Source organism: Lynx canadensis, chromosome A1 (genome assembly GCF_007474595.2).
Source record: "Lynx canadensis isolate LIC74 chromosome A1, mLynCan4.pri.v2, whole genome shotgun sequence".
Classification (NCBI taxonomy): domain Eukaryota; kingdom Metazoa; phylum Chordata; class Mammalia; order Carnivora; family Felidae; genus Lynx; species Lynx canadensis.
In genome coordinates, this window is record NC_044303.2 from 229,873,809 (window position 1) to 229,945,897 (window position 72,089).

Genomic DNA, 72,089 nt, shown 5'->3' on the forward strand with positions numbered 1-72,089 from the left:
TAATTTTAAATAAATTATTTTATTTAAAATAAATTATAATAGCTTTTAATCAAAGAATTTCGACTCATGTCAAAGATTACAAGGACAAAAGAAAAATCTCTTGGCTTATTAAGCCTCTGTAAGAGGAAACAGGATATATCTCTGATGATAAGACAGGTTATTCTTCTCAATTTTGGAATCCACATTTTGGTTTTTCTTTTTTTCTGCCAGAAATTCATGAAATAAAATAATATTCATACTCTTATACCACCATAAACATGTAACTATTTATCCAATATTTTCCTATAGCTACATCAGGTGTCAGACCCATTAGCCTCTTGAACGTCTTTTAAAAACTGGGGCGCCTGGGTGGCGCAGTCGGTTAAGCGTCCGGCTTCAGCCAGGTCACGATCTCGCGGTCCGTGAGTTCGAGCCCCGCGTCGGGCTCTGGGCTGACGGCTCAGAGCCTGGAGCCTGTTTCCGATTCTGTGTCTCCCTCTCTCTCTGCCCCTCCCCCGTTCATGCTCTGTCTCTCTCTGTCCCAAAAATAAATAAACGTTGAAAAAAAAAAATATGACAGTTTTTTTTAAACAAATTGAAGGATGGGGACCCAACACCTATTAGCAGACACACATAGGTGTTTAGTAGAATGTTTGATACCATTAGGTTTATATTATATTCTATTCATTAAACAAACTCTTAACAATTTCAAAGAAGTTTTTTAAACACTGGATAATTTGGAAACAAGAATGTTTGTCATATGTTGATTTACATGTGGACTGAATTATAAATCTAACAAATACACCCTATCTTTTGACAATTGTTTAAATCCCTTTGTGTCTTTCATCCTTTCAGTTGAGGCTCTCCATGATGTGTCCCTTGCTCATCTTTCCAGGCTTTCCTCTCTCCAGTCTTACCCCACCTCCACTCCAGCCACTAGACCACTGCTTCTCATTCTCATGGCTTTTGTCCCAGGGACAACTTCCTGCAAAGAAGACCACTCCTCGGGACCAGCCTAGAACATCTGAAAAGTGAGGAACATCTATTCATCTTTTGAGACTCAGCCTGTTCTTCTATTAAGCCTTCTTTAAAGGTTTCCAAAGGTCTAGAGTAGGAGCGCAATGAACTAGGGTAGAGCTCTGCCAATTATGAATTGTATTATCTGAACTTCTATGATCCTCAGTGTTCTCCTATTTAAAAAAAAAAAGGTACTGTGGGGAAGGTGAATGATAGACAACAAAATATATACAACACATTAATATTAGGATTTTACACACCAGTATAATGTGTCTAATACACATTATACATACAGGTTTCTATTTTGCCATCTATAATGATTTGGAGATTAAAGCCATTTTATTTTTAACACTCTGTGGATACCTTCTTATATTGTAGAATAAATCATGTCTTTTCAAAAATTTCATTTTCTGATTTGAAACATCATCTATAAATGTGTGAAATACATTAAAATATAAACAAAAAAAAAATAAAGGTAACCCAAATAAAGCTCCAAATCAAATCACAATTAAATATTGTTATATAGCTACAGCATTTACAGGTAATGGTAGATGTGTTTCTATATACAGTTCATTCTCTTTTGTCCTTTTCTTTCTTCTTTCCTTTCTTCCTTCCTTCCCACACATATGTGTGTACATGACCTTTATCTATATTCATATCTATATCTGCCTACATATGTGTATTTTGATCCACACAGGAAGTGATATAAATATGTGCAGACACACACCTCTCAACATTTATTTAGTTGGATTATTCTGGCTTAATGAGTTTTCTTGTGCCTAAATATTTTAATTTAGCTGTTTGGCTGGAAGCGGAATGCTTATCCTGGTGACTATCTTATAGAAAATGCTTAAGAAGTTTTGTCCCATATACTATTGGTGTTATGATAACCATGATGATAATTATTAGGATATATTATCAGATTCCACAGCTTAAGGATTCTGTCCTATAAGACTGCCATCTCCCCCCCATCCCTTCAACCAGCAGGGGCAAGTCCAGGCTGTCACCTGTGCTTCTGACCAATGGGCTATAGATTAGATGTTCCCACAACCCCCTCCTTTGTTTTGACTAATTTGCTAGAACCGCTCACAGAACTCAGGGAAACATCTCACCTACTAAATTAGCGATTTACTATAAAAGGATATAACTCAGGAACAACCAGCTAAATAGATGTGTAGAGCAAGGTATGGGGAAAGAGGGCACAGTTTCTCTGCCCTCTCAGAGCATCCCACTCTCCCCTAGATTTCCACATGTTCACCAACCTGGAAGCTCTCCAAACCCTGTACTTTAGGGTTTTTATGGAGGCTTCATTACATAGGCATGATAGATGAAATCATTGGTCATTGGTGATTGATTCAACCTTCTGCTCCCCTCCCCCCAGGATGTCAAGGGTGGGACTGAAAATTCCAACCCTCTAATTACTTAGTTGGTTTCTCTGGTGATGACCCCCATCCTTAGGTGATCTGGGGACAATAAAGCCACTTTATTCACCTAACAAAAGATACCTTTATCACACTGCTTATCACTAGGGAAATTCCAAGAGTTTTAGGAGCTCTGTGCCAGAAATGGGGACAAAGACCAAATACTATATCTTTCTTCCTTGTATTGTAATTTCACAGTATACAACACCAAGTATTCCCAACGGAAGTCAAGCCACCAGAACTCATATGCTCAGCTAGTGAGGGTAAAAATTGCTATGGTCTCTTTTGAAAACTGTTAATCAATATCAACGAAAACTGAATTATTCATAATCTAGGACCCAACTATCCTCTTCCTGAAAATCTCAAGAGAAGTGAAAATCACATGTTCAAAAGAATCACATATAAGGATATTCATAGTGGCATTATATGAAATTGTTGCCAGGTAAAAATATCTAAAAGCCCATCAACAGTGAAATGAGTCTGGAAATTTGGGTGTGCTCACACAATGAACCCAAGAAAGCAATGAGGCTGTGCAGGTGGTAATAACACAGGGATATGGATGAATCTCACAAATTACTTAAGAAAAAAAAAAAAAGGTAAACAGAGAATATAAACAGGCAAAACTAACCTATAGACTTGGAACTCAATGTATTGTTTGCAATTAGGCCCCGGAGAGACCTCCTGGTCTGGGTGATGCTCTCCTCCTCCTGGTCCCACATTGTTATCAGTTGGTGAGAATTCATCAGGACAAACTCTTCAATTTATACCCTTTCATGTGCATGTACTATCATTTATTACAGAGTTAGAAAAAAAAAAAAAGACACGTGATGTAGTAAAGTCTGAGACACGAAAAGATCAATCAGGCCTGCTGAAAAAAAAAAAAAAAAACAAAACTAACTCATTCTTGCCAAGACAATTAAATGCTGCAGAAACCGTGAAAAGATATTTCCTTGTGTTAAATAACAGTTTTTGTATCCTACCAAATGCTATTTGGTGTATAAGAGGGGAAGAGGTCCCTGGCTATTTCTGTCTCATAAAAAAACGATTTCTCACTTAAAAATTTTTCTCTAGCTGAACGTCATTAAGTGGGTGAATTAAATGTTTCCGATAAAAGGCAAATATTTAATGATCCACTTCGGGAAGTCATTTGCACGAATTTCTGAAAGATAACGCAGTATCAGCAGTTCTACATTAGTACTAATAGGGCTGAAGAGGAAAATGTAGACACCAGTCCTATATTACAGACTTGGTTCTCCACCAGCTTTAAAGCGAAACAAACGCGCAGTGTGTTCGGACCTGACACACGTGGCTTGTTCAAATACCTTCAAACAACAAGCATCAAGGGCAAGGTTCTTCCACTTTCTAGGGCAATTTGTATACGGTAAGGAAAACTAATAGTGGTTTAACTGCTCCGTTTTTAAAATTGTGCTTGTGACGATCCTGCCATGATAAAGTGGTTCGCCCAATACTTTTTTTTTTTTTTTTTTTTTTTTTTTTTTTTGGCCGGCTGGTCTAGCAAACCTATGGCAAAGAGGTCATCACTGCTAGGATTCAGACCAGTATTTCTAAGACTTTGTGATCTCTATCATGGTTTAGAAAAAGGTGGAAATTTCTTTCCTTTTCTCAGGCTGAAAAAGATCCTAGGGAAAAAATTATGGGAGAAGAGAGAGAGAGAGTTTGTTCATCAAGTCAAGGGCATATGGGCAGTAAGCATATTACAAGGCTAATCTCCGTGTTCTCCCATGTGGCCACCGCTGGTGGAGACCAGAATGCATCTTTCCCGCCAGGGCCCTCAGTGCCTAGGTCTTTGCCATGTATTTCCGGCAGCGTTGGAAGGAGCGCCCTGCAGTTCCATATCTCAGAACAGCTTAGAGCAAAAGTCACCATCTTGATTGCATTATTGACTTTTTTTTCTGCCTTCCTCAACTCTTAGAGGTGTTCATACTTTATCCAGATCCTCATTTCCCATAGGATTAATGTTTTTTTCTTCTCTGAATGATTGGTCCCAGGCCAACCTTTTTCTGTGTGAAATTAAAAAACAAACAAACAAACCTCACCCAGAGCTATCAGTGGTGCTTCACAGTGCTGTCCATCAAGCCCTTTCCACAGAGAGGGAAGTTTTGGGAGCTTCTGGGAGCTTTGCAGCTGGGGACGCTCTGCTGTTAAAAACCTTTGACACTCAGGGCACCTGGGAGGCTCAGTCGATTAAATAGCTGATTCTTGATTTTGGCTCAGGTGATCCCAGGATTGTGGGATCAAATCTCACATTGGCTTCCATGCTGAGTGTGGAGCCTACTTGAGATTCTCTCTCTCTCTCTTCCCTCTGTCTGCCCCTCTCTCTCCTGCTCACACGCGCTCTCTTTCTGAAGAAATAAAAATAAAAATAAAAAATAATAACTTTTGACACTAGATACATTCTGAAGGAGATCATTTCCTGTTGGATGAGATCCTAAATGCTGCACAAGGCTGTTCAATTTTCACATAGTCTCCATGCTTTTCAGCAGCTATCAAGGGGAATAAATCCCAATGTATGTTTACATATTGCTTTTCTTAAATAGATTTTTTAGAACAATTTAGGTTCACAGAAATATTTAAGAGAAGGTACAGAGATGCCTCATCTATCCCTTGCCCCCACATATGCACCGCCTTCCCCACTATTAAAATCCTGCCCCAGACGGATACCTTTGTTACAATCAGTGATCCTATACTGACATATCATTGTCACCCAAAGTTCTGTAGCTTACATTAGAGTGCACTCTTGGTGTTGTGCATTTTAAGAAGTTTAGACGAGTATATAATGGCTGTAGCCACTACCACAGTGTCATACAGAGTCGTTTCACTGCCTTAAAATTCCTCTGTGTTCTCTCCATTCATCCCTCCCTCTCCCCAACCCTGGCAACTACTGATACGTCTATGTCCATAGTGTTTTGCTTTTTCCAGAATGTCATTTGGTTTAAATCATACAGAATGCAGCTTTTTTTTAGACTGGCTTCTTTCCCTTAGTTATAAGCATTTAAGTTCCTCTATGTGTTTCCATGGTTTGAAAGCTCATTTCTTTTTAGTGCTGAATAATATCCCACTGTCTGGATATACCATGGTTTATTTATCCATTCACCTACTAAAGGGCATTTTGGTTGTCTTCAAGTTTTGGCAATTTTGAATAAAGCTGTTATAAACATCTGCGTGCAAGTGTTTGTGTAGACATAAGTTTTTAACTCCTTAGTGTAAACACCAATGGGTGTGATTGCTGGATCATATGAGAAATGTATGTTTAATTTTGTAACAAACTGTCAGGCAGTATTCCAGAGTAGCATTTTGTATTCTCAACACATTTTTTAAATACTTTTTTACAATATATTTTTTTTAAATTAGTTTATTTATTTTTGAGAGAGAGAGAGAGAGAGAGAGAGAGAGAGAGAATGAGAACACGCAGGGGAGGGGCAGAGAGAGGGAGACACAAAATTCCAAGCAGGTTCCTCGCTGTCAGCGCAGAGCCTGATGTGGGGCTCAAAACCACAAACTGCGGGATCATGACCTGAGCCAAGATCAGGACTTGGATGCTTAACCAACTGAGCCACCAGGCACCCCACGTCTTTTTAAACAGTATTAGTTGTAACTTGTTTTATTCAAGCGGTATCTCTCCATATAGAGGTTATAAGCTTCCTAAAAGTTATATTACACATCTTATTTTTCAATCTTTATGTATTCTGAAACTAGTGTGTCTGCAGGATAGTAAGGACTGAGGACTTATTACTTAACAATTGTATTATTAACAAAATGTTATGTTTTGTATCAATAGAAAAAGACGTGGCTTTTCAGTATTTGCCATATTTCATAGTTAAGAAAATGTTTTGCTACTAAAATAATATAATTATTCTTGTATCACTTCAAAAATTTCTTCAAGCTTCAGACTTTTTATTCCAAATGAAGCTATAAATCAGATCCTTATCATATTACCAGTTATGGCACAATTCCCTAAAATGATCTTAATTCTAACTTTTTAATTATTTAAACATTATCTTTAAAAGTAATTATTCTATTCTACTTCCCTGTGTTTTTTAAATTATTAAATCCTTGAAAACACATGTATCTAAAGACAGTAATTAATGGCACATTAAAATATATTACTATTGACTTTATTGTTTAAGATTCCTCTGTATAACTTACTTCTACAATAGTTTATACCTGAATCACACACACACACACACACACACACACACACACACACACACACACACACATATTTATCCCCCCACCCACACATCTTTCTGGTCAAGCTTAATTTTAATCTGAAACTTTACTCAAATCACTTCTTTTTTTCTCTAAGCCTTCAACAATTTATATACATTAACTCAGATATTCCATTTAAAGACAATTTTTCACCTATTATCACTTTTTTAATGATATTTAGTAGAATGTATATATTCTACTCACTTTCTAATAAATTCTTTACAATTTTAATTCAGATATAAATTAGCTATGATTTTTAAAAAATTAAGGTTTATTTATTTTTGAGAGAGAGAGACAGACAGAGCATGAGCAGGGGAAGGACAGAGAGAGAGGGAGACACAGAATCCAAAGCAGGCTTGAACTCACGGACTGCAAGATCATGACCTGAGCCAAAGTCGACTGCTTAACCGACTGAGCCACCTAGGTGCCCCAGATATGATTTCTTTTATACCGAAGCCTATTTCATAAAAAACTATAAAAATATATTAACAGACAAAACCTGACAAACTGGCAATGGACAAAAATATGAAATATTTCTTATCAACCTGTCATTTCCCTGGTGGGCAAACAGCAGGAGTCTCTTCTCCACAACTCCATTAGCCAAAACAGTACTAGGATTAAGAGTCATACAGATGGTGTAAGTAGAGTGACATCACCTCGTTCGCAATGTATGAAGTGCAAAAAACTGAGCATACTGAATTATTGCAAGCTTGAGACCATCATCGTTGGAGTATATAAAGTGAAAATGTCCGTGGTTGTTATTCCAAATAAAGCTTGAAACAGTGCTTTCAAACACATTTGTGTTCTTTAACAAATCAGCCTGTTAGAAATTTAGCACAAAGATAGGCAAGAGAATAAATTATGTTCTCTAACTCAACATCATGTTTCACACTGTGCTGTATTGTTTTAAATATAGGAATATAATGAAAGTCAGCATGCCCCTTTGTTCTTAAAATGTTTTATTGTTTTTTCTATTTGATTATCGTTCATATCTACACTTGTATCTATAATTATATTCGTATCACTCTTAGGCATACATCGTATGCTATTTTCTATTTGTTTACGAGTCAACCTAAAAATCAGTCTCTATTAACTGGTATTCATTTGATAGTGAGCATGAATTAATTTAGATGTTGTTGCCTTTTTGTCGCTGATCGATTATTCACATCAATGACTATGTGTATTAGGTAACTGATAGGAGATACTTGCTTCTGTTTCGGCATTCGAGGAGAGTTGACAGTAGCACATTAGCATTTCAGGGGAAATATTTAATGATAGTCCTCTTTGTCTACACATGAATTAATACTAGGACTTTTTCTATTAGCCTTCAGCTGTTGAGATTTTGCATTGGATTTAAACAAATGACAAAGATTTGAAAATCAAACTTTATATATGTTTATCTCTGTATTTGAACATCCCAAAGGATGGGAACAATCAGCCAAAAGGAATTTTTTTTTTTTGATTGCAAGAAAGAAAGAATAAAGAAGGGGAAGGAACAAAGGGATAGAGGAAGGAAAATAGAATTGAGTTTTTTTTTATGTTTGTGAAAATATTCTTATGACAGAGATTAACCAGGAATGAATATACAGTCTAGTGTGTTTTAAAGTCATTTCTCAATTAGTTTTGGTTGTATATACAATAAGTAGTTAAAGACAGTGTAAAGTGCTGAGTTGTATATATCCATTTTAATCTTCTTATTCAAATTTTCTAACGCAAGATTTTATTTTGAAATGTAACATTTCATCCAAACGTCATTTAAAAAATGAGATTGTGTAACACAGGAGGCTCTTTTTGATGATTTAAGGGGGTATTGAAATACCCAGTTGAACTCTCCTGATATCTTTCTTTGCAAACAATAGCTTGTTCCACTGGGTTATTCTTTAGATGTTTTCTACAGGTATCTTTTACCTGTTCAACTACCCAATTTTATATATACATGCTCTTTTCTGAAGTATCTCCAGGGGTATTCTTTAAAGGTTTGAATTTGACTTTTTCTTAGTTTAAGTAATTGGTGCTAAACTCATGTTAGAAACAACTATGCCAAGTGTATATTATCTTCAGAGAACATTCTTTTCTAAGTTTCTCTTTAGACAAACACTGTAACATCTTGAATTCTTGTGAATCACCTTAATATAAAGAAAAAATATAATAAAATAAAAAGAAACAGCTAAAAATCACAATGCCTTGAATTGTATGATATGGCATAATGAATCAAGTATCAGTCTCAGAGTTATGAGATCAGTAATGCTCTCCTCCTTTGACACAAAATACCACTGTGTTATTCAGAAATTCATTTATTTTATCTGGATTTAATCATGATTTTACAATAGAATTTTTTGCTAGTCTATGTCTACTAACCCTTATAGCCCTGGCATTCTTTAATAATACGTTAGCAGTTTTGAGACACAAGGAGAACATAATCTACATAGGCAATAGTAACCCTGAAGATTCCAAACCATTTGAGGCTAGAAAAATGTAGATTCTAGAACAATAATGTTAAACTTTGCATTCAAAATCTGAGTGTTTCCGATGAGGGTCTAAACTTCTGGCTCCACTGAATTTTTTCTTTTGCCATGATGCCCTAAATGGGATGGTTATAAAAAAAATCTTCATTCTATATTTGTATCTAACACCCTAAAATTACAGGTCTGAAATTACAGCAATGCTTTCTTAATTTTGACTCTATCCTTTTAATTAGCTGTACAGGAACAATAACAATAAACAAATATTCCAAGTTCCCCCCCACCCATCCCCAACACCTTCCAGATAAGTCACTGATTTTTGTTTCAAATATTTATAAAAAAAAATCTGTCCAAGAGACTCTACTTTTAGCAAAACAGAAGTTCCAGATTTGTACAAGCCATTTTTTATTATTGTTTTTTCTCTTTTTCTCCCTCAATGAGAGCACTGCTCTGATTTCGCTTCTGGATTAACCAATTCTTAGCCATTTAACTTGGATATAATACTTTAGAAAGATGTTGAGAATCATATAAGAACATGCATAACACAGCATGCAGCACTGACTAGATCAGTTCTGTTACATAAACTTTGTGGTTTTTTTGCTGTTTCAAACCTTATTCCAAATTAAAATTCAAGAATCAAAAAAAACCCATGTATTTTTAAATGCAAATGTAAACAAACCTATATTCTAGATCCCTTTAACTTGTGTTGCCTTGTATCACTTTGAGTGAAACCTAAGAACAGACTGAGCAGGGGTGGCTGGGTGGCTCGGCTGATTAAGCGTCTGACTTCAGCTCAGGTCATGATCTTGCCATCAGTGAGTCTGAGCCCTGCTTCAGATTCTGTGCCTCCCTCTCTCTCTCTGCCTGCCCCTCCCCACCCGCACTCATGTTCTGTCTCTGTCTCTCAAAAATGAATAAATGTTAAAAAAAAATAAAAAAGAGAAGAATAGACTGCACACATATCTCCCAAATTGTAAAAGAGATTAAGGTATGATCAAGCTGAGAAATGGACAATTCTATCACCAGAAACTCTGAAAAACTAGTTTCATGTGGAAACCATGTACCACACAGGAAGCATATAATTTTTCATTGGTTTATGGGCAGAAAATAGCATTAATTTTAACTATTTATTTTTCTCATAAATGGCTATTTGGTTTCTAAAATAAACTTAATATGCTTGTAGCATGTGTATAGATGTAACAAAATATATGCACGTAGTCAGGCATATTGAGGATTCATCTTCCAAATGTTTACTTCTTGTGTGAAGAATCAAAACATTGGATTTTTACCCTATTTACACCATATACTCTCCTATGTAGCCTCAATGTCTGGCCCACTCTCTGCCACATGTTAGACATCTAGCAATTAACTAAATGGTCTATCATTCTATAATGAAATTTCTGGCTGAAAATTATCAGGACTCAATTACCATAATCCAACTCGAATGTTAAGTTTTATTGAGAATCCCTCTTCATGTCAATTTTGCCTAGAATATCCTGTGTTGTCCTAAACCTGTCCGGGATTATATTTTAAGAGACATATACATTGGATGAACTTTTTCAAATTTATTACCCAATATTCACATATATACTTTTTAGACTATCCGAACATTTACCAGAAACTTGAAGTGACTTGGAACTGAATGTTGTCTATTTGTGCCTTGCTTGAAGTCATAGGAGGAAGACTCAATATCACAAATGTGCCTTATCTCATGTTTTCTGACCTTCCAAACCATGCTGCATTAGTGTACCTAAAGCTTTATTAAGCATTTTTGTGAAATCTTTTTTCTTTGCCCCGAGCTTACAGAAAACACAAATAATTCACAATATCCTGGCAGGAATAGAATGTTGCTTCATGCTGATGGCATGAAATCCTAATTATAAGTGTTTGTCATTAAAACTACAGTGGAGAATAAGCACATTCTGTACTTTGTTTAACATTTTAAAAAGAGAATTTGAGATTAGCTCTGAGCTGTACATAGCCTGGTATTTTAATTAAAAGTGGAGACTATAAAGCCATTTATAAAAGCAATACAAAATTAGCAGGTTATTTAATTTTTACTTTCATGTCCCATTTCTCAAAGTGCCTTAGGGATTATTTTGAAGACTGTGCTTGTCATTTTACCATAGAAGATAATATAATATATTCTTGGAAGATGCTCATTGTAATGAAACTACAAAAAAGTTGTGACCCTCTTAATGAAACATACTATGGATTTTCAATCTTTGTTACATCTGAATTCTAGTTTAAAATGCCCTCAGTAAATGGTATTCTTCATTCTAGTACAGTACCGTCTTTCTTCAAAAATAAAGAATTCCTAGCAATTTTAAGTTTTGGAATGTCCCTGTGTACAATGGCTGAAAGCAAGAAGTTGATATCAAGCAAAAACAGTGTATCCGTATAACTTGTGCTGGTAGAGTCTTGAAATACTAGTTTTCGTTACCTAGGTTTCTGTTTCACATGTTGTGTACATTATACTTCATCATGGCACTAGAATGTACCTTTGGATATTGCCTCAAGTTAAAAATGACCATACAGTATCCATACTTAATGGTTCTTGAAGTAAATATGCAAAACCAGGAATAAAAGACCTAATAAAAATAATTAACATTTAGAATAAAAAAGAGTAACGTGATAAATGGAATATTTGGAAAACTGCAAATATGTCATTATTAAAAATGAGGGTGAAAAAAGGCAGAATAAAATTTTTGAAGCGATGCTAAATTTTCCCCCGTATTGTTTATTTTTGCTTGAAGATAACAATAAAAATGGTGTGGACTGTCTGTTTAAAAGGCTTACTAACAATATCCTCCTAAGATATTAATGAGTAACTCATCAAAGAGAGAAACTCACTTAAGTAGCAGTACTTGATTTAGATAGCTGATCTATTGCCACAACATGAAAGATGTTTATTTTTTTGGTGGCTGGAAAAGTCCAGCCTACAAAAGAGTTTTTTTTAATAAACTCTTCAAAATAATAGCTTAAATTTACAGAAAAATTGAAAATAGTACCAAGAATTCCTTTATGCAATATATCCAGTTTTCCTTGATAATATTTTAAATTAGAATTGTGTATTTGTCAAATTGAGCCAATATTGATACATTATTTTTTAACTAAAATCTATACTTCTTTCATATTTCCTTAGTTTGTACTAAATGCCCTTTTTCTCTTCTAGCATTTCATTCGGGATACCACACTACAGTCAGTATTCTTGAGGTAGCCTTCTATAGTTCATAGCCTTCTCTTGGCTATGATAGTATCCCAGAATTTTCTTATTGTTTGTGACCTTGACAGTTGTGAGGGTAATAATCAGGTATTTTGGGACTGCCTCCCATAGTGATATGTCTCTGATGTTTTTCCTCATGATTAAACAATGTTATGGGGTTTTGAGAAGAAAGAGGTAAAATGTCATTCTCATCATATCATCTCAAGGGTACAAACAATCATCAACTGTCTGTGGTAGTGTAATAGTATTTGCCAGGCTATTGTTTCTAGACTGCAAGATTTTTCTTTTTCCACGTTTCTATACTGTTTAAAAGGAAGTCACTATGCACAGTCCACAATGAAGGAGCTGAGCAGAATTATAAAATCTCTATGCTAGCTACAGACAACCTACATATTCGGTATTATTCTGCACTTAAGATTTGTCCATTTTCTTTGTCTTATTTATATCTTTAATCATGTATTTATATCAGTGTGAAGTTATAGATATTTTTATACTTTGGTCTATAATCTAATACATCTTTGTTATTCAAATTATTCCACTTTGGACCATTGGACCATTGGAAATACTTTCCGTTGGCTCTCATTGACATAGTGGAGTGTGTATGTTTACTTTTTGATAATCAAAAATACTTCAAGGCTCTATCTTCTATGTTTCCTGTTCAATCCTAGTATCCGCCATTTTACTAAGAGTCTATGCTCTTCTTATTGGAGAATAGTATTAGAATCAAGGTTTAGGAACTAGATGTGCTTGTTGCTACTGAAGTATTATTGGTGCTTATAGGTCCTCTCAGTTGACAGAGCAAGGGCACACATAGGTATAGTGACCTGTGTATATGCACATATCTACAATTATTTCTATATGCCCCCATATGTGTCAATATTAAGGTAAACAATGGTTTGTATACTTATGTCTCTATCTATAATCCTTACTTAGTAATTGTATCCTAACCTTTTTTTTATTTAAAAATTTTAAGAGAAAAAGAGAACACAGTGGGAGAGGGGCAGAATGAGACAGAGAGAGAAAGAGAGAGAGAGAGAGAGAGAGAGAGAGAGAGAGAGAATCCCAAACATGCTCCATGCTCAGCATGAAGTCCAAAATAAGGCTTGATCCCATGACCCTGGGATCATCAACTGAGCCAAAATCAAGAGTCAGACACTCAACTTACTGAGGCACCCAGATGCCCATCCTAGCCTTTTTTTTCTTGTTGATCTATAACTTCCCAATCCAGCAGTGAGAAAATTGACACCCATCATCTCATCACTTGCTATTTCTTTACTTTATTGTTTATTTAAAGGATACATTCTGCATTGCATCCTATAATCCCTAACCTTCTACAAATATAACATATTTTAAAATATATTTAAATATATATTTATATAAATATATTAAATATATTAAATATATAAGTGTATACTTATATACGAACATTTTGTATTGTAAATGTCTGTGTCAAATATATAGTCAGGGGTTTGTAACCACCAATAAATTATCACACAGAATTGTTTTAAAACCACAAAATGTTCCTATCCTTCATTTGGTTAACACTCTTCCCATAACACCCAACCTCTTGACAACCACTGAACTATTTTATAATCACTGTAGTTTTACCTTTTGAACAAGGTCAACTAAGAGATTCAAACTGTATATGGCTTTTCAACTTGGCCTTCATTATGTAGCCATAAGAATGTAAGATTCATACATGTTTTTCCATGGCTTGAGAGCTCATTCTTTTTATTGTTCAGTAGCATACCATCGTATGGATTTACCACCACATATTTTTCTTTCCATTTATGAAGGATAGTGTAATTGCTTCTAGCTTCTGGAGATTATGAATAAAGTTTTTATTAACATTTGCATGCAGATTTTTATGTGAGCATAAGTTTCCCAATGTGTAGGATCAATATCTAGGATTGTGATTGCTGGATCACATATGGTAAGCCTATGTTTACCTGCATAAGAAACTGTCAAACCGCTTTCCAAATTTGCTCTAACATTTTTCATTTAACCAGCATTTAAAAAAAAGCTCTTCCTTCTCTACATCCTCACCAGCATTTGATGTTGTCAGATTTGTTTTTAATTAGCCATTCTAACAGAATATAATGTTACCTCATATTTAATTTGCTGTTCCCCAATGGCCAGTGGTATTGAGCATGTTTTCATATACTTATTTACCACCTTTATACCTTCTCTGTTGAGGTATCTCCACTGATTTCTGACATCCATGGTTTCTGATGAAAACTCAGCTGTTTGTCATATTGAGAAATCTATGTCATATTTACTAGGGCTACCACAGCAAAACACCACAGACTGTGTAGCTTAAAGAACAGAAATTTATTTTTTTCATAATTCTGGAAGCTCAAGTTCAAGATCGAAGTATAAGCAGGATTGATTTCTCCTGAAGTCCTTCTCCCTGGCTTTCATATAGAGGTCTCTCATTGAGTTCTCACCTGGCCTTTCTTTTGTGCTTATGCATTCCAGTCTCTTCCTCTGCTTACAATGACATCAGTCCTATTATATTAGATTTCTACCCTTATGACCTCATTTAACCTGAATTACCTTCTTAAAAGATTTATCTCCAAAATCAGTCATAGCAAGAGTTAGAACTTCCAACAGAATTCATAAATTCTGTTTGGGTGTACACAATTTAATTCATAACAAATGTAATAAATCATCTCTCTGGTTTTTTTAAATCTCTTTTCCTTTATCTTTCAACAGGTTGATTTTGATGTGAAGTTTGAGCTTCTTTGAGTTTATCAAAATTGGCATTGAAATTCTTGGCAGTGTAGATTAATGCTGATCATCAAATTTGAAAAATTTAGGCCACTGTTTTTTATAATACTAAATCTCTCTCCCTGCTTCCTGGGACTCCCATTATGTGTATGTTGGTGTGCTTTATGGTTTTCTAGAGGTCTCTAAGGTTTTGTTTATTTTTCTTCTTTTTTTTTCTGCTTTTAAAATTAGATAACCTCAGTTTTCTCTTGCCAGCTTAAATCTCCCATGATAGCCATTCCAGTGAGGTTTTCATCAGTCACTATAATTTTCAAGTCTTGAATTTTTATTTGCGTCTCATAATGTTTATAACTTTATGAATATTCTCTATTCAATGCGACATTATTCTTATAGTTTCCTTTAGTTTGTTTAGCATAATATTATACATTGAATTTTTTTTTAACCTCGAAATTTATATGTTTGAATTGTAACTCCCAATGTGATTTTATTTGGAGATAGGACTCTCAAGGAGGTAAAGTCAAATGGCATCATAAGGGCTCTAAAGTGATAGGATTGATATCCTTGTAAAAAAAAAAAGTGAGAGACACCAGAGCCCCCAACCCTCTCTCTCCACAGAGAAAGGCCATGTGAAGACACACTGAGCAGGTGCTGTCTTCAAGCTGAGAGGAAATGTGTCATCCAAAACAAACCCTCTTGGCACTTTGATCTTGGACACTCAGCCCCCAGAACTGTGAGAAAATGAAGGTATGTTGCTGTCCATGCAAGCCAGAGAGTGTATTTTGTTATGGCACCTCTAGGAAACTAACACGTATGGTTTCCTTCATTTCTTTTAACATATTTAAGACACCCAATTTTAAGGCTTTTTTTGTCTGGGAAGTCCAACATCTGTACTCCTTGATGGACAGTTTCTATTTACTGGGTTTTGTTTTGCTTGAATGTGATACACACATTCATGCTGCATTGCATAGTTCATAAGTTTAGGTTGAAAACTGGTCACTTTAATCAATAGAACTTTGCTGAACTAACTCTATAAAGACTATGTTTTGTTTGTCTGTTTGGTTGTTTTGTATTTTTGCATGTGGAAACTAAAGTCTCTTCTCAGCTTATTGGTCAACATATAATTGTACTGAGGTTTCTTTCAATGACTGGAACTGATATTCTCCCGGATTTTGCTAAATAATTCTGTGTGCTTGTTGGGTCGCACCTTCAATGATCAGACAGGCAGGAAAGGCAATTTTGCCTGAGTAAACTCTGATTCGGTATAAAAAAAGATAAGCCTTGTCAGTGGGTACTTCCAGGCAACTGCCAGAAAAGTCAAATAATCCCAGTTCTCTTAAAATAATACTTTTGGTGAGGTCCAGACTCCTTCTACCTCCTCCAGAGACCGCTAAGCTACTGTTTGTTCCCATGATTGTGGAACTATTGGTTTTTAAAGTTACTCCGGATTTGTGGAGAGGGGAAAGGCAACGGAACAAGTTAAAATATACAAAGTTCACTGTTTTTAACAAGAGCCAATTGTTCTTATTGAATAAACACTTTATATTGTTGCAAACATTTGGTTAATTTCAAGAGTTCTGAAAAATTCAATTTTGACAATTTTTGCCATGTTTTCATAGCATGTATGGAGGAATAGATTTTTGGAGTTTCATACTCCACCATCGCCACTAACGACATCTTGCTGTAAATTAAAGAAAATTAAATGCAAATTAAAAATATGTAAAATAAGGGAATTATTAATAAGAGAATATTTAGGGATTGGGTGGACACAAATGTTAAAACTGCTCAAGCAATGCTTAATTGCAAAACATTTGCATTGGTTAATAAATATTAAAAGAGAGAAATTGTTTCATATTATCTCATTGAAAATGATGTATAACCAATTATTCTTTGCTTTGAATTTAAGCTCAGTATGTAATTTTTAATCTTACCAATTCCATACCAAATTAATTCATATCATATCCTTGAAAGACTGAGTGTCTCTTTCTTAGATACAAAGAGAAATGCAGTAATATCTAGTGGCTTGTTTAAACTCTGGGTTTTGACTACAAAGTAAATCCCAACACTGTCTTTTACAAATGTATTTCCCTGGACAACATATAAAATATGGGAGTTTTTTCCTAAGACACAAGACTGGTAGGATGACCTCCATTCTGTGCTGACCAGCCAGTACATTCATTTCCCTTGGCCCTTGGTTGTTCAAAGTTTATACTTATCAGATAAATTAGCTTTATTTATCTCACATACATATGTGTATGTTTCTTATGAGGTACTATACTGTGTCACAGTCTGTCTCCCTTTCTGTTTCTCTGTATTCATAGTATTTTACTCCCAAGAAAAAAATTAACAAGAAGGTAAGACGGGGAGACAGGAAGGTTGAGGATACTATATTCGTTTTCTATTTTTGCTATAACAAACCCAAAATCAAACAATACAAACTTATTCTTAGAATTCTTTAAATCTGATGTCTGGTAAGAAACTCACTAAACTAAAATCAAGATTTTAAGTCACTGTTTCTTTCCTGGAAGCTTAAAAACAGGACCAATTTCCTGTTTCTTTGGATTGTTGGTAGAATTTATTTCTGTGGGGCTATAGCACTGGGTTCCTGTGTCATTCTTGGCTGTCAGCTGAGGACTGTATCCAGCTTCTATGATTTGCTGTATTTCTTGCCTCGAGGGCCTCTTCCTCCGTCTTCAATGCCAGCAAAGACAATTTGTGTCTTCTTGTGCCATAGTCCTCTGAACTAGCCAAAAAACATTTTCTGCGCTTAAGGAATTACGTGATTACATGAGTCCACATAGATAATCCAGAATAATCTCACCTTCTTAAGGTCCATATACTTAATCACATCTGCTAAGTTCCCTAAACCATGTAAGGAAACATATTTTCAGGTTCTGAGAATTAGGATGCACACATCCACAGGTTGGGAAGGCATTATTTCATGTACCACAGCGACAAATCATTGGCATATTTCCACTGAATGTTGGAAATGTAATGCCCGTAAATTAAAACTTTATATCAGGAACAGAGAGGGAAGAAACGTGTTACTAGAGACTTACCCCCAAAGAACGCAGTTTCTTCTGTTGATGAATTTTGGAAATGTCAGGAAGGCAGATGAGATAGGGAGAGAATAAACTGTTTTCAGATATGCATATCTACAGTAGATGGAAATCAGACAAACAATGCAGGCATTCCTCATGTTTGTAAAACTCAACCTGCCTTTCAGATACAGATCTGAGAATAGGTAGGATGTGGATAAAACCCAAGCAGAAGAGAGGGTGAATGAGCCTCTTCTAACTAATCTGTTGGAAATAACCCAATCTGAGGTAATGGGAGTAAGTAATGAAACAACAAAGATCGGAACTATGAAGAAAAGACTAGTGACCAAGGAAAATTCAAGCACTTTCTGAAGACAGAGAGAGCAACAGAAAGACAATGGTCTAAAATGGTAACTATAAAGACAAACAAATAAACGTTGGTAATCTTTCCCCAAATCAGTAATCCTATCCTGAAGTTGCCAAAAGAAAACTTCCTCCACGAGGAAGTTTAAAAACTGAACAAAAAGAGACTTTGTGTAGCTGAAAAGGAAATGAAAATGTAAAGAACGATTGTGAAACTTAAAAACATAGCAGAATTTAAATCTGGTTTGTAGATTAAATATGTATTACATGTAGAGGGCAGATTCTCTCGTGTATTTGTAGAAATTGTATTTAAACACATGCATGCATAAATACAAAAATGTCCTTGTGTAATTTTAGGAAGTATATGATAAAATATGTAATGTTTCTAAAAAGAAGAATAGTGTTAAGATTAACAGTAAGGAAATTACTACTAATTTGTCAAGTTGAAATTGCTATCATGGCAAACCACCGATTTTCCTTACACATTTCTAAAATTATTGTGTTTGGAAGACTTGTTTTCTTTCTGAGTACGACTTTGTTATCTTTTGTAAATTACAAAATATTCAGAAAAAAAAGGAATTTCGTCTGCGGTTGCTAAGAAAAGTCTCGATAATATATTCTGATCTCTTTATTCACATAGATGTACTATACAGGCCACATTTTAATTACAGAAAAATAGTGATATTTGAGTTGCAGTGATGCAAATTAAACATATTCTTCTATAAGTGAAGAAATTATTATAGGGCCTGTAGCTCAGAGAGATACTTTACATTGTCAGCTGTAAATTTTCTGGATTCCCAAGGGATATTACTTCATGCGCCTTCCATCACTGTTATCGGGAGTTGGATTACACAACAAATTTCATGCTTTAAGAAGGCATTTCCAATTAAGATTTTGTTGCCTGATATTAACGATCTACTTTTGAAATGGAATTAATTCTGATCATTAGTTTAATAGTTTCCTTTCTAGACAATGAACACCAGGCAAAATATAGCTCTATTTTTAGGGTAAAATAAAACCTTGTTTTGAAGGGTACTAGATAAAATTATGCAAAAAACGAGAGAATTTAGCTTCTCATAATAAAACAAGTGACTTACTTTGTCCAAAAGTTAATTGCCATGCACTTGAATGACTTTAACTCAAGAGCTAAGTTTCACCACCTCTACACTCATGAGATCCATCCAAAATAAATGTTTCTAAAACCTCTATTCATCAGGTTGTCTCATCAAATGAAATGTATTTTTCACATAGATGGTAATATATTATTGAATAGGAATGACCCCTACCCTCTTTTTTTTTTTTTAATGATAAGATGTCTCTGCACCTGACTCTGTCAGTTGCTAATTGCGTGACCTTGAGTGTTACTAACCTTTCACACATCTCTGTTGCCTCATCTGGAAACCATTAAAAATGTAGTCCATATTTATTGGAGTGTTGTGATATTTAAATGATTTAATACAGGTAACTTGTCTTGAAAAGTGCCTGGCATTTAGCGGGCACCCTGATATTAGTTATTTTATGATAAAAATTATTATTAATATCATTATTTAGATAATAAAATATAAATATAATGTATTAGTCATCCTTTTCATTATTAACATGAAATAGATTTATTTAAACATAATTTTAAGAAACAAATATATTTTGAAAATGATGTGCAAGAAACAAAAATCATTTTCTGATTTTAAATAATTTGTTTTGAAATATAAGAATCCTTCCTGGTTTCATTCTCACAATTAAAATAAATTAAAACAGACTTAGGTATTATATCTACAAATATGAATACATTTACATGTATTAAAATTATCTAAACATTTTAAATATTTTAAATAATCCAATATTTAAAATTAATATCTCATTTCCTAAAGTTGAAATTTAGCCAACATACCATCCTTTAACATTCTGAAACTATGAATTCAGACTCTCATTTTTTAGACCACTACTTTCACGACTTCAACAAATAGACCCAAGAGCATGACATTCTAACAATTTTGTAGTCTTGACCACTGGAATTATCAGTATCTGATAATATATTAATTTAAATATGCAAGCCACACCTCAAGGTCAACCTACCTCTAAATCAGTTATGTGATACTAACTTCATCTTCTGCCTCCCCCGTACCATTGTACCATGAATTACTGACTCCCAAAATCTTGATTACTTCTTCCTTCCCACAATTTGAATCACTTACCATGTACTTTTATAGTTTCATTTATAATGCCTGTTATTCTTACCTCCATTTCCAGGCCTTGTCTTTATCTATCATATGCAAATACTCCATTAATTACTAATTCTTCATTCTTTATTTGCTCTGCATTTCAGTTTACACTTTATAGCACTGCAAAGAGACCCTTCCTTAAATACCCATTTCTCCATGTGACTTCCATTCTCAAAAGCCTTCAACAACTCTGCAGTACTAACTCTATAGAGCCCAGGTCATGTGTTTGCTGTAAAAGTTCTAAGAGACCCTGGACAAACTTTGCATCACGGAACCTTTGTTTGTACATTTCCTCATCTTTGAAATGCCTCCCATTCTACTTACTTTTACAAACCATTCTCATCTTCATTCTTTTATTTAGTATAATGCATGGGATTATCTAGGCTCCTAGTTTTCTTACTACTCCTCAGACTCACCAAGTATATCCTTGACTCAGTACCTTGAACATGCAGCTTCATCTGCCTGGAGTATCCACATGGAACCTCCCCTGATTTCAGATTTTTGCTGACTGTTGCCTCTTTCTGCAGACATCTGTCTTCCTCCCATCCTCACCGCGTGTACCAACATCTTCCTGCTCCACCACTTTATACTCAATTACCATCATGTTACATTTTCTCAGGTAGGACCTTGAAACATCTGAAATTGTACAACACAGCTGTGCCACCTTACCTGTAGTTCCTCTGTCCATAGTTTCAGCGGCCAATCACAGTCTGGGAGCAGACGATCCTCCTTCTGATGTATTGTCAATGCATGAATGGTAGCCCAACACAACATCACAGTGCCTACATCATCCACTTAGCTTCATCTCAACACATTGGCATTATATCATCTGAGGAAGGGTGAGAACAGTACAGTAATTTGAGAGGAGAGAGACAGAGATGTCATACAAGCATTTTATTACAATATATCATTGTAATTGTTTTATTGTATTCTTAGTTTATTGTTACACTCTTACTTTGCCTAATTTATGAATTAAACTTTATTTTAGGTAATTATGCATAGGGAACAAAACTATATATATACATATATATACATATATATATATATATAGGGTTTAGCATATCTGCAGTTTCAGACATCCACTGGTCTTGGAATATATCTCCCATGGTTAAGGGGGGCTACTGGGTATTTATTTGAGAAATAATTCAGTATTTATTTTCTGTCTTTCCCTCTAAAACATGTCTGAGATATAAGGGACTTTGTCTATTTTTGTCCCTGGCATATCCTCAGTGGTGTAAGTAGGTTTTCAAACATGTTGAGAATCCCGTAAATGCTTGCTGAATGAGTTATGATGTCTGATACTAATGGCAGGAATTGAGATGCATGATGCATGATGGGTGCTTATCCTGAGAAAGGTTTCAGTGAAATATCTTCTCCCTTCAATTCCGGAAAATTACAAGCACAAGATCACATAGATTGTCCTCTAAAAGTTTATTTTTACTCTACAGAGCTTTACAATGAGCAAGCATAAAGGACAGACTGGGTCTTTCCGTAAGTATTTCTCCAAAAATTAAAATAAAGTATGCCATTTAGTTTGCACTGCATTTATTTAGTCATTTTAGGACCATAATAGCTCATTCAAGTCTCTGCCAATGAACTTTTGCTGTGATCTATGTAGACAGGTAGAACATATTATAAAAAAAATATTCAATTATCCTAAGAAACTTCTAGTATAACAGAAAAATTTGACCTTATTAATGACTCTGCAGTTCTTGGTCTTTCTAATGTGAGTTGGTATTCTCTCGGATAGCTGTATTCTCTCTGTCCCAATCAGTGCTCCATGCACTGATTCAAAACCTCCTTGACATGAAATAGGTCACTTCCTACCTGTAGTCCAGCCAGACAAAGATTCACCAATTTCCCGTGAATGAGACCTTTAAAGGTCAAAAAAGTGTTTCTCTTGGCAGTAGTAGGTAATTTTTTCTCTATTCAATTTATGACCAAACACATCTAGTAATTTGCAAATTTGGTAGCATATGAAAAAGCCCTGGGATGGCGATTTTTAAAAACAACAATCCAAAGACTCACCTAGAACTGCTAAACCAGAGTCTCAATATGGTGCCTCATAATATTAGAACAGGAAAAAGCCCACCACCAATAAACTGCTTCGACCAATTTTTACACCAGTTTCAGCAAACATTGATTTCAGCCATGTACAATAACATCATATTTTCCAGCAAAAATGTAATAAAGTACATATTTTTCTTGAGACCTAGTGGGCACCCGTATGACTATTTAATAAGGCGAATTAATACATGCATAGTTATTGCAAAGTTCTCATGATAATTGAGATTCTCTTATACCCTGATTTTAGCTCCCACCAGCCATCTGCTGTCCTCCCCAGGGTTTCTGCACATGTTAAGTGCTTTAGATCTCAGAGTTACTGGCTCCAGGTACCGTGTCCACAGGACTCCGAGTATCACTCTCACCATATGCAAGGGCAGTGTTTATCTCTTTGATTCATACCAACCACACATGAAAATCAACCTCTATTCCTTAGTAGTCTCTGTAGAGGCAAATAAGCAAACATAGGTCGCTAAAAATTTTATTTTATGGTGTGATGGTCTGTCAAACAAATTTTATTGGAAGTTCAGGAGGTGGAGGTGCTTACGCGGCAGTTGTATAAATTGCATAAATTTGGATAATAGATCATGCTATGGTCAGGGAAGCAGCAGAATTCCTTTCTGCCATCTTTTGCCACAAACCTAAGTGGCCTTCCTGCCTGATACTGTTACGCTGTCACTCCCTACCGCCTCCCATCCCATACCCACAAAGTTCTGATGTGATGCAGGTACTAATTTACCCCTTATTGTTGTTTTGTAGTCATGTTTCTTAATATTTATTTATTGTGGGGAGAGTGCAATCAGGGGAGAAGCAGAGAGAGGGGGACAGAGGACCCAAAGTGGGCTCGGTGCTGACAGGCTGACAGTAGCCAGCCTGATGTGGGGCTCGAACTCACGAACTATGACCTCAATACCTGAGCCGAAGTCAGCCCAACGGACTGAGCCAGCCAGGTGCCCCTCATAGTCGTGTTTAAATACAAGCTCTTATAACTTCATTTGGAATCCAGAGCCTGGCTAAATTACAGCCTGTGAACCCCATAATGTCTGAGCACTGCAGAGCTGAGTGGTTGCAATGGAGACTGTATGGATGGCAAGACTAAAATATTTACTCTGTGGCCCTTTACAGAAAGCTGTCAACCCCTTGCTAAGAAACTTTCAGAGGACTTTGCTAAACAGAGACTCTCCACTCCTTAACAAGACTTATGGGCCAGATATTGTTACATTTATTTTCCCACCCTTTCACTTTTTATCTAGGGAAGTATTTTCAGTGCCTGAAAGTAACAGCTGTCCTCCCAATTCTTTCTCCATGTGCCTTATGGAGTACAACATAATATGAAAAATGTATTTTAAACATCAGGTACTTTCTCCTGGCAGTCTTCTGAGGGTAGTAACGCTACATGCTGAATAGTCCTTAACTATGTTGGCAGCTTTCTTCTTTTGCAGCTCAAATGCAGTATAAATAAACCCAGTATGCAAGGAATTACTTATTCTTTTCATCTAGAATTGCTGCCATGAGTACGCCTTAGAGAGTCTTCCTCATCACTAATTTTTTTTTAATTTTTTAATGTTTATTTTTGAGAGAGAGAGAGAGTACACACGAGGGAGTGGAGAAGGGGCAGAGAGAATGGGAGACAGAATCCAAAGCAGGCTCAGGCTCTCAGCTGTCAGCACAGAGCCCGAAGCGAGGCTCAGACACAGGGACCAGGAGATCATGATCTGAGCTGAGGTCAGACACATAACCAAATGAGCCACCCAGGCGCCGCCCCTCCACCCCCCTCCCTCCGCCCATCACTAATTTTAATTTTTTCAAGTTTGCATCTAGTCCTTCATTTTCCACTCTGGATGTTCTGACTGAAAAGAACCATAGTTAGGTTAAGGGAAGTTTAATTCTACATTTCAGGTTGTTGGCTGTACTTACTGCTTCCTCCAACTCAGGGCTCAGCCATCCCTTCATTTCTCCTCGAAGGAGGTGAGACCTATACTCTGAACATCCCATTTGCAAATACTGCTTTCTGACTGTGCCCGATAGGCTGGATGCATAAAGAATTTGTTCACGCTGCCATCAGGGAGCCTGTTTAATCACACCAAGGCTGTTTCATTGCAGCTGAGTTTCCTCTGGAACCCAGGGCCAATAGGTCAGGTTGAGTTCAGGCAAAATCTTCCACAGGTCTTCTGGGGGAATGCACGAATGAACCTGGCTTAAAATTACTAACATCAAGATTAAGTTTTGACTGAGAGGGAAGTTTGCCTCCCTAGCTTACATATCTCATTGGTCCTCTTTCCCTCACAGCCAGATCCACTTCAGTATTCCTGAGACCCACAAATTAGAAACGAATATTATTAACAAGTCTGAAGAAGTAGAACATGCCTAGAGATAATCTATGAAGTCTGAAATTTCCAGGAGTCATTCATCGTAAATAGCCATGTCTCCTGTTTTCCAGATAAGTTTGGACCATCCTCCTGTGCTGAAGAAAATCTTTCAGAATTGCCTTTATAGTACAAACTAAAAGGGAAAAAAAGGGCCTTTATGCTACAAATTTCCCTATTTTTAAGCATGTGCAGAATTGTTCCCTCCTGTTTGTTAATACATTGTCTTAACTAGGGACAAGCAAGCCAGCCACTATGAACTGTAACTTACTTATGACAAAGGAGCCAAGAATAGATGATGGGAAAGGATAGTCTCTTTAACAAATAGTTTTGGGAAAAATGGTTAACCAAAAGAATGAAATTGGACCACCATACACAAAAAATTAACTGAAAATTGGTTAAAGGATTAGAGACTTGAAGCAATAAAATTCCTAGAAGAATACATAGGTGGCCAGTTCCTTGACATAAGTTCCTTGATGACTTTTGGAATCTGACACAAGCAAAAGCAACAAAAGCAAAATAAACAACCATCAAACTAAAAAGTTTTTGCACAGCAAAAGAAATCATCAATAAAATGGAAAAGAAACCTACTGAACAGAAGAAAATGATTGCAGATTGTATATGTGATAAAGAATGAATATCCAAAATATATAAAGAACTCCTACAATTCAATAGAAAAAAAAATAAATCTGACTAAAAACTAGGTGGAGGGCCAAAAATGACATTTTTCCAAAGAAGACATACAGATGACCAATAACATCTTGAACATATTCTCAACATCCTTAATTGTCAGGAAAACTCAAATGAAAACCATAAGGAAACATCACCTCACACTTGATAGAGTGGCTACTTTCAAAAAGACAAGAGATAACAAGTGTTGGTGAGGATATGGAGAAAAGGGCGCTGTTGGTGAGAATGTAAGCTGGTATAACCATTGTGAAAATCAGTATGGAGGCTCCTCAAAAAATTAAAAATATAACTGCCATACAATCCAGCAATTCTATTTCTGGATTATTATCTGAAGAAAACAAAAACAATAATTCAAGTGATATATACACCCCCATGTTCATTGCAGCATTATTTACAATAACCAAGATATGGAAAAAGTCTAAGTCCTTCCATGGATAAATGGACAAAAAAAGTTTGGCATGTATGTACAATGGGATATTATTTATCCCATTTTTATGGGATAAATAATGGGATATTTATATATCCCATATAAAAAGATGGAAAAGAATGAAATCTTGCCATTTGCTGAAACATGGATGGACCTCAAGGGCATTTTGCTAAGTGAAATGTCACATAAAAACAAATAACATGTGATCTCATATGTGGAATTCAAAATAAAACATTACAAAACAAAACTCTAAAAGCCAAGCTCATAGATAGAACAAACTGGTGGTTGCAAGAGGCAGGTGGGGTGGAGGTGGGAGAAACAGCTAAACTGTTTTTTGGTTTTGTTTTTGTCTTAGTTTAAGTAGATTGAATCAATTTTTTAAAGCAGCCATGTAGAATAGAAAAAAAAAATAAGAACAGGTATTTAAGCTAACAAGACATAATAAAGCAATTTTTATAGTCTGACAAAAATTAAGAGCGTAAATCCAATAATTTAAAAAATATATCTCAATTCACTAGTTCTGTACAAAATGATATTTTATTCCTCTTCCTAGCACTCAGAATCAGTATGAGAAATTTAAAAACTATTGACATTTCATGCTGATGCTTCAAATTGGGAAAGACAAAAATTAAGAGGCAATTTTATCCTTTCTAAATTTCAGTTTGTGCATTCCGAAAATAACTGCCTGGACTAACGGTCTAATCTGGAAGTACGTGCATTCAGATAAATCCTTTCTGACTGAAGAAAAATCCTCTATGCTATCACCTGTATTAAAGATCTAACTGGGGGCTAAGACTGTCTCTCCATGGGAATGGATTTCTCCTCTCCTCCCTAAAAATCAGAAATATATTGAACACTGTTCAAAATATGGATTATTTAATAATTTCAAATAGTGGGAGCAATGCCCAGTACTTATCATTTTAAATGTTAAAAATTCCTTCTCCCTCTTCTCCCCCATGACTTCAACTTACAGAAAAGTTGATAAACATTAACATCTAGCTCTCATTTCTTATAGAATAAATTGCTATATTGAAATTTGCAAGGGAAGGAAAAATAATGTGCACACACCATATAAGTTCTATCCCAAGCTATTCATATATGGAAAATATGAAGAAACAATCTCTACACTGTGTCTTCCACACATATCTACATGGTATACCAATAGCTCACAGGTGAGAAATAAATTCCTCACAACTTTCTTGCATTTTTAGTCAATTGTTACCTGAATTTAATTAAACAAAGACAGTAGAAGAACAGAACAAAAATAGAATAACAACAAGATCATGAATCAAAGAAAACAAATTGTCCAGCAGTACAAACGAAACAAAACAAAACAAACAAACAAATAAACAGGGAATCTAAAAGTGATGGAAAACAAAGAAGAATCAATACAGGGGTAAAAAAAATTAACAAAAATAAATAATTGGAAGTGGTTTTCATTTTCCTCAATAAGAAGGTGATTATTAAGAATATTCAATTCTCCAAAATTAAATTAATATGGTTCTAATTAGATACATGATAACATCTTATAAAAATTGAAAAGCAAATTTTAAGTTATTTACAAAGAATATATACAAGAAGAACTAAAAATACTAAAAAAAAAACACTGATGTATTCCTTGCTATGGTATAAATCAAAACATACTCTAAATTAATTAAAATAAAGATCAGGTGGTATACTTAGAAGAATGGCATCTTCTACTTGGTGTTTATTTTAATATACTATGCTATATATCTAATACACTATGCTATATATAGTCACACACACACACACACACACACACACACACACACACACACGTATATAGTAGCTCTTAAATTATTATTTCTCTTTCAGAGAACTAGGCCAACTCTTTGATTTAATAGTTTTGCAGCCGAGTGATGTTCCAAGTGATATGAAGTATTTTCCCTCCAATACAACATCCAAAGTATTCTTTATTGTTAATTACCTGTTTGTGTCTTTTATTTCCAGTTAGATTATAATTTACTCAAAAGATAAAAAAAAATTTGTTGTGTCATTTAAAATAATTTAGCATAATATTACATACATTGAAATTCTTCATAAACACATAAATAATTATTGGTTTATTTCAATTTCTTGTAGATTTTCACCATAAATGTTAAACAATCATTAACATCAGATAAAACAACTATATAATTGTCTAATTATCAGAAGCATAAACATCAATAAGTGATGTCAATTATTGATGACAGCACATGAAAAAACAAAGACACTGAATTCTGTGATATGTATAATTCAATTATCTATTTACAGCTTATAGAGGTTGAACAGATAAATGTGATTCACCTTGAGCAATACTTTATTTGATAATGGTAAACTGAAGTTTTAAAAACTCACATAACAATGATCACTAAAATTCACTATTATATATATCTATATATACAATACATAAATGTTTACATATATATGTATATATATAATCAACTTAAAGTTCATTTTTTAGACCTTTTTTAATTTACATATGAACCATACTTTATTATCTTTAGTTTGCATGACAATGGGGTGGCATGGCCCAAACCCTATTGCTAGAAAACTGCATGTCCTGGATTATAGAACTGTGTAAATATAATCTCTTAGGAATGGTGATGACATTTGTGTGGTATCTCCTATTAATCCCAGCTCCCCACAATGTGGCAGGTGACAGCTCTCATTTTTAGACTCCTCAGGAATTGTCTGAAGACAGTTGCTTCACTCAAAGTTATGCCCTATTCCTATGCAACCTGCAACCGATTACTAGTCATCTTGAGTCCAAAATCCCAGTGTCCTAGCCCCATCTTGGAAAATTCTGAAGGGTTACTTCATATTTAGAGCTCACTCTTATAGTTAGTGGTGGAGGCCTTTTTGTAGAGACTCCATTGAGGCCAACTCCTCACTCTGCCCGATGTTGTTTTTCTTCCTTTCCCTCAAGTGTTGATCCTGGAACACGATCTAAGAAACACTCTGCCCATTAATCTGTTTTAGAGTCTGCTTTTTGAGGAATTCAGCCTGTGACAGAGTCCTTTACACATTATCTTCATGTTAGTTTTATACATGTAGAGGCTGTGGAACTCTCTTCCCACTGATATAACCAATCTTGCTAAAAACCTGTCAAATTTGTATTGTCTTTATGGGAAAAAGTAGACCTTATATAATCATTTAAATGTCTTTAATACAGGACCCTAGATCTTATATATAATGTCTATACCCATAGCTTGTAGGTGTTTGACATTATGTAAAACTTGTTCTTATATAATTTCATTTCTATTATCTAAGATATCAGAAATTTTTCCTAACTTCTTGTGTATTGAGTCCAGTTCTTCTATTCAAGAATGACATAAACATTATTACTACAGGGTGTCACTTAGCATCAGAAATTATCAATCTATATTTTCAGAGCTGCTTGCCAATTAATATTAAGACATACCATTGAAAGGACTAAGAATATTTCCATTGTCCAAAAAATAGTTTGTTAGTTTCAGCCACACGTTTGTGTTAAACAGCTTCTTTAGAGTAAAAGACAGTTTGTAGATGTCTTGCTTAAGTCAGCATTACTTTTTCATCTATATTCATGGTTTTTTCAGGGTCTATGCAGTTAGATTTCAGAATCATGAGTCACAACCTTATTTCAGAAAGAATCTTATTTCAATCCATTGGTGAATATTGAAGTCTGAAGTGATAAGATTTAACGGTATTATAGGGTGTAGCGTTGCTCTAAAAATATAGAGAATTTTGGACTCATTGCCCCATTGAGAGTCACACTGAGAAAGAATTTTAAAAGATTTACCAGTCTACACTTTTATGAATATGAAAAGCACTTTTACAACTGAATTTTTTTTAACTTCAGGAAACTCCCAAAATTGTATTCTCTTTTCTTTTCAAGAAATGGCTTGCTAGCTAATTTATCCATATATTAAAGACTAATAAAATCAGAAGTTGCATGTAGAGATATATATATATTTACTTGTACTAGGATCCTTGTTTGAGCAAATATCTACAGACTTTTTCACATAGAATTGGAAATAACTAACCAAAATAGTCTAAAAAATAATGTGTATATAATTAGCAGTCAGGTAAAAATTACTGTTTAAGATAAATATGATTTAATAATTATATACTGGCCTGAATTAATTTTAGTAAGAAACTTTATACTATTGCATCAAAAGGATCCATTGTGTTACGCTCGTAAGTATTAGTTGAGTTTTAAAGTGTGGGTATTTTTTAAGTTAATTAATTAATTTTAAGTTTATTTATTTTGTGAGAGAGTGAGACAGCATGAGTAGGGGAGGGGCAGAGAGAGAGGAAGACAGAGAATCCCAAGCAGACTCCCCGCTGTCAGCACAGAGCCCTACGTGGGGCTCAAACCAAAGAAATCATGAGATCATGACCTGAGCTGAAACCAAGAGTCAGATGCTTAACCCACTGAGTCACCCAGTCACCCTGTTAAGTTTACTTATTTATTTTGAGAAAGAGAGTGCAAGCAGGGGATGTGCAGAGACAGGGAGAGAGAGAGAGAGAGAGAGAGAGAGAGAGAGAATCCCAAGCAGGCTTCACGTTGTCTGTGCAGAGCCTGACATGGATCTCCATCTCATAAACCAGAGCCATGAGATCATGACCTGAGTTGATAACAAGAGTCAGCCACTTTACCCACAGAGCCAACCTGGAACCCCAAAGCACGTGTGTTTTAAAATTCAAGTCATTGTTTTTTATTGTATTAATAGTTTATGATGCTTTTCAATTTTAATTCTATGCTATGATCTACTATTTCTCAACATTCCCTAATTAATTTTTATATTCTATTTAGGAAAAGAATTTATTAGTCTTATCTTCCACTTAGAGGTTATAAATTCAGCATGACATTACCTAGCAGACACATGAATGAAAGGCTATCAAACACCAACTAGTTGGTTGTATAAGAATTTTCTGAATGAAACACGTGTTTCTATCACTGTGATAGACATCGATAGATGTACTTGACAGAATAACTTCCAGTAAACTGGAAGAAATGGATTTTCCTATGGATTTATACTTGGTATATAAAATATAAATAGCACAAATGTTTATAAGCACTGTCTTTACACTTTTCAACTGAGAGTATGTTCTCTTCCTCTTAGTGTATCTGCCACTATAGTCCATATACTGTCAACTGTTTTACTGTTACCTGCACCCTTTCTTTAAAAAGAGTCATTACCAGTCAATTTCAGGTGTTATTCATGGTCGATAAAGCTGTATGCGTAAAAATAGCACTGCTCATCCAACCTTAAAATGGAACATAAGAGCTAAGAGCTTCTGGCAATGCAGACTCTCTTGAAAATATGACATTAAGTTTTTCTGCAATGAGAAATATGTAAAGTGCCCACTTCCAATCCACTGCAGTGAACAAAAGCTGTGATATTTATCTAGAGCCACATTTTTCAAGATCAGTGAGGTCATCACTGGTTTGAGTTTGCTAGTCAAGGACATGCTTCTGGCACTTAGCCTTGTCATTCAGGCATATGCTTGAAATGCATTAAAAAAATAAATATATAAAAGTTATTTATAGAGCTCTGTGCTGGGTCCCCTTCTGTCCCACCATGGGAAGCCAGGCCTCCCTGTCTAGAGAAAAGGAATCAATTCAGACATTGCCTTCTCTTCCCTGCCCCCAGCTCATATCAAATTCATATTGTCTCAGTGTTATTTCATATGGCCCCACCAAAAGAATACAGTGTCCTTGCTTTATATTCTCTGTGTCAAGCACTTGGACATGATTAAATATATGTTGGTAAAAGTAATTAATTGGATTACAGATAACTTGATGTAGGAAGAAGTCAGCTTTTAATTGGGTGGCTATATATTATATATACACACACACAGATTTAAAATTTTCACCTAATAAAAATTCCAAAAAGTTTTAAACCTGGATTAGAATTTCTTAAACAATTATATCAGAATATTTTAACTTGGCCATTGGTTTCAATGATACTGCCATCATTTTTAAATGGACTATTTAAATTATTTTATTAATATATGTGAAAATAATGCAAAAATATTAGATATGCTGTAGTGTGTTGCCAGGCCTAAGACTCCAGACTTCTCCATCAGAAACAAAAATTATCCATGTGTAGAATAAAAGTATTTTCTAGAACAATGTGTCCTATGACTTTCTGCAATTATGAAAATATTTATAAATGTTTATAACTCAGTGCTTTCCAATAGAGTAATTGTAGCCACCTGAGACTATTAAACATCTGAATTATGGTAGGGAAACTATGCAATTAATTTTTTAAATTGGTATTATTTTAATTAATTTTAAATTTAAGTATCCATAGCTATATAAACTTACGGGTTACAACTCATGTCTAGAAAGTCAGAGAGGAAACAAAACTATTCAAACCACTTAAAATGTGATAACTGAGAAATTGTAAACAGATATTGTAAATATGAAGGTCATAGATGGGACACCTGGGTGGTTCGTTTGGTTGAGCATATGACTCTTGATTTTGGCTCAGGTCATGATCTCACAGTTTGTGGGGATGAGCTCCATGTAGGGCTCTACTCTGACAGTGTGGAACCTGCTTGGGATTCTCTCTCTCTCTCTCTCTCTCTCTCTCTCTGCCCTTACCCCACTCCCACTCTTTCTCAAAATAAATAAATAAATATTTAAAAAAATAAAGGTCATAGAATAAATGAACCAAGAATTATTATAAAATGAGAAAGAAAAAAGCTTTTTTTAATTGATTGAATGCCAGAAAAATAATTTGCCTTTTAATTACCCAAAAGGACATTTCAGTTTCTTAGCTGTCCAGAAATCATCAGATGACCATTGGCCTGTGATAAATATAAAACCATCAATGTAATTAACAATAATTTTGTATTTAAAATAGAGAATTCAAAAGAAGAGAAAGTAATGTAGTGTCATCCATTGTTCAAAACAAAATATCTATTTAAGTGATTTCGTGATGTAAACAATTAAAATAATGATCATTAACTTATTTGATCTCTATACTTGATCTCAATAACAAGTATCTCAATGTAGGACTTTAGTAGGATTTTGTACAATGCTCTGGATCACACAAAATCAGCTTTTTCAGTTATATTCATTAAACTTAGACCAATAAAAATGTCTTAATTAAAAATTAAAAGTATAAGTATACAATTAATTTTTTGTTTATTTATTTATTTTGAGAGATCCCCTGTGCCAGCAGGGGAGGGGCAGAGAGAGGGAAATAGAGAATCTCAAGCAAGCTTCCTTGTGTCAGCACAGAGCCTGACTCGGGACTCAAACCCAGGAACCATGACATCATGACCAACTGAGCCAAGTATACAATTACTTTTAATATAGAGTCATTTTTCATCATGCAAAATGCTGTGATGAATTGTGTATGAGAGAAAACGCAGTTTAAAAAATAAATTTTTACCCCAATGTGAATTTGGTAAAGCCATCAACAAAACACTAACTCGATATTCATCACTGTTGGATTTTGGGGTGGAAATGTTAGGTGTACTGACTAATATCCTAGACTCCCCGTCTTAGAGGACAAAATTAAAACAAACAAATGAATGACGACATAAAACCTCCTACTTTTTAATCCATTAAAAATAAGTCACGAGAAATCGCTGTAAATCAACAGTTCAGCCAATAGGAGGACAGAGCAATGAGAGCATGTGAAAAATCTCCAGTCAAAAGAGTTTTCAAAATATCTGCTATTGTTAAGGCAACCTCTTCCTTAGTGACCATCCTTCTTTCACCATACAGATGAAAGAATATGCCTTTCCTACAAGAAACGCACATTCTTAGGTGAGGCCTCAGAAGGTACTATGCGTTTTTCATCCCATGAATAAAACTCTCTAAAGTTAAAGTCGGGGAAATGAGTCAAGAAAGCAACTCTGGTGTAGAAGCACCTCCCCCAGAGACATGAGTCCAGAGAGTTACCCATCCCCCACCAAGAAAGGTGAGGAAATCATACCAACTGTGTAGTATGTTGAATTTCTAAGATGTCATTTACCATGTTCACTGCAATATGACTTCAATTTATAATTTTTCTTTGTCAACAAAGGAATCTTGGTGTTTGGAGGGTGAAGGGTTTTTGGTGTTTTGGGAAGGCAAGATTATGCTAATATTTTTAATTTTTTTCTTCTGAATTTATACTTCAGCTATTTCTTTTCTGCCCTTAATTCTCCTTCCTGTTTTCTCCTTCCTATTCTTTCTCCCTCCCTGTCTCTTCCTGTAGCTTCTTTCCTGCTCTCTTCATCCTGGTCCCCTGTCTGCTGTCTCTTCTCTTCCCTTTTGTTCTTTTTTCTTTCTTCCTGAGTCTGTTTCTCTTTGTTTTCTTTTCTCTGATCTGTCCCCATCTCTAAAATACACATAGCACCTATCCCACAAATAATCATTTTTCTGTACAGGATGGAAAATACCCTTTACTCTCTGAAAAGTCCATTTAAAAACTCCTCTCTTTCCAGCTAAATATCTGTGGGAGGTCATATTTTTTCATATACGTTAAAAAATGTATCCCAAGAGACTGGATGTTTATGCCTATATAAGATGCCAGCTCTCTTCTATTCAACTGGACATCAAGGATATTTGTAAAATTAAAAAAAAATTTTCTCACTATTTTTTTTGTTTTTTTTTTAAAATATGGCTATATAGCATAATCTATACTTATATATTATGTGCGTATTTGTATTTTTCAGAAACTATTTCTATCTTATTTTCTGTCTTCTATTTCTGACAATATAAACCTTATCTTTTTGTCAATGTATTTATTTTCTTTCTGTTTTGGGTTCTCTTTAAATTATCAGGTTTTGTCAGATGTGTACTGATACTTGACATGTTATTCATATATAGGATTGGGGTTTAGAAAATTTTTTGAGTATCTTGGGACACCTGGGTGGCTTAGTTGGTTAAAGATCTGACTCTTGATTTCAGCTCAGGTCATGACCTCACGGTCCCTGAGATCAAGCACCACACGAGGTTCTTGGCTGACAGCACAGAGCCTGCTTGGGATTCCCTCTCTCTCTGTCTGCCCCTCCTCGGCTTGCTCTCTCTCTCAAAATAAATAAATAAACACTAAAAACAATTTAAATTATGCTACATGCTCCCTTTTCAAATGACAGCATAGAGAAAAGTGCAAGAGACATACTCTGTGATATTTATGTGGAAACTCGTTTATAATTCTTTCACTTGAATGTACTGCTGCCTCTTGGGTTTGTCTGTCTCTGCCTCTTTGTCTTTCTTTTTCATCAAACACTAGGTCTGTATAACTCTCTTAAGGAATGAGTAAACAGAAAATCCTTTGAATGCACATTGTCAAATATGTTCCAACACATGATTTTTTTTCCTTCATTTGCTTTAAATATTAAATTACGTTTGTCTTCATTTGGTATCAGGATTATAATGCCTAAATTAAAACTGACTACTGGCTCATAATTGGTCTCTGGAAGGTTGTAGAAATGTATATGTTTTAGTATTCTTAAAGTTTAGTCTCTATTGTGCCATGTAGAGTTTGGTTATCTATCTTCTTTAGAATTCCAGCAGCTGTTAAGTTTGAATTCTTCCATCTTTCTTTTTTAGTGATTCTTGATAAACATTCCTTCAGATGCTTCTTATTTATTTCTCTCCTTTTGAGACTCCAATTTTATGATAAGTGAGTATTCCTGTCCAGGATAGAAGCGTTGTCTCTTCTATTTCTGCCTTCAGTGTCTTTTAACTTTACTTTCATTTATATTCCTATAGTGATCACTTCTTTATGACTTCTGAAAGAGTTCCCCAATGGCATCTTTCAGCTCAATTAAATCTCATCAACTACGTATTTTGATATTTAGTTCATTTACGGAGTTTTTATTTCACCCGTGATATTGTTTGTACCTAGAATTTCCCTTTGATTTGGCATTTTATCAGGTTAGTCCTGATTTTTACTTAAAAAATTTTTAATGTTTATTTATTTTTGAGAGAGAGACACAGAGTGCAAGTGGGGGAGGGTCAGAGAGAGAGGGAGACACAGAATCTGAAGCAGGCTCCAGCCTCTGAGCTGTCAGCACAGAGCCTGATGTGGGCTTGAACTCACAAACCACGAGATCATGACCTGAGCCGAAGATGGTGCTTAACTGACTGAGCCACCCAGGTGCCCCACCTGCTTTTAATTTAAAATACTATTTCATGACTTTCTGAGGGTGTTTATGTACTTACATAAGATTTTTTTAAAACTTCTGTTATATTTAACTTTATGTGTATGTATGCATGTATGTATGTATGTATGTATATGAGCTAGAGGGCAGGGGGAGAGGGAACATGTGCATGCAAGCAGGGATGGGGCAGAGAGAGAGGGAGAGAGAATCCTAAGCAGCTGAATGAACTGTGAGACTGAGTCCAAATCAAGAGTCTGATGCTTAACTAACTGAGCCACCCAGGCACCCCATCTCTGTTACATTTTTTTTCTGTTTTGTCTATTATTAGTTTTCTTAGCAAATTTATTCCTCTTTAAGGCCATTGTGGTAGCCAGAATACCAACATGGTCTTCCTGTGAGCTCACATTCCCTCGGGGTGATCAGGTCAATTGGCTGGTGAAATATACAAAGAGGAAGGAGCAAATCTCAGCTCTCTTTTGTGCCCCTGTTGGTGTGGATGGACAGGTGAGAAAATCTCTAGGCCAGCCCCCTCCCACTCAACCACACTACGATGGTTAATTTTGTGTGTCGACTTGGTTAGGCCACCGTACCCACTTTTGGGCCACACACCAGGGTGGATATTATTATGAAGGAATTTCTTTTTTAGATGTGATCACGATTTACATCAGTAGATTTGAGTAAAGCATATTACCCTCCATAACGTGGGCGTGTCTCTTCCAGTCAGTCGTGAAAGCCTTCAGGAAACAAAACAAAACCAAACCAAACCCCTGAGGTATCCAGAGGAAGAAGGAATTCTGTCTTCAGATTGCTTTTAGACCAAAAGTGCAACACCAGCTCTTCCCTGGGCCTCCAGCTTGCCTGCCTGAAGACCACACGCTCTCTCTAATAACAACCCTGCCCTACCTGTTTACTCATACCTGTCCCAGGGGTTCGGAACCAAAACCACGTTTCTTTTTGATTATACAAAGTATGAGAATGCAAGGTGCCTCCAGAACAACATGGAGAAGAAAGGTGGCCACCCATCAAGTCCTTCCCTTCAACGGAAATTTCGTCCTCCCCTCGCCAACTGTCTACCACTGACCTCACGCTGCTGTGCTGTGTTAGCACTGGCCTTTGCACCAGAAGGAAAGCCATTGATGCTTTGAACACTGATGTTTGTTTCTCAGTGTTCTGCAATTATAATATCTCTAGGTTTGGGTGTTGGGAATGATGTCAGTAGATATTATGCGATATTCGGTTATTTATCTTGTCATACACAAAGGAGCAAAAACGTTTTCTGGCTCTGTGATGATTAAACAATGTATCTACAACTTTAAATGTCTCTTTGTCTCTTTTTTGGCAATTGTAATACTTTATCTTCCCTGCATATATTGAAGTTGCGTGTTTTGCTTTGCTTTTGTTTGTTTGTTCATTCATTTTCACCACTTAAAAATAAGTTTATCACATGAATCCCTAACGTAACTGCAAGTAGAAAATTATTAATACATAAAGTCTGACATGGAGGTACAACTTTTGCAATAGCAAAAAACCCAAAAACCCTCCGTACAAGGCATCTATAAAGAGTGAGGAAGAGAAGGAACAACAGGAAGAGGAAGGAGAGGAGGAAGAGAATGATGTCTGCTGATGAAGAAGTCTAAAGCAAAACAAATGAATAAAGCACTATTTTATTTTTTTTCGTTTTTACTTTGATCCCCCACCCAATAGAATGCTTTAAACACTGTCTTCAGCTCTGAGCGTCTTCAGCTCTGAGAGTCCCTGTGTGGCGAGGCGACACTCAATGCTCTATACTTGTTGTAATTCATCCTTATTATGCATAAAATCATACGTACCTGCAATGCTTTAAAATAGCTTTGTAATGATACAAAGTTGTAAATTCTGTTCAAGATCACAAAATTAAAATAAAAGTGTCATATGAAATTTTAGTTATAAAATAAAATTCAGTTTGAGATGCTCTAAATCAATAGAGGGAAGAGTTAAGTAAATGACAATAAGGTCATTGGCTAGTTACTTCATGGGCAGGTCACTTCCTTTTCTCATCTCACATTATAGAAAATAAATTACAAATTGATCAGACTTTTAAATGCAAACATCAGGTCTAAAGAAAATATGGTTGATTTAAAAGTTTTAAAAAAGGACACATTTTATCAAAACGTTTATTGCCTGACCTTCATGTGCATTGTTTATTTAGATGATCTTTTAAATAGACTTAAAAATAAATTCTGCCAGCTGTTTTTTTGTCATGATATTGACCTTATAAATTAATTTAGAGATAATTGCCAATATCAGATTAAATATCAGATTAAGACAAAACATTTATGTATCTCAATTTGATCCATCACTTTTTATATTGCTAAATAGATTTTTGTGACATTTTTAATACCAAAGTAATATACAATTTTTACATATTTCTTTGTAACTTTACTTTTCTTCATGTTTATTTATTTATTTTGAGAGAGAGAGAATGAGAGAGAGAGAGTGTGTGTGAAAGGTGGAAGCGGCAGGGAGCGGGGGGCAGAAAATCCCAAGCAGACTCCTTCATGTCAGTTCAGAACCCAACATGGGGCTCAATCCCATGAACTGTGAGATCATGACCTAAGCTGAAATTGAGCATCAGAGACTCAATTGATTGAGGTACCCAGATGCCTCTGTACCTTTACTTTTGAAATGCTATTTTGAGTTAACTACTTTTGATTGTTTATGGAAGTTATAATAAAAGAAGGTAAGTTAAGTCTAAAAGAGTCAAGAGAGATTTCTGAAGCCATTATCATTTATTGCCTACTATTTTTCTAACTTTATCCAGTCTTTCTTTTGGGTTTCTCATACCTAAGTCATTAATGACAAATAATTATAATTGATAGTGTTTCTTTCTTGCCAATTTACATATCATTAGTCTTGTCTGCCTCTTTACATAGATTGGTTAATTATTCCATTAAAACAGATAAATAATTATGCAATAGCAGGAATTCAACCATTTCTGATAATTGTCTGGAATGTGAAAATTTCTTCTATTTTATGACAAAATAAGTCATACTTTCAGATATATTAATAACAGAGTATCACCTGTTTTCTGGTTTACTAATCATAGATTTCTTAAGTAAACAAACCATACCCTAAGGTTTAGGGATGTTAAGGAATACATACATAGGTGGTAATACAAACAAATGGAAAATGATACAGTGAATGATTATCTTAAAATTCAGAGAAAAGAGGGACATCTGGATGGCTCAGTTGGTTGAGTGTCTGACTCTTGATTTCACCTCAAGTCATGATCCCAGGGTATGGTCATGGTCCCAAGGGTTCTGGGATTGAACCCAGCATTGGGCTCCACACTAAACAGGGAGCCTGCTTAAGATTCTGTCTCTCTCCCTCTGCCCCTCTTCCCTACTCATGCATGCTCTCACTCTCTCTCTCCAATAATTGTTTAAAAAAAAATCCAAGAAAGAAGAGAGCCAAAGCAGTAAGGTTAAGAAAGCTTCTGACAATTTTTTATTCTTTCTTTGGTTGGTGGTCCCATCAGTTTTCACTTTATAACAAACCACTCACCTCCATTTTTAAAAGTTTTATGAGCATTTTGGTATTTGGCTCACATTTCACAATAAAAAAAATGATGGCCATACTTATGAAAAAAATAAGCTTTAGGGAAGATATCCAATACACTGGATAAAATTCCAAGCAACCAAAAAGTTTAAAAATAGTTTGAGCTGGCAGATTATAGAACAGTTCTGTCTCACCCACACTTAACATAATTTGGGGGTGGGGGTGGAATGGTTGGGAGTGTGGAGAGTTCTTCAAACTAAATATATCAAGAGCGTAATATAGCTTCCAAAAGGAAAAAAAATGGCATCGAAAGGATCAGGACTTATAATACTACCTAGTGGTCTGGTAAAGTACCAACTTCAATCAGGTAGAAGAACTTTCTATTCCTTCCCATGCCATGTTCTATTAACTTATAATGCAACAGAACATTTTCACTGCTACTAATAAAATCAGCAATTGTAAATTCATTCTATAAATTGTAGAAAGCTTATTCTCTGAGCTGATTTTCTTTCTAACAGTGCAATATGGTTTTTAAGTATTTCATCTAAATTATACTGTGTGAAATATTGTGATCCATTGGCCTTGTAACTGGCATGTTTACAAACAATGTAGACAGAAGCGTCCTACCCATCTTATTTCCAGAAAACCTACCTAGAGGGAATTTTTAATTAAATACAAAATATGAAATACGTAGCAGTTATTTGTTTTGACAGAAAGATGTTTGCTATTCCAGATACGGGTCCTTGTGTTTTCAAGATTCCCTAATCCAGGATATTAAAGATATCAGTGTTAAATGATCGATGGTACTGAAATGTAAAACTAAGTTACCAGATAAAGTTGAACAACACTCTCATAATTATAATGCTCAAAAGTTTGATAATCAGTTAAGTACTTTGATTTACTCAGTGTAAGTTACTATTTTTATTAAATTGATAATCCCATGGTGACAAGGCTTGAACCTATTAAATATGATGGTTTGCAGCAGTGAATCCAGAAGAGACATGCTGGTTTACATTTAATTTTTGTTCCTTGATTTTTTCTTTTAATTTTCTCTTTTTCCTTTTACTTAGAATAATGGCTTCAAATAGTTACATTTATTGACTAAATGGAATGATTTGCCTTTAAAAAAATTTTTTTTTAACATTTATTCATCTGAGAGAGACAGAGCTCCAGCCGGGGAGGAGCAGAGAGAGACAGAGGGAGGGAGACACAGACTCTGAAGAAGGGTCCAGGCTCTGAACTGCCAGCACAAAGCTGGATGAGGGGCTCCAACTCACTGACCTTGAGATCATGACCTGAGCTGAAGTCAGACGCTTAACCAACTGAGCCACAGGTGCCCCCAGATTGAATGATTTTCTAAATTCACACTTGGTTTTTTTTCCCCCTGTAGCATCATATTAGGTATTTCACTACTACGAGGATTATAGCCTTGAGAGCCTTTACTGAATTTAAATTTCCAAGTGATTTTCTCTTTTTCAGGTTTTTGATAGCCATCTGTTTCAGAGTGGCTTTCAAAACTTGAATACAAGCATGGTGTGAAAATGTTGGAACGGAAACTTGTCCCAATCAGCACCGGGAGAAAAAAGCAGGTGAATTTCTCGGCTCGGCCACGCTCAACGTCGGGTGCACGCAGGGTGCCGCGCACGTTTTCATGCCGTTCCTCGCAGCGGACCACTTGACCTTTCCCGGTGGTTTTCAAAAGGGCAGATACTGAATTTAGCACAGGTCAAGAATAAAAGTACCACTGACGCATGCTCACTTCTCTGGGTTGACTCTTCTGGAAACTGAAGTGGAGTGAAGCCGTTACAAATCCTAGGGCGTCTTTCATCGCTTTTGAAATGCCGTAACCGCTTCCTGCATCTCACCTCTCCGAGAGATGCTGTACAGAGTCATTCTTGTCATTCCAATGACAGTCCTGGATCCATCAACCCCTTGGCTTATTCTCCCACATTAAAGACTGTAGCGACACCATCAGGTAATCCAACGCCCAGGTCAAGGGAGGCTCCTCTCTGGGCTCCTGGCACTGCGCTGGGTTCTCGTAGCCCTTTGAGGAGAGCCATTTATCCCTGTTATGTTTTCTCTTCCCCGTTAGGCTTAATCCGTAATGTTTAGGAGGGACTTCCAACTGAGTGAGACATCATTTACTTGCTCTAATGTCTTCCCGGTACACAGGGGAGGACGCATTTTGAACCAGGGTCTAAATTAATGCCAAATTCTGCCCTGAGAGGCCTGAGTGATCCCTGCAGGGGACTGATGGCATCTCTGTGTAACACTAAGGTTGGTTTTTACACATTGGTGGGAGGAAAGAAATGTCAGAGTATTTCTACTTTCTCTGGAACTAACAGGTTGTACAAAAATAAATGTGGTCCACCAGTCAAAGACCTTTCCGGTCCTCTCCATCTTGCCTGGAATGCGTCTTCAAGAGTGTTTGCCAAGGCTGTGCACCGAAGACAAATTGAATCCAAACCCTGTTATCGTCATGTATTTGTTGCCTTTTCCAAATATTAGAATTGCTACTGTTCGTCATCCATCTGTTAAAGTTTAGGTGGTGATTTCTCCTGGGTGTGAAATACCTTTTGCAAATGCAACTACACTGTTGTATCAGAGTGCTCCAAATAGCATCCTTATTTTTTAGGTGAAGTTAGAACATGTATGTGCATCTGTGTCACGATATCCTTTAAAACATGACTAGTTTGCTTTAGTCGTATGTCACATTGTTTGTTTCTTTAAATGGTGATAGGCTCATTGATCCCATGTGACTATATGACTGATTCCTCAACAAGAATGGATACAGAGTATTGGTGGGATTTAGGAAATAGTTCAAGATGATTTCATCTTTCAGAAACCTCTAAAACATTATTTAGTCATCTAATTAAAATCTAGTTGGAGCGATATACATTTTTCTAGGAATCTGGACAAAGGAAATTACTTGAAAGTACAATTTAGAATAGATATTCATGTTGTCTTCTGTTCATTAGTTTCAATTAATTTGTAACATCTCCAAAAGAAAAGATGGAAAGCTCTTTAGCCTCTTACAGATACACCTGTACTTTCCCAAGTTCTAAATGTAATTGTAAATTCTGTGTTTCCCTATGGCCCACTCTTAATTCCACTTAGAAAAAAATTATCATTTTTTGGCCTTTCTCATAAATGTCACCATGCTCTAAATTTCTGTCCTACCAAATGATCCAAGATATAAAGAAATCAATTATCTGAAATGGCAAGTTTTGATTATGATTTCATTTGTATAATCTGTTGACCTTTCTCTGAATGATATATTTTATGTAAATAAACTCTATTTTAAAATATTTTTAGACTCACAGAGAAGATGTAAACAGAGTACAGAGAGTTACTATGTGCACCACCCCCTGTTAACTTCTTACATCAACATGGTGCATTTGTCAGAACTAAAGAAGCAAATGGCATGTTCTCAGTAGCTGAACTCCACAGTGTATTTGGATTTCATTCCATCCCGCCTAAGTCCTTTTTGTGTTTCAGGATCCCATCCAGAATAACACTTTACATTTAGGTATCAAGTCTCCTCAGTCTCCTCTGGTCTGTAACTTTCTCTAGACTTTCCTTTTGCTTGATGGTCTTGACAATTTTGAAGGATATTGAACTGATATTTTTAAAATGTCCCTCAATTTGGGTTTATCTCATTGATTAGACTGGGATTAACATTTTCTGGGAGAAAAACATGGAGAGGAAATTCTATTCATTGAATGAGTAATTTTTTTTTAAGTTTATTTACTCATTTCTTGAGAGCAACAGAGTCAGCTTGAGTCAGGGAAGGGCAGAAAGACAGAGACAGAGAGAAGGAGAGAGAGAGAGACAGTGTCCCAAGCAGGCTCCATGCTGCAAGGGCAGAGCCCAATGCATGACTCTAACTCATGAAACTGTGACATCATGACCTGAGTGGAAACCAAGAGTCAGGCACTTAACCAACTGAGCCACCCAGGCACCCCATGAATGCTGGTTTTTAATTTAATAGAGTATTATGCAAATTGAAGCGTTTAATGTATAACTCTTACTCTTTTCAACTTAACACATCCACAATTAGAGGTTATCTGAGGAGTGAACTTTGACAAAATTCATTAAAACAACAGTTTTCAAAATGAAAAGTTTTGGTAAAACAAGAAGTTTTTTCCATCTGGCAAAACAATTTCACTCGGGATTTTAAGACACTTTAAAATGTAAACATTGAAAATCTAAAAAAATGAATACAAAATTAAAACATAATTTAGTTATTATTAAAGTTATTATAAAGTTATTATTAAAGTTATTAATAAAGTTATTATTAAAGTTATTATTATTAAAGTATTAAAATACTAAAATTAAAATTTAGTATTATTAAATTTTATTTGGAAGGATAAGGAGGAAATCTCTATCAAAACTCACTAAGGGCAAGGCATCTGCATGGCTCAGTTGGTTGAGTGTCTGACTTCAGCTCGGGCCATGAACTCATGTTCACGAGTTCGAGTCCTGCATCAGGCTCTGTGCTGACAGCTCAGAGCCTGGAGCCTGCTTCCCATTCTGTCTCCCTCTCTCCCTACCCCTCCCCCACTCCCACTCAGTCTCTCTGTCTCTCAACATTAAATAAAAACATTAATTTTTTTTTTTAAAAAGCTCATGAGGGGTGCCTGGTTGGCTCATTTGGTTAAGCATCTGGCTCTTGGTTTCCACTCAGGTCATGATCTCAAAGTTGGTGGGTTCAAGCCCATTGAGCTCTGCTCTGATAGCCTGGAGCCTGCTTGGGGATTCACTCTTTCTACCCTCTCTCTGCCCCTTCTCTGTTCATGCGCTTTCTCTCAAAATAAAATAAAAACAAAAACAAAAATGAAAACAAAAAAGCCTCACTAAAAATTTCCTCAGCTGGAAAATGAGACCCACAGTCTTGTATTGTGAGAGTAGATGATGGGGAAACATTCACTACAAGTAACAGGAAGTCTCACTTTACATGACTTTATGGTGATCAGTGTTGAACTTCAGTTACCAAAGACAGTTGCAAATCAAGGTTCAGAAGTAATAGACCCAAGTCGCTGTTCATGCAGAGTTATGCGGGCAAGCAATGCAGGTGTTCATTTCTATTAAATGTTTTGCTTTATTTTTGTATTTAGATTTTCAAGAGTAGATTTAAGGATGATCTTGGCAAACCTAGATGTAAATTTAGTTAAGAAACCATCTAGTGACTGGAGTGCAGATGAAGTAGAATTCTGGAGTACAGAGAGCATTTTGGGATTTTTCAGAGTTTATATGGAACTCAAAACCATGAGAATAGGCTTGCACCATCACAAAAGCATAGAGCATAGAAGCATTAGTTACAATGTCTAAGGAAGGAGCATAAAAAATCCAATATAAGCCTTAGTTGTCATAGTTTAACATTCATTATATAATATTCAAATCTCATAGGTACATATATATATAGAAACTGTATATTAACTGTGTGTGCCTAATGACTAATAAGATTAAAAACCATAAACATAGAAACATTTCTATCCTTTAAACTTTAAATATTCATATTTTACATTAGTAAATGTCCTTATACTTTTTCTTTACAGAATACTTCACTCATTTTCTTCATGATTTATCTCAAAACACAATTAAAATTTAAGTCAAAAGCTAGCACCATTCTGTAGGATATAAATGGTTATTGAATATATATAATATAAACATATTTTTGATCCTTCTTTGATAGACTGAAAATACTCATTTGGTACAATGGTTTGGGAGGTCTCCTTGCTTGAGAGATAACAAATTTAAAGTATTTTCACTTCTAAGAATGTTTAAAATGTTAGGCAAGAAGGTGAAAGTGTCATCAAAAACAAAATACTATTAATATGAAATGCTCTCAAATGAAAAGAAATGCTTTTTTGAATTAGTAAAATGCTTTCTTTTCCTGAAAACAATCTCTATGTAAAACTCTCACATTCTCAGAAAACACTTATTTATATTATTCAGTATTCAAGTATTACAACAATAATACTTATAGAACATATAATGTGTGACAGCTACTACTGTACAGACTTTATAAATTTTAAGTAATTTTATACCACAGTAATTCTAAAATGTAGGTACTGTTATGAGTGTTTTATAGATGAGTAAACTAAGGCTTGTGCTATGGCTTGAATTCCCAGATTTCCTTGAGTTCCCCAAATCCTATGTGGAAGTCCTCACTCCCAAAGTAATTGTATTTATTTTTTTTTTTTTAATTTTTTTTTTCCAGCGTTTATTTTTATTTTTGGGACAGAGAGAGACAGAGCATGAATGGGGGAGGGGCAGAGAGAGAGGGAGACACAGAATTGGAAACAGGCTCCAGGCTCTGAGCCATCAGCCCAGAGCCCGACGCGGGGCACGAACTCAGGGACCGCGAGATCGTGACCTGGCTGAAGTCGGACGCTTAACCGACTGCGCCACCCAGGCGCCCCCCAAAGTAATTGTATTTAGATGTGGGGTCTTCGGTAAGTGATTAGTTCATAAGGGTGGTGCCCTCAAGAATGGGAGTGGTGGTCTTATAGAACAGATGCAAGAAAGATGATCTGTCTGCCATGTGAGAACATAATGAGAAGCCATCCATCTGAAGCCAAGAAGAAAATCTTCACCATGAATTGGATCAGCTGGCACCTTGACCTTGGCCTTTCCATCCTCTGGAGTGATAAATAAATTTCCACCATTTAAGCCACCCAATCTATGGTGGTTTTGTTATAACAGCCCAAACTGACGAAGACAGCATCTGATATTTAGTAATTCATCCAGGGTCATACGTATAGTAAGTGAATTTTTGACATGAACCTAAATGATACAGTTCCAAATTCCAAAACCTTGACACCTTGCTTTCCTAAAAGTAAGTAATTTTATCTATTGGTAGCATATAATATCTGGGACTTCAGGACTACCAGCACTGTAATCATAGTTTGTTAGATTTGGGTTCAATAAATTAAAATATTAACTCCTTAATTTCTTATATCTTAAAATAATTATTATTATTCATTTACCAATTATAAGAGGGTTTCTCAACCTCAGTATTGTTGAAATTTGGGACCATATAATCCTTGGTTGTGGGGGCTATCCTGTGCATTATAGGACGATTGGCATCATCCCCAACTTCTACTCACTAGATGCCAGTTAACAGCCTCCCCTTCCAAATCTAACAAGCAAAAAATGTCTCCAGACATTGATAAATGTCTTATTGGCTGGGGGGGGGGGGGGGAGGGGGAATTACCACTAGTAAGGACCATTTATATATATTAATCAACAATGGGAAAGATTAATATAAACAACTGGGTATTGATATTTGATATTGACAGATGTGGATTGAGTAGATGGCAATTCAATATTCTGAAGTTAAATATGTATCTGAGTACACACACATATCATGTATGTTGCATTATCTATATAATTACTATGCATATATTACAGTGGACCAAGGAAAAATACATTTGATACTATTTGAAGAATTTAATCAGTGGTATTGGGAAACTCAACACGTTTATCCATGTCAATACCCAAAAAGCTCATTATTAATATTTTCAAGGCCAAAAGTCTCTACTGTGTGTATGAATCAGGAGTTTACGAGAAGTTTGGGATTTATTTATACCCCTAGACACCCAGAAAAGAAGGGCATTGCAAAGCCCTTCTTTTGTCAATACACAAAAACTATTGATTCATTTAAACTTTTAAAAACCAACATATTAATTTAATCTTTATTAGAAAAGCAACACGTTATTAAATAAAACACTAAGGTACAAATGTTTGGGAATTATAGATCACAATCCATAGTATCATTCACTGAAGTTCAAGTCCCTTAAAAGACATCTTTGTACAAATAACTTCTCTGGGGCAATTTAACATTAGCAAGAATTTAAAATTTTTTTTTTCAACGTTTTTATTTATTTTTGGGACAGAGACAGAGCATGAACGGGGGAGGGGCAGAGAGAGAGGGAGACACAGAATTGGAAACAGGCTCCAGGCTCCGAGCCATCAGCCCAGAGCCTGACGCGGGGCTCAAACTCACAGACCGTGAGATCGTGACCTGGCTGAAGTCGGACGCTTAACCGACTGCGCCACCCAGGCGCCCCAACATTAGCAAGAATTTAGACGTTCTTCCCCTGATTCTGATCTGACTTTGGTGAGTGTTCTCACTTCATGAGTTTATCAGAACTCATATTAGGATGCAGTTAGTACCCAATTTTCTGCAGGGGAAAGGGGGATATTTTTCTCTTTATCTTCTGTAGATTCTTTTCACGAGTTTTTAGCTAGGATGTGAAATATCGAGGCCAAATATGGAAATTTCGTTAACTAGCACTGAGGACAAAGCAATTTTGAGAAGTTTAAATCTAATAATATGGAAAAGAAACTGCAGGAGATAATGTAATGAAAGACATAAGCATCCTAGCTCATACCAATGAGGACCTGTCAATAAAAATTTGTATCACAATTCTCTATTTCTTTTTTTTTTTTCTTCCAACGTTTATTTTATTTTTAAGACAGAGAGAGACAGAGCATGAATGGGGGAGGGGCAGAGAGAGAGGGAGACACAGAATCAGAAACAGGCTCCAGGCTCTGAGCCATCAGCCCAGAGCCTGATGCGGGGCTCGAACTCCCGGACGGCGAGATCGTGACCTGGCTGAAGTCGGACGCTTAACCGACTGCGCCACCCAGGCGCCCCTATTTCTATTCACTCCACAAGGTGAATGAAGTGGGATCAAGTCAATAAACTGGAAACTCCTTAAGCAAAATCTGAGGACAGCCTGCCTTAACGCTAAATATACTTCCAAACACCTCAAATGAAGCATTCCTTACAAGTTCTACCTCCACAGGCCCATCTTTTTCTCTGACCCTCTTTGACCTAAAGAGAAAAATGGGACAGCTAAGCTAATGATTCTGCATAGTCTTTTCTTTCTCAAAGTGACTCAGAACAATTGAATCATTAATTTTATTGCCTTTATAATCTTAATCCCGTAAGTATTTTGGTCTTTAATTATAATGTGTTACAGTTGAACATAAGCATAACTATTTCACAGTGTTTTATATAATCATTTCTATTATCAAAGGTGGAGGGAGCCCGAAGTCCAGATATCAGTGGTTCAGAGAATGGTGGAGAGAGAAGGACAGGAGCTCAGGGTAAAGGACGGTGCACTGAGAAGCCACTGGAGCTCTCATCGCTTAGCCCCACTTTATTAAGTGAAAATCCTGACAATACAGAGCCAGAACTCTTGTGTCTGGGAAACACACTTAAGTACATTTTTTTTTTTTTGTCTTCTGTTACTATTTCAATTCACAGTGAAACTGAGCATATTCAATAACCAATGAAGACAGATCAGGTAGGACTTAACGGATGCTTAAAATCAGGGTTTTACAATGGACCTCAGTCTGCTAAAGTTCTGAGGGTAAGAGAATAGGTACCTGTCTTTGTGGTACATTTTATGACAGAGATAGTATAGGTTGTTTGGGAAGCATCCTTTGAAGCATTTTATGAAAAATGAAATAACATAATTGTGCTTTGCATTTGACCATTGATTGTTTTCATTCTTGCCATTTAGCTGAGATGATCACAACTTCTCTAAGACACGGTGTCTTGCCAGGAGAAAATATAAAAATCGGTGTGTCACAAGCATGTAAACTAGGTCATGAGATTTAATTTGTTATTTACAAGTACTTGTATTATACTGGAAAAATATGTAAGCCATATAAACATTCTTCTACTTTCATAAAATACGTCATGCTTTTGATTTAAAAAAAAGCCTGTGTATTAAAAGTTAGAGTTTTAAAATGTAATTTCCTTGTTAACTTATACTTCCTATATAGCAATATTTCTTTGCCATCCAGAAATTAAGAGGGTTAAGGCAGGTAATTCCCTCTAAACCAGGTAATCTCTTAAGTAAGCTAATGTACTTGAGCCCTTCTATAATCATTAGCTATCTACCTGCTAAAGGAAATTGGACTATCGAATAGCAAAATCCTTTAGCAATCATTCTGAATTTGTAAAATAGAGAGCTAATACGTCATTATCACTTGGCTAATTTTCTACTATGTATCAATAATTGTGGTCATAAAATGTTTCTGAATGCATGGCCTGCATTCCGTGAAACGTGCTCTTAGATGCTTAAAAATTCTGAAAGAAAAATGTATGTATATGTTTTTTTTTCTTAAATTCTTTTTAATGTTTTTATTTGTTTTTGAGACAGAGAGAGACAGAGCATGAGCAGGGGAGGGGCAGAGACAAGGAGACACAGAATCTGAAGCAGGCTCCAGGCTCTGAGCGGTCAGCACAGAGCCCGTTGTGGGGCTCGAACTCACGGACTGCGAGATCATGACCTGAGCTGAAGTCGGACCCTTAACTGACTGAGCCACCTTACATGTTTTCTTTTATAGTTATACATGTCCTTTCTTTTTTTATTCAATATAAGTCAGTGCACCATATTGATGAGGAGAAAGTCACCCTAATAATAGTTTAGTGGTTGACTCAACTGTGTATAATTGAAATACCTGTTGTATATACCCTGGTAATCAAAATGCAGCAGGAAGACAGAACCCAGTAACACACAAATACAAGTGCCTAAAATATTAAGATTATTTTATTATTACTTATTGTAGTTATTATTACCATTATAAACAATCACACATAATTACATTTCTTCCAGATATATCGGAGCCAATTTCATTGATTCAGTTTGCGGTTTGTTGGTACCTCCATTAGAACTCATTAGCAACAATAGACTCAATAGGTTAAAACGAAACAAAAACAACAACAACAAAACCTAGCAAGTTCATTGAGATCTCTTTTTTGTTGAATTTCCAGTCTTAGCCATTTTCAGCTGTTTACAGCTATTTCAGGAACAATGCAGAGTAACTATTGGGGGCGTGCTTTGATTAATGTTACACAATTCAGGGAGGAGTTTGGACCCTCTGATCTGCCCTTTGATGATGCCTGAACAGTAACATCTGATACATACAAGGCAATGACATAATTGCCTTGCAAACAAGTCATTGTCTCACAGGTTTGGGGTTCTAATTAACAATTATATGTGTGTATGGTTGGGTTTTTCCTTTTGTGGGCTGCTATTCTAATTTCATCTTCATTGGAGAGCTGTCATTTTTTCTGACATTTTTGGAGAGTAAAAAATTCCATGGGGAAAAATCTCTGCTTTCCAGAGTAAAAGGATTAAGCAAAAACAAAGAACTGGAGACAAGCAGAATAAATAAGTTTTAGTAGAGGTACTTCCAGAAAATTATGTAAATTCAGAGTTAGCAATTTCATTAAAAATATTCAAATACATAATAATTTAAATTAAACATTAAGTGTTTTCAATGAATATTAACTTAAAATATATAATACAAAGATAGCCTATTTAAAATAATTTCTAATATTTCTAAATATTACCAAAATATTTTACTATGAAACATTGATAGTAAGTAATATGCTATTGTAATTGCATCCATTAATAAGACTATATCCTCGCGTGCCACTGATATAAGATAATACATTCGGTATTATGTAAACACTTGTAATAATAAGGATATCAATAATCTATAGTAAAAGAAAACAAAAGCATGGTGATTATATACATAATCAAGATAAGAAATCACAAACCAAACAAATTACATTCAAACCAAACAAATTACAACTTTCTGAGCATGACCATATGCTAGGAATTTTTGCTTGGTTGATGGCCTTCCTACTCAAAATTGAACTGTTAAAGTGCTAATCTCTATCCACCAAATGTCATTTTATGAATATCAAATGATAGCAACTCAGGAAGTTGCTAGCAAATATCCCTCTATGTCATTCACAGTTAAAATTAAATGTGACAGAAAATTAATGATTAACTGACATTTCTTGTTTGTTCTTTATTTCGTTAGGAAGAATGGCAAGTGTATATTGTGCCTACACCTTCTGGGCATATTTATAGTTTAAGCCCTTTCTCCTCTCTAGGAAAAAAAAAAGTCATTTGTTTAAAAATCACCAGTAATTAGAACATTGAATATAACAATCCATCAAGTTCCATCAGAAAAGAACAGGAACAAAATAATTTTGGCAAATGAGGGGTAGATACAAAGGGATGGAGTAGATGTGGTAAGGAACTGGAGAGTAGACTGAGAGAATTGAAGAAGCAGTGAAATTTAATAGACGGTGATTCCCAAACATGGGAACTCTTTCTGGGAAACTTTACCAAAATGGGGGAGACTCTGCTGTGGTATGAATGTTTACGGTCTCTCAAAATTTATGTTGAAATTCTAACTCCCAAGATGATAACATTAGGACTTCTTTGGGAAGTCATGAGGGCAGAGCCCTCAAGAATGGGATTAGTGACCTTACAAAAGAGACTCCAGAGAGCTTGCTAGCTGCTTCCCCTATGTGACAACACAGTAAGAAGCTGGCCGTCGGAAACCTCCAAGAGAAACTTCACGAGAACCTGACCATGATAGCTCCATGATCTTGAACTTGCCAACATCCAGAACTAAATAATATCCAGAAATAAATTTCTGTTCCTTACAAGTTATCCAGCCTGTGGTATTTTGTTATAGTAGCCCCAGGGGTCTAAGACGGAGTCCGTTCTCAAAGAAGACAGAATAAGGGGATGGAGTCATCGGCAAGCCCCAGTGCTTTTGCAGTCAGAGTACGTGGAGTATTAATCCACCTGTGACATAGTTTCCACCTGCAGGATAATCTCCCAGTACTTGTACCCAGATCCAGTGCAGGTTAATCCTCTTATCTCATTAACATCTGCCAGGATCTTACACATCTTTTGCAACAGCTCAGACAGTTTTTGGCACAAGATATCATGTGGTATTTACACACTATTCAGGGTGAGTGCCAGACCTCAGCTATTTCCTAAACTAACTAGTGGCTTCTGGACATCTGGTAATGTAGTTGGAGGGAAGTCCTATGAGTGACCTGGAGCTACGGACAGAACAACTTTGACAAACCTGTGCTGAGAAGGGAGAAAATTACATCACTGATATGCAAACAGGGCTGGTCCCGGGGATGAACTTAGCCCTCCACTAGAAGTTAGGAACACACAGTGAAGACACATGTGTATGGAGAGTCTACGTCATCACAATTTGCATGACTAACCATTCATCTCCTACTTCCATTCTTAGGTCCCGTGCATCAATCATAGCTTTAATTTCTCTAAGAATTTTATTTTTATTTTTTTAATGTTTACTTATTTATTTTGTGAGAGAGTGTAATCAGGGGAGGGGCAGAGAGAGGGAGAGAGAGAATCCCAAGCAGCCTCTACACTGTGAGCACAGAGGCCCACGTGGGCTTCAATCCCAGGAACCATGCATGAGCTCATGACCTGAGCCAAAAATCAAGAGTCAGATGTTCAACCGACTGAGTCAGCCAGGCATCCCTCTAACAATGTTTAGACAGATTATAGAAGATAGGCAAATTGACACAGACACATTTGTCTTCCTCGGGAAGCTAATTAAGTTATTCCTAAGCTGCTAAATCAGAGCCCTATTTTTATGCTTTTTAGTGACATAATATTAACAAAGTATTCAGCTATTTTTCTATTCACCTCACAATCAGAATATTAGCTGATTAACAAAAGATTGGGTATCGTTCTGAATTTTAAATGCTTGCTAATCTCTTTTTGTTTTCCCTGTGATTTGGGCAAAAATTCCTAACTCTGAGGACTTAAAAGATTAAAGATTACAAGCTTCAACTGATAATAAATAATTATCTCTTTTGCCCCAAATTATGTACGTTCTCTTTAATTAACTAAATATATGTGATATGCAGTCTCTGTTGATTTTCAAAAAAATATTCAAAATCTAAAATTTTTCAAATATTTTTAACTAAACATATAATATGGTAACATGGCACACAAAAGGAATCTTTGTTCCCAATATTGAAAGACCCATCTCTTTCTTTCTATAAGTACTGAAGAAAATTCAGCTTGATTAATTAAATACATTTTTTAATGCTGCATATAATTCTCAACTCAGTGTGATTCATCATCTAAATTTTAATTCCTGCCATTCAGGCCAGATGCATGGTTGATAATTCAGCATAAATTAACATTCATGTGTATTTAACAAATTCCAAACAATTTCTGGTGCATCTTTCCTCACCATAACGTTTACCACTTACACCAACAGTTCATATTCTTTTATTATACAGTAAGGATGGTTACGTTGAATTTTCTTCCTCTTCTGGCTACTAGTTGAACAAGTACTTAATATGCAAAAATACATCTGTATAAGCAAACATGAAACTATGTACACAATATGTTCTTTAGTAATAACAGCAAGTTCAAAACAGAGTCTATGTATCCATCTGTCTATAATTCTATTTTAGTCAAAACAGAAAAATAAAAAAAAATGTGCTTATCTTGCAGGGAAAGAGAGAGAGAGAGAAACAAAGAGAGAAAGAGACAAGATTTCTGTTCTACCACCTCCTACGGCACATCTAGGATGGCTCTGTTTCAGTCTAGAAGCTGGCTGGTGGGATGCAGGTTGTTGGTCGGGTTCAGGTTTGTGACATATGTGTTCATGGATACAGTATGATGGGGAATAAGCTTAGAAATTCCCTGGGTTTATACCAATGGGTTAACAAGTCACAAAGAATTACAAAGCCATAGGATGCTCTCACCTAGTCTTGGGTAAACAAGATAAGACCCCTAGAATAAAGTAGGTAGGGGCCAGTGCCCCCAGAATAGAGAAGGAGGGGCAGAGTCCCCAGAACAGAGAGGAGGGCAAAGGTCTGCAATATAAAGGTATATGAGGTAAGCAAGATTAGGCATTCAAGGCAAAAACATCCCCCCAATTTAGTACTATACCAGAAAGCTACTTCCACAGGAGGGAAGGACCAAGTTATGTAAACAGGTAAATAGGGTTATAGACTGTTGCTCTGTGTTGCAGGTAAAGCAGCCCAGAGAAGAGATGATTAACAAAAGAGAGGTGTTTTGTTAACCCTGAGGTCACATGCCGTACCTGTCTCATCCCCTAGGCTAGCTAAGATAAACAGGTGGTGCCTCATGTACCCCATAAAGAACCTTCAGCCCAGCTGCCCAGGGACAGGATTTTGTTTTGTATTAACCCAGATCCCTAACCGCAAATATCTTCGTGACCCCCTTTCCCTCACATCCATGAGTTAATGTTCACAATTTCATTGTCTCTTTGCACATGTCCATCACCATGTTTGTAAGCCTTCTGGTCCTAATAAAAATGGGGCAAGGACCCTTATTTGGGACTCTTGTCTTTTCTTGGACATTAGCCATCACTCGCATTTTAATCCTGCATCCCCTTTCTTGCTAGACAAGAAAGAACTTTAGACCCAGAGTCTACGACTCTATATTAGTTTCCTTTAGAGTGTCAGGGGTCAGAAGCCCAAACCTCCAGGTGTTGACAGGGCTGTGACCTTTCCACAATCTCTAGGGAGAACGTTCTCTAGCTTGTTCTGATTTTTAAAGTTCACTCACGTTCCTTGGCTAGGGATTGCTTCCCTGTATCTCTCCAACCTCTACAACTATCATCACATCTTCATTCTCTCTCTTGTCTCTCTATTCTACTTTCTCCTTATGAAGACCATTGTGAGTAGATTTACTCCATCCAGATAATTCCAGATTATCTTCCCATCTCAAGATGCTTAACTTGGGGCGCCTGGATGGCTCATTAAGTTAAGCTTCCAACGTCATCTCAGGTCATGATCTCACAGCTTTTGAGTTTGAGCCCCATGTTGGTCTCTGTGCTGACAGGTCAGAGTCTGGAGCCTGCTTCAGATTCTGGGTCTCCCTCTCTCTCTGCCCCTCCCTAGCTTGCGCTCTGCCTCTCTATCAAAAATAAATAAACGTTTTAAAAAATTTTTTAAAAAGATGCTTAACTTTATCACATCAGCAAAATTCCTTTTGTTATATAACAAATCTATATTTTCTGGGGTTTCGGATGTAGATGTCTTCGGGGAACCTTTATTATGCCTTCTTACCACAGAATGCCAAACTACTTGGGGATTTTATTCTTTGGAAGACTCACTTGAAGGTAAGAGGCAAGTCAAACCAGGTGAGTCCATTTGAAGCCTAGGTTCACATCTTATGCAATGACATTCCATCCACCGAAGGAAGCCACATAGTCAAACTCCACATCATTGGTGGGGGCATGTATCTTTGGCCCAGAGTTAGAAAACACCATATGAAAACCATACGCGGTTGCAGTCTATTTTGTAGTGTAGAACAAAATCTTCTCATTATATAAATAGCCAAAAACCAGCATCATACCTCCGAAGAATTGTACTTCTGCTCAAATTTTCGTGTTGGGTATATTCACTTCCTTATGGGTAATATCTTTGGGAAAATATAATTCTCTTGTTTTCTGACTTTCTGGAGCAGTGTCCTCATTTACAGAGGAGGAAGATGAACAAGAGACAAGATATAAGCGATCCTGCAAAACAGATGATATACTTTGGAAAACTTTCTCTTCTGAGTCTACTCAATACCAGTTCAGTGTAAGTTTGAGCAAACAAGTCTACGGGATGATACCCAGGGGTCTTCTAGGACCTAGCTAGGGAAAGGCTTCCATGTTCTGCTTCACATCCTGAGAAATGCTCTCTAAACAAGCCAAACGTGCAAACTTTAATAATTTGATGTATGGACTTCTGAACAGATATCTCATGCTACACACTGAAAATTATTTTTATAGAAATCTGTCTAATTAGGAAACCTTGACAAATACTGCTATAGTATCATTTATGGAGTGTAACAACTATAGTTCAAAGTGACATATTATTCTAAAGAGGTTAAAATTTTTTTTAATGTTTATTTATTTTTGATAGAGACAGAGCATGAGTGGGGGAGGGGCAGAGAGAGAAGGAGACACAGAATCCAAAGTAGGCTCCAGGCTCTGAGCTGTCCACACTGAGCCTGACCTGGGGCTTGAGCTCATGAACATTGAGATCATGACCTGAGCTAAAAAGTCAGACTTCTAACCAACTGAGCCACCCAGGCAATTCTAAAGAGGTTAAAAAGTGATTATATTTTAAGATGGACTTTAGCAATTTTTTAAGAAGCCAGGCAGCCAGTACTCTCATATAACTTGAGAAATTAATATTTATCCAATACACTCTGGCATTTTCCATTACAAGATTTGAAGAAAGCGATTGAAAATTTTTGTACGTTCTAAAGAAATAGATCATTGAGACTTCCATAGAGTAAACTAGTCAAACTAATTTCACAAAGGTCATCTTGATGTAGTAACAGCTGTACTTTGAAAAATATTTTTGCCCAGCCTTATCTTCGGGCCCTTAGAGTAGAGATTTTCACAAAATAATTTTGCTTATGGGGTGATACATCCAGAGCCTAACTAGAGCCAAAATTGCTGCTGGTTTCAGCTGTTATGTTACTGCTGGAGCCTTTCATGGGAATATCACTTTCTGATTTTCAATTGCATTTTTAAAATTTCATGTCCTAAATTGCATCTGGCATTTATTTTTGAACAGGTAGGCAGTATTATTGAAATGGAGAGGGAATCCCCTGATCATCACATATAAAAAAAGAAATCAATCAGTTTGAATCAGTTCTATTAAATTAAGAAACATTTAAAATAATATATGAAACCTACTTTAGAAGAAAAATATACCATATTTCTAAATATAAAACACATTTCACTAAGCATAATGAACAAGTCTCAATGAAGAGAAAATTATTGTAATCACACAGGGTATAGTCTCTGACTAGAAGTCTTATATATTTACCTATGTATTATTTATCTATACATAACATTTCCATAATTATATCAAGGGAGCACCAGCTAGATTCTTCTATGTTTACAAATGATGTCCCTTTTAATGTATTGTTGGCAGAAACACAGATTAGGTGCTTTACTGTTTCATTTATCATTTGGACTATCTTCTAAAATATAAATTTAAAATTGGTTACTACAAAATTAGTTAAGTTTGATTTAGTCCAAAAGGAATAAAATGAATCTTTACTCTTTATGCTCCCCTTGTCCTAATAATAACATTTCTGAATGTTTGCTTAACTAAGACCAAGAAATATTAATTTTTAATTATTACTAAAGAAAATAAAAAAAATAAATGTTCTCAGGTGTCTAGGTGACAAGAAGGAAACTTAACTTTAACTTAGGAATCAAAGTCTCACAACACAGAAAAGCCCATGACCACATGGTTGAATTCACCACATTGGTGAATTCTACCAAACAATTAAAACACAAAAAATTAATGACAATCTTCATCAAAATCTTACAAATAAAAGAATAGAGGAAACACATGCAAAATCATTGCATGAGGCCGGTTCTACTCTGATACCAAAGCAGGATAAAAACAATACAATAACCCAAAGTCCAGTTTGTCCAATATACATATTGCTACTCTGACTTTCTTTGGACATCCATTTGTGTGGTAAGTGTTTCTTCACCCCCTTGCTGTCAATCTGTATGTATCTTTAGGTCTAAAATGAGCCTTTTGTAGGCAGCATATAGATGGGTCTTGTTTTTTTGTTTTTATTATTTTTTTTTAATCCATCAGAATGGACTCCCTATGTCTTTTGATTTGAGCATTTAGTCCATTTACATCAAAGTAATTATTGATATATATGTATTTATTGCCATCTTATTACTTGTTTTGTCGTTTCTAGAGCTGTCCTCTGATCCTTTCTTGTCTTTGTCACTTTTAGTCTCTCCTTTGCACTCAAAGAGTCCCCTGTAATGTTTCTTGCAGGGCTGGTGTAGTGGTCACTAATTCTTCTGTTTTTTATTTGTCTGGTAAACTATTTATCTTTATTTCTATTCTGAATTATATCTTGCTGGATAGAGTATTCTTGTCTACAGATTTTTCCCATTCGGCACTTTGAAGATATGCCACTCCCTTCTGGTCTGCCACGTTTTTGTTGAGAAATCTCCATTTGGCCCTATGGGTTTTCCCTTGTAAGTTAAGGACTTCTTTTGTCTTGTGATTTTAACATTTTTTCTTTATCACTATATTTTGCCTCTGCAGACAACTTGCCTAAGGATAGAGCAGCCAAAACACTGCAGCAAAGCAAATGCAACACAACACATCACAGACATCCCCTGAAGCACCAGGTCCTAGGAATTACATGCCCTCTTCTTCATAAGACCATTACTTTCAGGATCAGGAGACATAAGTGGCTTTTCTAACACAGAGAAGGAAGCAAAGACTTAGACAAAATGCCAAGATGGAGGAATTTATCTCAAATGAAAGAACAAGATGAGGTCATGGCCAGAGATCTAGGCAAAACAGATATAAGTAACATGCCTGATGGAGAATTTAAAGCAACAATAATAAGGATACTCACTGGACTTGAGAAAAGAATAGAAGACATCAGTGGACCCTTACCACAGAGATAAAGCAGTTGAAAAAGAATCAATGAGATGAAGAATGCAATAAGTGAGATTATAAAGGCTTGATGCAATGAACAGCAGGCTGGAAAAAGCACAGGGACAAATGAGTTATCTAGAGGAGAAAATAATGGAAAAAAATGAAGCTGAACAAAAGAGAGAAAGAAGAATTTTGCAACATGAGAATAGACTTCAGGAACTCATGTCTCCATCAAACATAATGACATATGTATTATAGGCGTCCCAGAAGAAGAAGAGAGAAAGGGGGACAGAAGTTTTATTTGAGGAAATTATAGCTGAAAACTTCCCTAACCTAGGGAAGGAAGCAGACATCCAGATCCAGGAGGCACAGAAAACTCCCATCACAATCAACAAAAGCAGGCCAACACCAAAACATATTGTAACTAAATTTGCAAAATGTAGTGATAAACATGAATATTTAAATATATATATATACACACATATATATACATATATGTATATATATGTATACATATATATAATAACATTAATCGTTAATTGTTAATAATGGTATGTATTGGCCATGTTTGTTAGACTTGTTTGTTGTTGGTTATTTTGTTTTGCTTATATGCATTTGGGGATAAACCAAAATTCATAACATTAAACTATTAAAGTTCATTTTAAAACATGAGTCTCCATATCCATACAAGACATATCCTATGTTAAAGTAGAAAGGTATGTAAGGATGCTGAGTGAAGGTGATGGGACAGGACAAGGGAACAGAGTTCTAGAAATACGAAGCATAGTTCTGGTTCTATTCTCCTTTCCTGCCAGCAATATGATGTTGGATTCCTATGAGCCAAGTGGCTCCTGAGACCCAGGCATCTAGATGTATCTGCATCCCAACAAGGGGATTGTCCACAGTTTTCACCTCATTGGCTGAGAAAATTCTCAATAACAGGGTCAGAAAGGGATAGATTCTGCAATGAGATTGAAGATCCTCATTTTTGGATAACAACAACCTCATTGCCATGGAAGTTTTTAATTACTCACATATACTAGGGATTTCAAACCCAAGAAAGGCTGAGAATAAGATAGAATCAGGCTGAGTCTTTCAGCCTTTTGGAGCTAGAAGAAAACCATCTGATCAGAGAGAAGAGGTCCTTACCCATGTCACATGGTCTGCCACACTTCATATCTCCTGGCCATGTAAGTAAATACCACATTTCTAGAATCACAAAATTAGCGGCCTCAACTGACATGTATTATCCACAGTTTCTGTGGGTCAGGAGTCTGCCCACAGCCTATCTGGGTCCTCTGCTCAGTCTGACGAGGCTACAGTCAAGACATCGGCTGGGCCGTGTTCCTCCACGGAACATAGTGTCCATTCCCCACATGGAGTGGCTGTTGGCAGGAGTGTCTTGTGGCAGTAAAACCAAGGTTCCCACCTCCTTTGGGCTGTCAGCAGGGGGTTTCCTCACTCTCAGAGGCTGCCCGCAGCTTCCTTCCTACTGGCCCTCCCACAAATGATCTCACACCATGGAACTCAGGAAGAGAGCTGGCCCCTTCAAACCTCTGAAAAGGAAGTTTGCATAATTTAAATAATGAGGAGAGTGACAATCCCATATGGTTTGTCATATTCTGCTGGCTAAAAGCAATATCGGGGCTCCTGGGTGTCTCAGTCCTTTAAGCCTCTGACTCTTGATTTGGGCTCAGGTCATGATCTCAGGGTCCTGGGATTGAGCCCTGTGTCGGCTCTGCACTGAGCCTGGAGCCTGTTTGGGATTCTCTCTCTCCTTTTCCCTCTGCCTGTCCCCCCCACCTCTCCCATGCACATGCGTGCTCTCTCTCAAAGTAAGTAAACATTTACAAAAAGTAAAAGTACTATTTTTTTTTAACACAAGTATCAACTTGTACCTGCACTGAAGGGGAGGGAGTTACTGCAGGTGTGACTTATTGAAGTGTGCCGGCATCAGTTAAATGTCTAAAGTGTTGTTTGCTGTTCATCTTCCAGCCCGTGAATCTAGGCATAAACCAAAAGCTTGAAAAAGTGGAATGCATACTACAGAAGATAAAAGGATTTTGAGATATAAAAGAGCCATAGCATAAAAGCATGAAAATATAAGTGATAGATAAAATGTAATGATAACAGAGAAATATTTCCCTCTTTCGGAATTAAAGACGTAAGAGTTAGCAAATAATTCAGATTCATGTAATGCCTTAGGAGTCCAGGAAAAGAGAAGGCATCTATAAATAGAAAGGAAAATGATTTGCAAATTTACATGGGAAAATTGGAAATGAAGAGTGGTGATCCAACCAGAGAAAAAAGAGAAAACAGTGGCAAAAATAAATAAATGTCCCAAATAAGCTCACAGAAATCAAAGCATAGAAGTTGACACCCTACATGTTAATGTTCTGAACACTTCCATATGACAGAATGCCATGAAAACATAATATTAATAACCAGAAAACTATGTACTTATCCCATTAAAAATAACAACCCATTTGCAGCAGACTTAAAATAGGTTGAACATAAAGAGGCAAGTAAAGAGACAGGCAGATGCTAACAAACAGAAGGCAAAAGAGACACTGGAACTTAAAGTGGGAAGAGCAGGGAATCCTGTGGTACAGATGTGATCAAATTGAGAAGATATAGGTCATCTCTGCTTTTTGGTGCAGGAATGTCACAAAGTGTAAGACTTCGGCCATATTCATTAGTGTCCGGATATTATGGGGAGTATTTGAGTGTGTGAGGGTTGTGACAATTGAAAAATATGACTGGGGAAGGACTTGTTTATTCTGCCTTCTCTTTGTCTTTTCATTATTAATTTGCAAATGCCATCACATGATCTAAGGCTCTGGGGTCTTGAAGTGAACTCTTAAAAAGGATTCAATTCCCCACACCCTAATTAAAGGAATGTTCTGACTTAAAATGAAGAAGTTGTCCCCAACTGTTGGACACATTTGAAGGTCTTGGTAAAATTATTTATTCATTGACAATTAATAAATTAAAACTTGGCCTACAGAGCAAATATTGCCTATTTGTTCATAGATTCACATTATCTATGACTATAACCAAGAGCTTAATCGAACTTGAATGAATTACAATGACTTTAATTCCCCTCCCTGCCTCACTGGGTATTTCTGGAGCACCACCCATTCTACTCTGATATTGACAATTTCTGTCTCAATTTTTATTTAGCTTTAGTACACAACAGATAGATGACAATGATAGGGCAGTAGGTACATAGGTAGGTAGACAGATGATGGACAGATGATGATAGATAGATAGATAGATGACAGATAAAGCAAAATGTTTAAAAGACTGAAAGTTATATGCCACTTTCCACTGTTAGTAAATATGTGATAATGTATTATTTTTCCTGTAGGGCCCCAAAAATGTGAATGATAACATAATTGTGGGCACTATGTTCACTGAAATCATTTTTGCAAAACATCAGTAAACTTACACAGTGTGGAAACAAAAAGTCTCAGAAAGTCAATTCGATAAAAATCAATCAGATATAGTAAAAACACTACAGATATATTGCTTAGATTCACATTGTTAGAATAATGCATTTCTGTAAATTACTTAACACCTTCTGTCTCACTTGTCTTGTTTCTATAGATGTACAGTAGTGTCTACTCATAGGATTATATGTGAGGATTAAATGTGAGTTATTTTTCATTTGAAAATGATCATTGACAAATATTTATTTACCAAAATTACATTCACAACACCTATTTTCATATTTACTGTGACATGGGATATTTTTAACGACGTGTGATATTTTTAAAGTTACCATGTAGCTTAGCATAATTAATATTAGTATAGCATAGCTGAAATCATTTTCTGAGAACAAGCCCGAATGTAGCTAATTTCAGAATATAAGACACTGCAAAAATGAGAATTTCTTATATATTTTTGAAATTCTAGCATAATACACAGGGCAAGTTTCTTTCTTCTAATACATTTCTTCTCTCCTTTTTCTCCCCCTCTAATTTCTTTAGTTACCAATTTACTAGGCTATTATGATGAAAACACTGTTTGGTATGTCTGGAGATTATGACATTTAGAAGCTGAAATAAACATGTAATTATGATTTCACTCAACAACACAGACAATTTTGACTAAGCAAGTATGATATTGTTGCTCAAATAAAAGAGGTCCTGGGAAATTGAAACTTCAAAAGAATTTTCAAAATTGTTGTAACCAAATTTGAAGAATAATTTATAACATTAGCTAACCTATGTCAAGTTTTGGTAAATCAAAATTTTGTTCAATTGGTTTTCATGAACCAATTAGTGAATTCGTGGAGTTCACTAATTTGATTCGGTCAAATAAGTCCAATACCCGGGATTTTACACACACACACACACACACACACACACACACACACACACCCATACACTCAAACCATGCACACTCACAGCATTAGAATAACTAAACTCTAGAAGTGTGAAATGAAACAATTACAAATGATTCATTATCTATGCTCCTAAAGTACTCATTGTTTAAGAGAAGGTAGTTTCCCCAGTAGTGGGGGTCACATGTATTTTATTCTTTCTCTGCCAGGCACAGAGTGACAAAACCAGGGCATTGCTTGGAGAGTTATTGAATGTTTTCCAGTGAGAAAGATCTTAGTTTTAAAATTAATTTCAAATAACTGGTGTAGCAAGGGAAACGTGTGCCTTGTCATATATGATTGGTGACAGATTGCCAAGCACAGCAGCTAATAACTTGATCAAGTAATAGTCACTACAAGAAGACACATAAAAACAGTAAGCAGGCATTGCAGGTATTGTTTAAAAGGTGACTTTTCTAGACCATGAAGGATGCTGCCTAATTCGAGAAATGACTCTAACTACAGTGTGACTGGTGGCAAAGGTGAAGTTTTAGAACTTAACCATTGTAATAGACTTAAGAGTGGTATTAGAAAGCATTCAGCATCAAATCGAAGACACACATAATAAAAAATAATAATAATGTAGCAATCTTATACCTGATTGTAAAACATAATATTACATTTTCAATTTTACGGAGTTAAATTTTACCACGGATCTATTTAAAAACTTTAGAAAATGTGTTATCTAAAAATAATGGGGGAGGACATGTGTATTTTACTTTTAAATAGTTCATAGTTTAGTAGTATTTCTTATGTTACATTTTAAAACATATGATTTCAAAGTTTATTTTTGCCACTTATTAGCATGTCCCTATATGTTTCCCTTTTTTCAGGACTTATGATGAAAATTAAATACATTTTTCCTGGATATTTTACTTCTCATCTCTACTTGTGGTATAAACAACTCTATGAAAGAAGAACTGTAAAGGAAGGTGGTTTATTAGAAACTTTTATGAGAGCCTAAATAAAAATCCCTATACAAATCTAAGGAACCATAAAATGTTTTGCAATTATGACGCCTTAATCTATAACAATAGAATCTGGTGAGATGAACAAAACAAAATAAACAAAGAAAAAATGCCACCCAGTCCACTCTTGGGCACTTGTAATGATGAAGATTTCTTTCCTACTAGAGGTTCATATCCAATGGTGGTTAGGAAAAGGACCGAAGCAAAAATTCTGCCATTTTGCAATGTTTTTCATGGCATTTCGCAACTGCCAGCTCATGAAAATTGAGCATAGAAAAACAGAGCGCTGGCTCCTGAATATTTTTGCCTGGATGTAACATACCCTCCCACCACAGCCCATTGGCCAGTTTTTGGTTATAGAGCACAGCCTCTCTCTCTAAGGGGCTGAGAAATGTGGGAAAACAGGGTTTCATTAGTAAACGATACCAGTCTCTGTTACAGTCTTCCCTCCTGGTGTTTAAATACCCTTTTGCATCCTTTTTTTCTATACATAGAACTAACTAGATCCCTGACAAGGAAAATAGCCCTAAAGTACTGTCTCATTCGCTATCAACTGAACATTTGTGTCCTGTCCCCAAAGTTCATAGTTGAAATCTAATACCCCATGGATGGTATTTGGAGGTGAGGCTTTGGGAGGTACTTAGGCCACGAGGGTGGAACCCATGTGAATGGGGTTAGTGCCCTGATAAAAGAAGTCTGAAGATAATTACTTTCCCTTTCTACCAGGTGAAGACACACTGAACAGAAGACCATTTGTGAACAAGGAAGCAAGTCCTCACAGGGCACCACATCTGCTGGTGCCTTGATTTTGGACATGTCAGCCTTCAGAACTGTGAGAAGTAAATGTTTGTCGTTTAAGCCATACAGTCTGTGGTACTGTGTTATAGAAATCCGAACAGACTAAGGTAGCTTCGCTGCATCCAGCTTAATGTCTGATGCACAAATATTTCTGCATCCTCAGCAAATTAGTAACCAAAATTGTAACTTTTGGGGTCTCTGGTTTATTAGAACAAGTTGCAAAATTGTTATGCATTAATATGTATACCAGCACACAAAAGAGGAAAAGCATATACTCTGTAACATTTTACTCACTGTAATCGAAGGCTTTCATTGAACTGATGGCATGTTTATAATTATCATAAATGCTATGTATGATATCACTGTTACAATTTAGTGTTGAAAAATGCCTGGAACCTTTGCTTTGTTGGTAAAAGCTGGAAGGAATTCAAATTTATATGTAATAAAATGAAATGCTTTTAGCCATCTGCAAGCTAAAACATAAAAGTTATCCAGCATTCATAAGTATGTCCTCCAAAAATTTTTTTTGAAACATTGAAGACAAAGGAAACATTAGATTAATAATTAAAAATGCATGAAATTAGTGCCGCTTACACACCAGAGTAGACTATCAGGCTAGTTTTGTAAAGCTATTTGATTACTTAGTATTTTATGTGAGTTTCTATCTCTTTGGTCTTCTTCCATAATGGATTGTTTTGAGGGAAAAAAAAATAATGTGCTCCTAAAAATTGACTTCTGACCTCAGGTACCATGTTTTCAGATGAATATTATTTAGTGTATATTTTATTTAAAATTTTTTTTCAATGTTTATTTATTTTTGAGAGACAGAGACAGAGCATAAGTTGGGGAGGGCAGAGAGAGAGGGACACACAGAGCCCGAAGCAGGTTCCAGGCTCTGAGCTGTCGGCACACAGCCCGACGCTGGGCTCAAACCCATGAACGGTGAGATCATGACCGGAGCCGAAGTCGGATGCTTAACTGACTGAGCCACCCAGGTGCCCCTAGTGTATGTTTTCTTTTAAAAAATCAAATAGTCTGTTTGTGGTTTGATACATGTTTCCATGGAAATTAATCATTTAGCTATCAAATAAAGGATTTTTTAAAATGAGGATTAGTATGATACTTTTATGAACCAGCTGAAATAATGAATAGAGAAGACCACAGGCATCTAGCTTGCACAGTTGAAAAGTTTGGGGAAACTGGCAACTATTACCTAGCTTATGTGTTTGCACTTTAGTTTCCTATTAAACCAGCAAATAAGCAGTGCATTGGATCTAGGACTTTTTAAAATTTTTTTTTTTTCAACGTTTATTTATTTTTGGGACACAGAGAGACAGAGCATGAATGGGGGAGGGGCAGAGAGAGAGGGAGACACAGAATCGGAAACAGGCTCCAGGCTCTGAGCCATCAGCCCAGAGCCTGACGCGGGGCTCGAACTCCCGGACCGCGAGATCGTGACCTGGCTGAAGTCGGACGCTTAACCGACTGCGCCACCCAGGCGCCCCAATCTAGGACTTTTTAAAAATTCTATTTATTTATTTTCAGGGAGAGAGAGAGCACGTGCACACAAAGGGCAGAAAGAGTGGGAAAGAGAATTCCAAGCAGGCTCCACACTGTCAGCACGGAGCCAGGTGCGGGGCTCAGTCCCACAAACCTGTGAGATCATGACCTGACACTTAACCCAGTGAGCCACCCAGGTGCCCCAGCAATGTGTTGGATTTAGATGCTAAGTATCCAAGTAGAACTATGGGTCAGAAAATATTTGTACAAAGAAGACTCACTAAAAAGTTGTAACCACAAAATAAACACAAATTTATAGATAGTATTTCAAGAGCAGTCATATATATTAACTGGATGAAAAAAAAAAACGTGAAATAAGACAATAATAAGGAATTATAAAATATTATAATTTTTTTTTTTGCCGAAAAGAAAAACTTGGGAAGAAAAAGATCTTACAGACTCAGATAAAATTGCAAATTGAAGAAAATGTTTTACACGTGATGATCAAACTAGAAAGAATATGAGAACAATGCACAAATTACGGTATGCCAAAAAGTGGTGAGAAAGAAAATTTCTTAAACCAGAAACCATAAAACAATTTCAAAAATACATAAATACATTACTTTTGAAGGATTAAAAATACATTACAGATCAAGAGATGCTGGAAAGATACAAATCAAAAAAAAAAAAAAAGCAGAGGACATAATTCTTATATATGAGTCCTGACCAAAAGAACTAAGAGAGAAAGACAGATACTTTATAATGATTAGGGGTACAGTTCCCACTGGCTAGCTAGCAGATAGGAAAACATATGCACACAATTACATAGCAAAAACTGACATGAGATGAAATAACAGAAGACTCAAGGAGAAACAAAGATAATAAAACCTTTTTATGTACTTTTCAGTTACTCAATATTTTATATGAATTTCTTTGTTATTCTTCCAGAGTGAATTGACTTTTGGTGGGGTGGGGGAAAAGTGATGTACTTGTACTAAAATTTGATGTGTGAACTAGTAAAGCATGTTTTAAGATGGAAATTCATACGTGTATATAGCAACAATAGTAATTGTACCATTTATTTTATTTTATTTTTATTATATATTTTAATTTATTTAATTTGAGAGAGAGAGAGAGAGTGCACCTGCACCTGTAAGTGAGTGGGGGGGGGGGGGAGAGAGACACAGAGAGAGAGAGAGAGAGAGAGAGAGAATCCCAAGCAGTGGAGCCTGACTCACAACTTGATTTCACGACCCTGGGACCATGACTTGAGCCAAAATCAAAAGTCTGATGCTTAATCTACTGAGCCATCCTGGTGCCCCTGTACCATATTTTTCAGATACAGTGGAATAATCACAACATTTTTTAATAGCGTGACTAAAGTAAACAACTCAAGAAATTCAAAGGAATAATATAAAGAAATTGCATACCAGGTTCTGGAGATCTAATGTGCACACGGTGACTACTGTAATTGTATTATCTACTTAAAATTGGCTGAGAGAGTAGGTCTACAGTGTTCTCATTGCACACACATACATGAGAATGGTAACAATATGAGGTGATGAGTATGTTAATTAGCTTGATTCTGGTAACTATTTCACAAAGTATACATATATCAAAACATCCCATTGTATACAGTAAATACATACAGTTTTTACTTGTCATAATGCCTTAATGAATCTGGGGATTAAAAGGAAATAGTAGGAGGAATTAACAACAAACCAAAAACAAGAAAAAACAAAACACTTTATGCCAAAAATTTAAAAACAAATAAACAACAATGACAATGTTTTTTAAGGAACCCTCACTTCAAAAACAAAATTAGGTAAAAATTTTAAATTTCTCAAATATAATGATAACATATAAATAATAATCCCCATGCTAAAGAATCCAGAAAAATCATGTACCAGAGGAATATTTGTAGCATAAGACATTAATATCAATATAATTTTCAAATGACCTATAAACGTATAAAACCTATAAAAACATATAGTACTTCTCAAAGGCACATAATTATGCTAAAACAAACACAAAGCCCTACTATGTCCCCTATGTTTAAAAGACTGTGGTATTGGCCTATAAATAGACAGACTTTGGAAAAAATAGAAATTTCAGAAACATAAACTATAGGATGTGGGAATTTAGGGTACAAAAAACGTCATTTCAAAACAATTGGGGAGACCTGAATTTTGTAACTAAGAATATTTGGGATAACTGGGTAGTCATATGGAAAAAAAATGAAAAGATAAAACTGTATCAATCCTTACACCTTAGCCAAGGATAAATGACAAATAAATTGTTAGATCTAGAAAATAAATGATTCTATTAATCCATGAAAAAATATGGAGAACAAAGTGAATGTTACTAAGTGAAAGAAGCCAATCTGGAAAGGGTACTGTGTGATTCCAACTGTATGACGTTCTTTAAAAGGCAAAACTATGGGGGCAGTAAAAGATCAGAGGTTGCCAAAAATTGGGGAAAAAGGAATTAATAGGGGAAGCACAAAGGATTTTCAGGGCAGTGAAAGTACTCTGCATGCTATTTAATGATGTATACATGTCATTATTTATTTGTCCAAACCCATTGAGTCTACAACACCAAGAGCGAACCCTATGGTAAACCCTATGGACTCTGCACTGATGTAGGTTCATCAGTTGTAACAAATGTACCACTCTGGTGCCACATGTTAATAGTGAGGCAATATGTGTGCATATGGATGCAAAGGGCGTATGAGAAATCTTGTACGTTTCCATTCAATTTTGCTTTGAACCTAAGAAGTCCTCTAAAATCACTAGTCTTAATAAAAAAGAAATGATTGATTCCAGTTAATGGTAAAGAAGGAATAATAGAACTTGAATGTTATCATTTAATTTTTTAATTTTTAATTTATTTTTCTTTTTTTTTAATTTATTTTAATGTCTATTTTTGTGAGAGAGAGAGAGAGAGAAAGAGAGAGACAGAATATGAGTGGGGGAGGGGCAGACAGAGAGAGAAGGACAGAATCTGAAGCAGGATCCAGCCTCAGAGCTGTCAACACAGAGCTCACTGCAGGGCTTGAACTCACGAACCACGATCATGACCTGAGCAGGAGTGGGACACTTAACCCATTGAGCCACCCAGGTGCCCCATCATTTTATTTTTCTAACGTTTATTTATTTTTGACGGGGGGGAGGGCAGAAAGAGAAGAAGAAACAGAATCTGAAGCCGGCTGCGGGCTCTGAGCTGCCAGCACAGAGCCCTACACAGAACTCAAACTCATGAACCAGAAGATCATGACCTGTGCTGAAGTTGGACGTTTCACTGACTGAACCATGCAGGCGCCCCAATGAATGTTATTATTTTAAAAACCTTTTTGAAACAAAAAATGTAGACAATAGTTATCAGTAAGGTTATCATCGATACTGGAAGACCTTGGATAGTATGTGTATTCCGTTTGGGTTGCACCTCACCATCTATGAGGCATTCCTACTGAATATGGGAATTGGATCAAATTAGATCTCCAGGGGCGCCTGGGTGGCGCAGTCGGTTAAGCGTCCGACTTCAGCCAGGTCACGATCTCGCGGTCCGTGAGTTCGAGCCCCGCGTCGGGCTCTGGGCTGATGGCTCAGAGCCTGGAGCCTGTTTCCGATTCTGTGTCTCCCTCTCTCTCTGCCCCTCCCCCGTTCATGCTCTGTCTCTCTCTGTCCCCAAAATAAATAAACATTGAAAAAAAAAATTAGATCTCCAGATTTAATACCAGAAAAAATAACTGGCAGAGTGTAGACAACACCAGGGAACAGAGGTCTATGCCATGGGAATGCATTTTGCAGAGTCTAACATATGATATACATAATTTACAGCATAAATTTAATAAATTAATAAAATGAATTATAAGGCCAGAGGGAAAGACAAGAAAGCCACAAAAGATAAAACATGAATATACAATGTATGGACTTTGACTAAATCAACTAGATTTTTTTTAATGTTGTGAGTGGAAAAATTTGAACACTTTCGAGATTAAGTAAATGTTTTATAGTAACCATTAATTTTTAGGATGGATAATGGCTTATGTCTTCATTTTAAAATATGCTGTATCTTCTTTCTAAGCATATTTATTTATTTTGAAAGAGAAGGAGAGTGCAAGTGGGAGAGGGGCACAGAGAGAGGGAGAGAGAATCCCATGCAAGGCTCAATTCCACAAACCACAAAATCATGACTTGAGCTGAAACCAAGAGTTGGATGCTTAAACAACTGAGCCACTCAGTCATCCCTTAAAACCTGTGGTATCTTTTAAAGATGCACACAAGTATTATCATGAAAATTTTGATTTCTATGGTTGATTTCACAATAAGTGTGTATGAATGTTATAGATGACATAAGAATAAGTAAGTGTTGGGGGGGGGCTGGCTGGCTCAGTTGGTAGAGCATGTGACTCGATCTCCAGGTTGTGAGTTGGAGCCCCATATTGGGCATGGAGACTACTTAAATAAATAAATAAATAAATAAATAAATAAATAAATAAAGCTATGTCTTGATGTTTGTTGGATGGCAGCTCTTTATACTCTTATCTTTTCTATTGTATACATTGGAAATTCTCCACAATAAAAAAGTGCAATTTTTTGAAAATAAATAGCTTACTTCTATAGGAGTGATACTAAATAATTTAATTTACTCTTTATGAGATGATTTTCTTCTCTCATAGTTAAATATAATTTTATAAGCTTATGTTTTCAAAATATGTTAGGTTATTTTGATGTAACCTTGAATATATGGACCTCATGGAAAACTTTGGGGTGTATTTTACACTTTATTTGACTGGATAAGCTGAAAATGAAACGTATTTCAGACAGGAGCTCAGTCTGAAACATAATGTAGAGGACACTGCTCTAGGTTCTCATTGTTAATCTCACTCTTATTTTTAGTTGGAGATCCTGCAATCAATGTTGAAGCATTAATTTAGAGCAAGAAAGTTGAAAAATCACCACTTGTGACAAATTTGGACTTTTTGTCATTGATCACGTTCCCGAGGAAATGAAGATTGCTGAAGCAGAAAAATTCTACTGGACTGCTAAATGCCAGAAACATAATGGAAAGTTGCCACTTTGACAATATTGATATTATATACATATACATATATATATATGTATATATATATATGGTTTGAATATATATATACATATATATATATGGTTTGAATATATATACATATATATATATATATATGTATATATGGTTTGAATGGAACATAGCAATAAAATAAATATTTTGGTCTGCTGTGCTTGATTTGAAAAATAGC